We start from the raw sequence: 72,089 nt of genomic DNA, 5'->3' as shown, positions 1-72,089 counted from the left end.
AATTCTGCCTCTTCAGGTCTTCGTTCCGTCTTGTTCCCCGGCGGAATGTGATTAGCTCGATAATAGGATACAAGTGATTAGTTTGATGATAGGATACCAGTGAACCTTGTTAGTCCTCAGTGATCCAATTAGTCCCAGTCAGGACACGAGACGAACTTTGTTCCAGCCATGCGTAAGCGTGGCATGTCTCACTGTGCAGTGATTCAATTAGTCCCAGTCAGCGAATTCGTTGTTTGTGTCTTTTCCAGCAAAATCTTGTCCAGCAATCTTGTCCAGCAAAATTTTATTCTAACAATCCCTCCTCTTGGTCCTGGAGCACGATTCATTTGCTCCCAGATGACCATCCTCGGTCCCCCTTTCGTCGGTGCTTACAGCCACTGGCTTATGTCCGGGGGTTCGGTTGTTCCTTCGACAGTGTCGTATTGGTGTTCTTCATCCCTTGGTAGCAGGTTGGTGTGTTCCTCCTTGATAGAGGCGATCGGCATCACTGTTTTCATAGCAGTTTGGCAACACAACTTTATAAGGTTCAGCGCACAACACATCAACATACAAATTACAACTATTATTATTATCCCTTGCATCATCCACGCTCCCCACCCGGTTTTCCCTAGCAACCAATCAAGCCACCCTGTGCTTGTGGGTTGATGGAGCTTCTTTATTTCTTCTTGGATATGATTTGCTAGGCTCGTGATATTCTCGGAGCTATCTGGGACATATGTACAGCAGTCTGTCCCGATCAGGGCACAGGTGCCTCCTTGCGCCGCCAACAGATAATCTAGGGCTATCCTATTCTGTAAGGCGGTGGTCCGGATCGCCACCATTTCGGCACTCATTTCTCTCAGGGACTCAGACGTATCGTTGGCTATTTGTTTGAGCACTGCTGCCATGTTTATGGATTCCCTTGCTATTTTTCCTGTTCCGTACCAGGGGAATGCTATAGCCCAGAATCTTTCGGTTTCCGTAATAGCTCTCTTAACACGCTTGGCTGGTTGCCATAACGACTGGTACCCGTAGTGGTGGGTTAGGGAGGATAAATAATGGATGTATGGTACTACGTATCCTATATAGCATGACCCAGTCCAGGTTCGTGGAAGCCATGGATACGCCTTATATCCGCAAATGAAATAGGTATTATTATAGGCCTCAAATTTGTTCCAAAGTTGGTACATGATCCCAGGTATTCCCCTCCAGGGTAGATTGCTAGTCCGGTTTAGCACTTCGGATAAATTAAACGTTCCCACGTAAGGCCATTCTAGGGCACCTGGTGGTTTAGTACTGGTTTTGGTTAAAGTGTAATTATACTTGCACTTACTCCATCCAACCACTAACCCTGTCTCGTCATAGTTTACCAAGCAGACTTCCCCCTCTGCATTGTTTAGTTTTCCCCCTGTGCTGACTAATAGCTCTTCTGGATACCTTCGATTATCGTACTGGGGATGAAACCATCCTTTAAAGTTCGTGGGGTTATACCCTGCCTGTTTCCACTCATGTTCCAGCTGATCTGGATTCAAGCTATTTTGGGTTTGTATGGTATCCTCCTTATTCCAGGTGGTATTAGAGTATAATAACCACCCTACCATCTCCTCTACCTTAAAGGGGATAGGCCTTAATGGGATTCCTCCTCCCGTATGGGTGGGCACATGGGCGCACACCCAGCAGGAGCTTTGGCCCATTTTTTTCGCATAGACATATGACATATACAGAAAGGTATTTACATGCAATCCTCTCTCTTTACGTAAATGGGGTACCGCGCTTCCCGTGACAATATGAAACAACGCCATTACCCATAATACTCTAAACATGATTAATATATCACTACAGTCCAGTCTTTACAGGAATTTTATGACAAAGGGTATGCAGATCACCTGTAAAACAGATTCAGAAAATAGCCAGTCAGTTGTCTTTATATACTTTCAATTGTGTCCAATGCTTCCATACTCCTTTACCCCTTATGTCTAGACAGGCACAGGTATCCCCACTGATTATGATTTCATATGGCCCACTCCATTTTGGGGCGAACCCTGGTTTGCTGGGCAGAGTTTTCACCATGACTTTACTACCCGCTGAGGGAACATAAGCCGTCATTGTGAGCTCTTGTGCCCGATCCTTGTCCTCCTGATTATCACAGACATTCTTTCGCATCTCCTTTAATTGAGTGCTAAGTTCCAGAACGTATCGTTTTAGTCTATCTTTTAAAGGGCCTACATCGGCCCCACCTGTTACGATGCCTTCTGGCAATTGCATCACCCTTCCTGTCATCAATTCATAAGGGGTCAAGCCTGTCGTTCGGTTTTCAGTGGCTCGCAGCTTCATTAGGATAATGGGCAATACTTCAGTCCAGGTTTTCCCCGACGTCTGCATTGCCTTTGCCAATGCATTTTTAAGGGTTCGGTTCATTTGTTCCACCATGCCCGAACTTTGAGGGTGGTATGGGATGTGGAATTTTTGTTTAATTCCCATTAATTGGCATACCGTTTTTATGACACTCCCGGTAAAGTGGGTACCTTGATCAGAGTCCATTTGAATTGGTATTCCCCACCTGGGGATTACTTCTTCAGCTAAGACTCTGGCAACCATCAAAGCGGTGCAATTTCACGTGGGGAAAGCCTCTACCCAGCGGGTGAATTGGTCTATGACCACGAGGCAGTATGTTTTGCCGTGTGACGGTGGAAGGGGACCTGTGAAGTCTATTTGTATATGCTCCCAGGGCCCTCGTGGCCTTGGTTGATGTCCCATTTTGACCTTTATGGGTCGCCCGAGGTTATACTGCGCACAGGTGATACATCGATGGCAGTATCTCGCGATATCTCTTCCCATCCCTTTCCACCACCATTCTTTGCTGAGGCTTCCCATCATCGCTTCTCTCCCTGAGTGTACAAGCCCATGGTGGAGTTCTAATAGCGTATTTTGAATGCACTTGGGGGCCATTACCCTGTTATCCTTTCGCCAGACATTATCGCTTCCCCGCTTTGCGCCTTGTTCTTCCCACGTACCTTTTTCGACGTCGGGGGTGTCCTCATGGAGTTCGTCAATACTTATCTCGTCCTCGGAGCTGCTCACAGCGGCTATTGGTACTTCTTCGATCCTTTCTTGCTCTAGCGCCCTTTGTGCTGCTTGGTCCGCAGCCTGGTTCCCCTGGTGATTTAACCAGTCCGGGCTAGTCCGGTCCGGTTCCCTCTGATGTGCCTTAATCTTAATTACTGCTACCTGTTGGGGTTTGTCGCTAGCTTCTAGGAGGGCTTCTATCCTCAGCTGGTGTTTTATGGGATTGCCTCCCGTAGTAATGAATCTACCCTCCTACCCCATGCAGTCATATAATTGTGGACCACCCCAAAGGCATACCTACTATCTGTGTAAATGTTCACGATTTTATTCTCTGACAACTCTAGTGCCCTGGTGAGAGCCACTAGCTCTGCCACTTGGGCCGATAGGCCTCCATCAATCCGTCCTGACTCTACGGTTTTTAATTCGCCATTAACCACCGCCCACCCTGTTCGGGGCAGCCCATCTATATACTTGCGTGAACCATCTACGTACAACGTCTCTTCCTCTGTCGCTAAAGGGGTGTCTTTTATCCTATCTTCTTCCAGGTTCATATCTACGTCCCCACAGTTGTGGGGCTCCCCAGTTCCCAGTATTCCTTCTGCCGGGTTCTCCCCTGTGTCTCTAACAATGGTTACTGCTTTACTCGGAGGGAGGAGGACGGCCTCCCACTTGGCACGTCTCATGTTCGAGACGGATCTTAATTTCCCGGTATTCAGCATCTCTACCAGAGTGTGTTTAGTGTGCAATATAATGTTTCCTGTCATTACTATCGGCTCACTAACCTTTACTACCCAAGCCGCACAATCCAATGCAGCTATGCACCGGGAGAGCCCTGTGACTACCGGTCCCTCCGCTGTGGAATAGTAGGCGACGGGCCTTCTTTTATCCCCATGATCCTGTGTAACTACTGCTGTGTAAAACCCTTCTTCATTGTTGCAATGTATGTGGAAGTCCTTACTCATATCTGGCAGTCCTAGCCCTGGGGCTGATACTAGCTCAGACTTTAGTTGAGTATAAGCTTCCTCTTGTTCCGGTCTCCAATCTATCGGTTCCAATGCAGGTTTACCCCCTTTCACTAATCTTTGTATAGGTTCTGCTAATTTAGCGAACACCGGGATAAAATTTCGACTGTAATTAAAGAGCCCCAGTACCTTCCTGACTCCGCGTACTGTTACGGGTCTCGGCATGCCCTGGACAGCGTGTTTCCTGTCCTGTGGCATTTCTTTAAGTCCTTGGGAGATTAGATGTCCCAGGTATAGGACCTGAGTTTTTCCTATCTGTGCTTTTTTTAGGGCTTACCTTGAGGCCAGCCGTCTCTAGGGCCCTTAGTACTAAATATAGGGTTGCCAGATGGTCTGCCTTCGTTTCCGAGGCTATTAGGATGTCGTCGACGTACTGCAAAATAGTGCTTCCTTTAGGTACTTCTATCTGTTTTGGGATATCACTCATGACGCGGTGAAAAATAGCTGGGCTATTATGGAATCCCTGTGGCAATCGGGTCCACTTATATTGTTTATCCCCTACTGTGAATGCAAATTTCTCTTGTGATTCCGGATCTAATGGGAGTGCCCAGAATCCGTTAGCTATGTCTAAAACGGTGAATATCTTCTGTTCAGGGGATAGCCCATTCAAAATTGTTGAGGGGCTGGCAACGATGGGGTGTAATTTAGGAGTAACCCTGTTGAGGGCCGTATAGTCTATAGTCAACCTATAGCTCCCATCAGGTTTCTCTACTGGCCATGTGGGGGAATTAGTAGTGCTCGTGGTTTCCCTCAGGATACCCCTTTCTACTAGCCCCTTCACTATGTCCACGACTGCCTTCCTGGCCTCCGCCTTTATTGGGTACTGGCGGTGGGATTAGCCAATGTCCCGCCCCAACTCACAGGAGCCATCTCGACTATTTCAACGTCCCCCTCGCCTGCAGGGGCTGTTGGTTCTGCACTGTAATATGGGGGAAGGGAGGTGGTGTCTGGACAAGTCCCCATTCGCCCCCCCTCGTATACCTTACACTCTAATTCCTTTATAATCTTTGCTTGACATTTCGCCTTTGTCTCTAGTTCCGTAACCATCTGTACTTTGTCTTGTGCAACTTTCTTTATTACGTTTACTTGTTCAATGAGTCCTGCTAGTTGGTGTACTAATAACACTCCTGCCTTCTTGGTTTTATCCTTTGTCTGTTTAGTCAACCAGCTTCTCTGGAGTTCTAAAGTCTGTGACACATCCCAACCGTCTTTCTGCATCTTCTTAATTAACGACTGTCGGTTTGTCATATAAGAATATGTGAGGGAGCCCGAAGGTCCCCTCTTAACTTCCTCACCTGACATCGCCGCTGCTTCACCGATCGTTCCTTCGTGTCTGGAGATCTGTTCCTTAGAGAGCCCCCCTATTCTTTCCTTCCGAGAATACCCGAGCTTCTTGTTGCACTCTATGCCAGCGTTCTCAGATGTCCGGGTTTGTCTTTCTCTCAAAACTGCCCGATCGTGTAACGCTTGCTTGTTGGACGGGGTTTCTACCCCTCCCCGGTGTCTGTTTACCTGATCAGGGTCCTACAACACCGACACTAATAATCTCCTAGTTCACTTAGCAACATGATATAATGCAGAAAAATGTTAACCGTACTCGACTAGTATCACGACTTTAGAACACCTTGGAGTCTCGGCACCTACTTCATGGTCCTGGCCTTCGCGTGGGGCATTTGCCCTCTTAACAAACGGCCTGAGGCTAGGTGTCTGAGACAAGTGTCCTCCTGATCCGAGGTTTTTCTTAGTTACTTAGTTACTATTACACAAATACGAATACACACATACAAATCAAGTAGTGTCTCTTACCCACTCAGTCTGTTTCCCAGATTCGATTTGGTGCCGCTTCGCCGTTCAGTCGCCTTGTCGAGTGTCTCTGATTTATGGGCGGTCAAAAATCTGACTACTCACCCTGGTCACTGATTCGAACGACTGTTCAGCTCCGTGGCACCCTGCTCGCAGCGCCAATTTGTTGTAGGAAAAATGATTCCTCGGAAACTAGACTTTGAGTAAGAGAGACAACTTTATTAAATGACAGAGCTCTGGGAGAAGCGTCTGCAACCACGCGGTCTGCGAGAGCACCTTCTCCCCGATTGTAGTACGTGCCGAGCTTATATACAATTCCAAGAAGTTGGTTTTAGATCATTTACATTCATCCAATCAATTCGTTTATTAGCGCATATCGTTATTTTCCTCCAGTCAGGAGTTTACACACTTGTGTTGCCAATTCTGCCTCTTCAGGTCTTCGTTCCGTCTTGTTCCCCGGCGGAATGTGATTAGTTCGATAATAGGATACAAGTGATTAGTTCGATGATAGGATACCAGTGAACCTTGTTAGTCCTCAGTGATCCAATTAGTCCCAGTCAGGACACGAGACGAACTTTGTTCCAGCCATGCGTAAGCGTGGCATGTCTCACTGTGCAGTGATTCAATTAGTCCCAGTCAGCGAATTTGTTGTTTGTGTCTTTTCCAGCAAAATCTTGTCCAGCAATCTTGTCCAGCAAAATTTTATTCTAACAGCTGCGAACTGTCAAAAGTGACAGCCTGCAGCTTTCTGTGCAGGAGAGATTTCTAACTGAGTCTGTGGAGAAGGACTCAGGTTAGAAGAGTGTCAGTGTTTGACAGCTTCAAACAGCTGTGAAACGCTGATATTTCATCTGTCAAAATCTCTTGACAACTGAAACTTCAGTCTGTGACATCACCTGTTACCGGGTGGCCCTTAATTGGCCTGCTGAGCCTGCTGGGCGGGCTCAACAAGTTCAATCAAGTTAAAATCACGGGGATTGGCTGCATCTCGATGGAGGCGGGACTACAACCCCAAAAGTTGTAGTCCCGCCTCCCATCCGACTCCTGAATGAAAATCCTGCCCTTTATGTTTGAACCCATACCAGATGTCCGAAGCCATTAGGATAGTTTTAGGAAGTTGCTCTCTTGGATAGACTCTTAATGGACAGAAAGGTATGGGAGGTGCATGTTCGCCTTCCTGATACGCACTCGTGGTGGGCAAAGCTCTGCATCAGGATCATGAATTTGTGAAATCACCTCCATAATCCAAGCTGATATCCAGGGCAGCACCAGTTTTTTAATTCGTTCATGGGATGAGGGCGTCGCTGGCAAGGCCAGCATTTATTGCCCTTGAGAAGGTGGTGGTGAGCCGCCTTCTTGAACCGCTGCAGTCCGTGTGGTGAAGGTGCTCCCACAGTGTTGTTAGGGAGGGAGTTCCAGGATTTTGACCCAGCGACGATGAAGGAACGGCGATATACTGCCCACAGAGTGCGTGCTGCTTTGAATGGCAAGAGATGTTAACCTTAAGCCCTTAATTTGAGGCCCCATCTACCTGTTCCAGTGGTCCAATTGAACATTAAGAATCAAATGGCACTATGGGAAGAAAGCCAGGGCGTTCTCCATGAGATCTTGGCCAACATTCATCCCTGCAAATCAGAATACCTGCCCATCCATCACATTGCTGTTTGTGGGAACTTGCTGTGTAAACTCCCTTAGCAGCCATAACTGGATGGTACCTGACTGTCATCACATAACATGACATTATAAAGACCTGCTCTGGTTCATTATAGGCCATGTTCAAGATGCTGGATGTTCTCAGCTCACTATAGGACCCCAGGCTTACAAATCCATAAATTGATGACAACTGCCAAGATTCAGATGTAAGTTATATTAAAGCAAGATATGCTTGGTTTTGGAGAGGATGCAGAGGAGATTTACTAGAATGAGACTAGGGATGAGGGACTTCAGTTATGTGGAGAGACTAGAGAGACTGGAATTGTTCTCCTTAGAGCAGAGAAGGGTAGGGGAGATTTAATAGTGTTGTTCAAAATTATGAAGCGTTTTGATAGAGTAAATAAGGAGAAATTGTTTCCACTGGCAGGAGGGTTGGTAACCAGAGGACACAGATTTAAGATAATTGGTAAATAAACCAGAGGGGAGATGAGGAGAATTTTTCTTATGCAGCGAGTTGTTATGCTCTGGAATGCCCTGCCTGAAAGGGTGGTGGAAGCAAATTCAAGAGTAACTTTCAAAAGGGAATTGGAGATATATGTGAAAAGGAAAGATTTGCAGGGCTGTGGGCAAAGAGCCGGGGAGTGGGACTAATTGGACAGCTCTTTCAAAGAGGCACGATGGGCCGAAGGGCCTCCTTCTGTGCTGTATGATTAAATGTCAGCATTTTTGTTGTTGTAAGTCAATGATAAAATAAGAATGTTAGATGTAACTTCATCTTCAGGTAAATTGAGAATCACAAACTGGATTGTCAATACCAATGAAAAGTAGACTGCATGCTAGTTAGAGCAATTTCAGCTGCCATGAACGTGTCTGGTTCCAACAAAATTATAGAGGCATGGCAATAACAGCTACTGCGGGTCCAGCCTGTTAAATGTTATCTCAGCACATTCTTTCCACTTGACATTCTTTTTTTCGTCTGTGACTAGCTGGCTTTGTTGCTGTGCCGTTTGTGAGAGGGTGACTGAACTGGCAAATGGGCCATGCTTCATGCATAACAACAGCAAGTGCACTCAGCTCAAGAGCTCCTTGGGCCAGAAGCAACGTGCAGCTCCTGTTACACTGAAGCTAGGCACCTGAATCCACATTCTTGTTGTTTATTGCGCCACCTCATATAGAATGGAACAGAATGACCATGTGTTATCTATTCTTTTTCTTAGTGTTCGCGTTGCTTCTGAATCCGGACTCTCTTTTTCCCCTCAAATGGCTGTGGAGTTAAGGTACAGATCAGCCATGCTCTAATTGAATAGCGCAGCAAGCTGGAGGAGCTGAATGGCCTGCTCCTGTTCCGAAGCTTCTGCATCTATGGAAGTTGAGAGTCCCTTTTACACGCTTCTGGCAAATACACTCCCTAAGTATGGAACTCAGCCACGCAGATTAAGATGATCCAAGATTTGATCCATTGCTTGTGCTGAGTTAGCCTATAACATGGATAAATGCGAGGTTATCCACTTTGGTGTCAAAAACAGGAAGGCAGATTATTATCTAAATGGCAATAGATTGGGAGAAGGGGAAGTGCAACGAGACCTGGGTGTCCTTGTGCACCAGTCGCTGAAGGTAAGCATGCAGGTGCAGCTGGCGGTTAAGGCGGCAAATGGTATGTTGGCTTTCGTAGCGAGAGGGTTCGAGTACAGCAACAAGGATGTTTTGCTGCAGTTGTACAGGGCCTTGGTGAGACCACATCTTGAGTATTGTGTGCAGTTTTGTTCACCTTATCTGAGGAAGGATGTTCTTGCCATGGAGGGAGTGCAGCGAAGATTCACCAGACTGATAGCTGGGATGGCAGAAATGACATATGAGGAGAGATTGGGTCGATTGGGCTTATACTCGCTGGAGTTTAGAAGAATGAGAGGCGAGTGTGCTACCCAGTGAGCCACATTGAAACTTATAAAATTCTGACAGGACTGGACAGACTAGATGCAGGAAGGATGGTCCCGATGGTCGGGGAGTCCAGAACCAGGGGTCACAGTCTACGAATAAGGGGTAAGCCATTTTGGACAGAAATGAGGAGGAATTTCTTCACCCAGAGAGTGGTGAACCTGTGGAATCGCTACCACAGAAGGCAGTGGAGGCCAATTCATTAAATATATTCAAGAAGGAGTTGGATATATTTCTTAAGGCTAAAGGGATCAAGGGATATGGGGAGAAGGCAGGAACGGGGTACTGAATTTGGATGATCAGCCATGATTGCATTGAATGGCGGAGCAGGCTCGAGGGGCCGAATGGCCTACTCCTGCTCCTATCTTCTATGGGCCAGAAATTCCAGAACGGGGCTTGCAGCGCGTGCAAGCCCCGTATTTGCACTTACCCCGCGCTCCTGCCGATCAGCTCCAGGGACGCCTGCACTTGCAGAAACTGAAAGAAGAATCCCGGGCAGCGTATGACGTCACGCCGCCCAGGAGTGCAGCCAGCGCGGAGCCAGGAGCGTGCAGTGTAAGTGAGACATGCCACTTGAGGTCTCAGTTTCACTGGACACGCCCCCAATGTTTCTGTCAAGCTGCTTTGCTTTTTTACATGCAAAGCAGCAGTTTAAATAGGTTTTTGGAAGTTTTTTGAAGATTTTGGTAACTTTTATAAACTTTTTAAAATGTTTACATTATTTTGAGTAATCTGAAGTAGTTTTAAAGGGAATTAAAGCAATTTAAAGACTTTTAAAAGCCCTAAAAGAATTTTTTTAATTCCATTTATTTATTTAGCAATGTCGTCGTCATACGTGTCTTCACACTGTTCCCTTTGGGGAACTGTATGAAGTGGTGGAAGGATTTATGGCCGTGATTAACGCTCATTCCGTGACCGTAACCATCTTTGAACCAGCCATTAGGGCGGTTAGTCCTATGGCGGGAGGGTTTTACGGGCTCCCACAAGCTATACAAGGAGGGGGGGCCACCCACACCCACGGACGCAAATATCCCACTGGATGTCAACCCAGAATTTAGAGCCGGAGCTCCGACTCCACTTGCCGGGACTGTCTGGAGCGGGGTTCGAAACCCTACCCTGATCTGGCCCAGCGGCGGGGATCCTACCGCTATGACAAAGGCCCAATCCGATTAGCAACGTGAAATGGCAGCATAGGGCTCCAGTCACGGGGAGGGAAAAGGCGCAGGAAACGTATGGGTGTCACCTTTTGTGCGGAGTGGGCCTTTTGCGTAGCAGTAAGCATCCCCGCCGCTGGGCCAGAAGGAGTAGGGTTTTGAACCCCACTCCAGACAGTCCCGGCAAGTGGAGTCGGAGCTCCAACTTTAAATTCTGGGTGGACATCCAGCGGGACACTTGCGTCCGTGGGTGTTGGTGGCCCCCCCCCCCTCAGATGGGTTGTGGGAGCCCGTAAAACCCTCCCGCCATAGCACTAACCACCCTAATGGCTGGTTCAAAGATGGTTACGGTCACGGAATGAGCGTTAATCACGGCCATAAATCCTTCCACCACTTCATACAGTTCCCCAAAGGGAACAGTGTGAGGATACGTCCGATGATGACCTCTTGCGCAATGCACCTCCTTGGACCCTCAGTCGCAGATGCGAGGGGGCAAGTCGTGCAATTGTTAAATTTTTTATTTTATTGACATGTAAAATGTTGGCCCAATAATTCCCTTCCAAATGCGCTAGTACGGTCGGGGTACTTACGCATCTGGCCGGATGAAATGCCGGTTTTCAGCATGCACAGTGCGTGTGGGGAAAACCGGCATTTCCTGTCCTCTGAACGAAGGGGTTCAGAGGCAGAACGCGTGCGACTGCACAGGCAGCGCGTGCGCAGTATAATTCGCCGCTTTCATTAATGCTTTCAGTGAGGTCCAGTCATTACAACTTACACATGAAAAAAGCATGGGTACAGTTGCTACAGAGGCTGCGGAGGAAGATATTTCTTATCGTGGAGCTTCTGAAAGTATGTATGTCTGTATATATTCCTTTGCGTGTTATGTATATATTCCTTTACTTATGTGTATGAATGTATTATTTAATTATGACTTTCAGAGAAAGTAACTTATTGGAAAATCATAATTAAAAACATACATTCATACACATTAGTAAAGGAATATAAAACATACATACATATACGTAAAGGAATATATGTGGACATACATACATAACTCATTCTCACATTCCATTCACACAGCCACAATTGCTCCTTCTACCTACCGTTCCGAAAACCCTTTTAAAAAAAAAATTTAAACTTTTAAACTTACTTAAAATTTCTTAAAATAACTTCCCTCCCTTTCCCAAACAAAAATATTGCATTTCAAAAGCTCCACGATAAAATATATCTTCCTCCGCAGCCAATGAACAACTTTACACTTGCTTTTTTCAAGTGTAACTTCTAAGGACTTAACCTCACGGATTTCATGAATGAAATCCACGAAGTTCACTGCGCAAGCGCTGCCTGTGCAGTCGCACGCGCTCGAGGTCTGGAAATGCCGGCGTTCCCCACATGCGCTGTTCATGCTGAACGCCGGCATTTCCAACGGCCAGAAGCGTGAGTAAGCCGACCGTACTCACGCTTCTGGCCTGGAATTTCTGGCCCAATGTTTCTATGTTTCAGCACCCCGCCAATAGGGAGGGCAAAATCGTTCGCTAGTGAATCTTGCTGGAAGAGTGTGTGCGTGTGTACGGCACATGAGGGTAGGATCACGTTCAACTGGATCTGCCTCAAACAAATGATAAGCCTGCGATGTGCACTATCCAGGGTAAAACACAACAAACAAACATACGTACGAACATAAGAATTAGGAGCAGGAGTAGGCCACTCGGCCCCTCAAGCCTGCTCCATCATTCAATAAGATCATGGCTGATCCGATTACTCCACATTCCCGCCTACCCCCGATTGAAAGAATGGCAGTTTGGATGAAAGAAAGAACTAACTTGCATTTATATAGCACCTTTCACGACCTCAGAATGCCCCAAACCGCTTTACAGCCAACAATGTACTTTTGAAGTGTCGTCACTGTTGTAATGTGGGAAACGCAGCAGCCAATTTGCGCACAGCAAGATCCCACAAATAGCAATGAGATAATGACAAGATAATCTGTTTTTAGTGATGTTGGTTGAAGGGTAAATATTGGCCAGGACACCGGGGGGGGAACTCCCCTGCTCTTCTTCGAAATAGTGTCGCCTAAGAGAGCAGGCAGGGCCTCAGTTTAATGTTTCATCTGAAAGAACATAAGAACAGCTCCACCATTCAATAAGGCCATGGCTGATCATCGTCCTCAACTCCACTTTCCCGCCCGGTCTCCATATCCCTTGATTCCAAAAATCTATCTAACTCAGCCTTTGAATATACTCAAGGACTCAGCATCCACAGCCCTCTGGGGCAGAGAATTCCAAAGATTCACAACCCTCTGAGTGAAGAAGTTCCTCTTCATCTCGGTCTTAAATGGCCAACCCCTTATCCTGAGACTATGCCCCCTAGTTCTAGACACTCCAGCCAGGGGAAACAACCTCTCAGCATCAACCCTGTCAATCTCCTTCAGAATCTTGTATGTTTCAATGAGATCACCTCTCATTCTTCTAAACCCCAGAGAGTATAGGCCCATTCTACACAATCTCTCATCATAGGACAGACCTCTCATCCCAGGAATCAATCTAGTAAACCTTTGTTGCACTGCCTCCAAGGCAAGTATATCCTTCCTTATATAAGGAGACCAGAACTGTGCACAGTACTCCAGATGTGGTCTCACCAAGGCCCTGTACAATTGTAGCAAGTCTTCCTTACTTAGAAAGACAGCACCATTGACATTACAGCACTCCCTCAGTACCACATTGGAATATCAGCCTAGATTTTGTGCTCAAATTTCTGGAGTGGGGATATGAACCCACAACCTTCTGCTTTAGAGGCAAGAGTGCTACCCACTAAGCCACAACTGAGACCTATGAGATTGAGTAAAGTCATAGGGAGAGAAATTCAGTTGGCTGCGCCACCCGTTAGCGCCTTAAGAGGGCGCTAAGTCGGTCGCAAGCCACTGCCCACGCCTCCCGCTAAATTCCGCGGGACGTTAGTGGTGGCGCTAGCTGTTAGTGCTGCGCCGCTACCGATGATGTCATCGGTGTGCGCAGCGCCCCGCTGACGTCCCGGCCGTGATATTTGGAAGCGCCCCCTGATTTACCGCCGGACGCTATGTGCAACCTGTTCAGGGGGGCCTACCTGCGGCAGGGGAGGCGTAAATTAAAGGAGAGGTGCGGGGCGGCCATTTTTGTTGTTGGCCGCCTGCCAGCACCTCTCTGCGTCCCGTCCCTGGCCTCCTGAACCCCCCCACCACTCCCCCCCGCGGAGTGCCGGCTGCGTTCCAAGAGCCCGGCACTTCTCCTCGGTGCCGGGCTCTTTTGCCGGCACTCGCGATCCTCAGGGGCCCAGCTGGGCCCCAGATCGCGTTGCACAAGGCCCCTCCCCTTTAAGAAGGGGAGGAAGGCCTGCAATACCATAGCGCGACGTGCCGCAGCGTGTGGCGCTGCGGCACGTTGCGCAACAATATTCAATCGCAGCGCCCCAAGAGGGATGCGGGGCGCCTCCAGTAGCGCCGCGCTTCCCTTTGGGGCGCTACCACTGAATTTCCGGCGGGCGGCCGCGAATGCTTCTGGGGTGCTACTTTTAGCGCCCTGGCGAGGCTGGCACCCCAACCGGGGCTATACTCAATTTCTCCCCCATAGAGTCATAACGGCACAGAAGGAGGCCATTCGACCCATCGAGTCTGCACCGGCTCTCTGTAGAGCAATCCGGTCAGTCCCATTCCCCCGCTCTATCCCCGTAGCCCTGCAAGTTTATTTCCCTCAAGTGCCTATCCAGTCTCCCCTTGAAAACATTGAGTGTCTCCGCTTCCACCACTTCCGTCAGCAGCGAGTTCCAGGTCCTTACCATTTGCTGTGTAAAAAAGTTTTTCCTCACGTCCCCCTTGTATCTCTTGCCCAAAACCTTAAATCTGTGTCCCCTAGTGTCTGGTTTCTGTGGAATTATACCACAGGATGAATCAGCAAGCTGAGGAGGGGAATAAACTGGGGGGGAAAATGTAAAAGTATAGTAAGCATTATGCTTACATTCCAGAATTTCCTTCCAAATTCAAGTTGTTTTTACTACATGTAAATATTCCAGTCCTGGCACTGAGGTAGCAAGATTCGAGTGCAGCAACATTTCTTCTTCTTGTACAAATCGGGAACAGCCGACTCCAATGGCTGTAATTATTTGGTGATCTTGTGATTACATTATCGCCCTAGAATACAGACTGACACTCCAGCGCCGTACCCAGGGAGTGCTGTACTGTTGATGGCGCTGCTCTTTGTTTAATCAGTGAACGGTAAATATCCCAGCCCTGAATTTCCAATGTCCTGTCATTGCATCAGCGCAAGATTGGTGGAGTCTGGAAGATGCTGTATAAATTACCCTTTTTAAGCCACGTACATTATTTCTCCAATCCTTTGATGATGTTCTGGCAGGAAATCCGGATTACCCCCAAGGACGTTCTTGTCCCCCTTGACACTATTTGAAGGGCAGTGAGTTCTCCCAGCACCAGATAAACACAGTTTAATCGGTCATTCATCTCCCTGTGTTTGTGGAACATTGCTGTGCACAAAGTGTCTGTTGGAGCCATCTATATAGTACCAGCAACAGAACTCCATTGTATATGAAACTTTTCGACATGTTCTGAGAGGCATAATAGGATGGTGTAACCTCCTCCAGCCCTACAACCCTCTGCGATCTCTGCACTCCTCAGATTCTGGCCTCTTGCTCATCGCCAATTTTCATCACTCCACCATTGGCAACCGTGCCTTAAACTGCCTGGGCCCTGAGCTCTGTAATTCCCTCCATAAACCTCTCCGCTTCTCTACCTCTCTCTCTTCCTTTAAGACGCTCCTTAAAACCTACCTCTTTGACCAAACTTTTGGTCGCCTGTCCTAATATCACCTTATGTTGCTCGGTGTAAAATTTAGTTTGTTAACGCTCCTGTGAGGCGCCCTAGGAACGTTTTGCCGTGTTAAAGGCACTATATAAAGGCAAACTGTTGTTGTTGTTAAATCTATTTTCTCTCCCACATTGAAGAGCCATTGGACATGCTGAAACAATGGCGCTGGTTGGAACTGCAATGGGAGTGCCTTTCAATGTGCCCAGGATAAAGGATCAGCAACAAGCCATGGCACAGGGGGAAGGCGAATGATGAGGAGGAGCTAGTGGGACTGGCGCAGTCACTGCAGGAAGCAATGTTAGCTTGCCAGCCTCTGATTGAGGAGCTCTTTCCACGAGGCCCGTCTTTAAATTTCTTGGAACATTCTTTTTGTTTGTATTCTCTTTTTAACCAACATAGAAACATAGAAACATAGAAGATAGGAGCAGGAGTAGGCCATTCGGCCCTTCGAGCCTGCTCCGCCATTCAATGAGATCATGGCTGATCATCCAAATTCAGTGCCCTGTCCCTGCCTTCTCCCCATATCCCTTGATCCCTTTAGCCTTAAGAAATATATCCAACTCTTTTTTGAATATATTTAATGAACTGGCCTCCACCGCCCTCTGTGGCAGAGAATTCCACAGGTTCACCGCTCTCTGGGTGAAGAAATTCCTCCTCATCTCAGTTCTAAATGGCTTACCCCTTATCCTTAGACTATGACCCCTGGTTCTGGACTCCCCGGCCATCAGAAACATCCTTCCTGCATCTAGTCTGTCCAGGCCTGACAGAATTTTATAGGTTTCGATGAGATCCCCTCTCAATCTTCTAAACTCCAGTGAAACCCCAGATTTCAAGGAATTGGATGACCTGTCAAAATTAAGATTAGTCCTGGGAGAAGGAGACAGACCATACCTTGGTGCCAAATATGTAACAACATGTCACAACCTGAGGACTGTTTAAAATTAATACTGAATGTACCCACGGATGTACAAAGACTGTTTAAATTAATATTGTTTAAAGTAATATTGTATGTAACCAACGAAGGTCAGAATTGTTTGACACCTACAGAATGTTGGAAAACTGTACTTTTTGTTATGTAAGCTTTGGCAATATGGTTCCCTGTAAACTTTCATGCCAATAAAGCATTTGAATTGAATTGAATTGAATTGTATAAGCCCAATCGACACAATCGCTCCTCATACGTCATTCCTGCCATCCCAGGTATCAGCCTGGTGAATCTTCGCTGCACTCCTTCCATGGCAAGAACGTCCTTCCTCAGGTAAGGCGACCAAAACTGCACACAATACTCAAGGTGCGGTCTCACCAAGGCCCTGTACAACTGTAGCAAGACATCCTTGTTCCTGTACTCGAACCCTCTTGCTATGAAGGCCAACATACCATTTGCCTTCTTAACCGCCTTTCATTACTGCCGCCACTTGTGTGGAAATGAAAGATCTTGAAAGGAAGCCATCACCGCAGATCTAAGGGGAGTCTCATCTTTTAATGAAGGCAATTAAGAAAGGGTTACTGTGCGTGTTTAATGTATTGTGCTGTTTTATATCTGCTGTGGGTGCCGGCTTGCCTGAGGGGCTTCACCTGTCACTTGCCCAGAGGCGTGCAGGCAGTAGACTGCCAGTGCCTTGAAAGCAAATTAGGAACTTAGGAACAGGAATTAATCCATTCAGGCCCTCGAGCCTGTTCTGACATTCAATTAGATCAATGCTAGTCTGCACCTCAATTCCATTTACCCGCCTTTGCTCCATGTCCCTCGATACACTCGCCTAACAAAAATCTATCGATCTCAGTCTTGAAAGTTCCAGCTGTCCTCCAGCATGCACAGCCTTTTTGGGGGAGCGAGTTACGGATTTTGACTAGTCTTTGTGTGAAAGAAATGCTTCCTGATTTCACTTCTGAATGGCCTGGCTCTCATTTTAAGGTTACGTCCCTTTGTTCTTCATTTCCCTCACCAGGGCAATTATTTTCCCTGTATCTACCCTATCGAATCCTTGTAACATTTTAAACACCTTGGTCAAATCACCCCTCAATCTTGTATACTCAACATTGCCTGTCCTTGTATACTTGTCCGCATGGCCCAACTGGAGGCCGAATCCTAATGCCAGTCACTCATCTGCCCCACTGTGATGTCAGAACATAAAAATTAGGAGCAGGACTAGGCCATTCGGCCCCTCGAGCCTGCTCTGCCATTCAATAAGATCATGGCTGATCTTCTACCTCAATTCCACTTTCCCGCCCTATCCCCATATCCCTTGATTCCCTTAGCATCCAAAAATCTATCGATCTCAGTCTTGAATATACTCAACGACTGAGCCACAGCCCTCTGGGGTAGAAGAGTTTCAAAAATTCACAACCTGAATAAATTTCTCCTCATCTTGGTCTTAATTGGCCAACCCCTTATCCTGAGACTGTGACCGTTGGTTCTCAACCCTCCAGCCAGGGGAAAAAGCCTCTCAGCATCTAACATGTCAAGCCCTCTAAGAATTTCATATGTTTCAATGAGATCATCACAGTAGTCCAGGTGTGGTCTCACCAAAGGCCTATATAATTGCAGCAAGACCTCCTTACTTTTATACTACAACTGCCTTGTAATAATGGTTAACATAACATTTACCTTCCTAATTGCTTGCTGTACCTGCATGTTAACTTTCTGTGATTCATGCTCATGGACACCTATGTGCTGCCTGAATGCCTCGCTCGTGGTTTTCTGGCATCTCTCTCCAAGCACGTGGAAGCCGGATTTTGTAGCGCCTCGGAGTTGGGTACCTCCGCGCCTCGCTAACTACAGCGGGATGATCCACGAGAGATGGTGCAGCCATGTTCATCACCTGCATGCTGGTTGCTGCCTCGCTGCTAAACAGGGCCGGAATTGAGTTGCACGCCAACTGTTTTGCGCCGGGCTCTGCGACGAGGGAAGTGACTGGCGAAGGCTGCACGAGCCTGCTTTCCTACCCCATGCTAACGGCGCGCAGTGGCAGGCGTACCTGTGTAAGCTCATCAAACTTATTTTATGTTTGATCAACAAGATGCGTGGATCAGGGCTCAGCACTTACTTCAACAGAATGCGTTGGGAAGCTTTTGAAGTGATGTGTAAGCATAGGCCTGGGATGACCTGTGGGAATATGCATTACTCTGCTGAGGATCAATGTGCACGTTGCTTTTCTTGACAGATGCAAATGTTGCCCTTTGTGGTGCTTACAAGCTGTCAGGAGAATGGAGCAGCAACTCGAAACAGTGCTGATCGAGAAACATCCGGCGTACGTCTCCTAATGGGCCTGCTTTATCTCAATGGGGCAGCAACATCCTCCCTGATTAGCAAACATTGATTTCGAATGTACGCTTCCTCCTTTATTGATTATTAGGCAGAGCTTCCCTTTTTAACCAAGAGATGCACGATCCCCTTTCTGACTGGAATAGGAATGTGCCTCACCGGACTAATGCAGCAGTTCTGTAATTATGTAATCTGCTTTTCAGGATCACTGCATTAACCTCTGATGGACATTTTCTCTTCCCTTTAATGCTTTTTGTTACACACACTATTTCTGATCTCAATAGCAAGGGTCTTGGTTTAGCTGCTTGTATTTTAAATGTCAAGCAAAATTATGCCAGGAGCCAAAATTTTAGCTTGAAATCTCTGAAGAAAGGACAGAATGGGAGTATAAAGTAACGTGACATTTATATCTAGGTTTGAGCTTGCCTGTGTATCCATTTTGACACATGGGGATTGAAGGGAATCATTCAAAGTTTGGTGGAAAATGTAGAGTTGGAACCTGTAACCCTTCAAGTACTGAATTTTACATAAAAAGGTTTTGTTTAGCAAAAGAATCAACATATGACTCAAATATTATTCTGGTCCCGTTTACTATGTCAGCTGTGGCTCAGTTGGTAGCACCCTCGCCTCTGAGTCAGAAGGTTGTGGGTTCACAGTCCTACTCCAGGGACTTGTAGCACATAAAGCTGGGCTGACACTCCAGTGCAGTGCTGAGGGAGTGCTGCACTGTCGGAGGTGCTGTCTTTCAGATGAGATATTAAACCGAGGCCCCGTCTGCCCTCTGTAGGATTCGCAAAAATCCAGGAAAATACAGTCTACATTGTAAAACCCCTGAAATGGCCACATTTTATGAACACAAGATGGAGTTGGCAGATCACATGACTCATTTCAGAAGGACATACCACTGCAGTATCTTAAAGAAACCTGAGTCACCACCGATTAGAAGATTCCAGAACTGACTGCAATTGATATGGTAAAATGGTTACAGTAGTAACGAAGTCAAAACAAAAGTATTTACACCTCAAGGTGTGTTAATTGCTAGCAAACCGCAAACCCATCTCTGAAATCGCAGAGCACAGACAAAACCTATTATCTATACCAAACTCAGAGGGACACAGGACAGATCCCATTAGTTTCATTTCCAAGACATTAAAATAAAGTACCCGCTTTTGTCAAAGCAGCCTGCCCATTACTTTAACAAAAGAAAACCCCTGATTTGGCACCAAGATAAGGGCAAGAAAACAGTATAACTGTTGGGGGAAAAGAGACATAAAAAAAAAACACAGTTTCACACAGACACGAGGTCAAAGGCAGAGCGAGTGGAGAGGTTCGATTACGGTTCGAGGAGCATGGAGGGCCTACAAGTTCGAGCAGGAGAGCAGGTTCAGGAGCCGGTCCCATAAGGAAGATTGGAGATCCCGGACGATACAGGAGCACCAAGGTCAAGGACAGTTTTAAAACCCTGGTGAGCATAGAGGCCCAACTCCACCTAGCTGATCTAGTTGAGGTATACTGTAGAGACGGGAGGGTTTTTAATATTAAGGGCTTTGTAATTCGGGAGTGTTATTCATCCTTCGTTGTGCCATGCGCTTTCTCCACCCCCGTTTTATTATATCGCTGATCTAGAATTGATGTATTATGATAGTCAAAGTAACTCTTGTGTGTTAACTTTTAGTTCCCATTGAGAGGCGTGTTCATGATTTTTGTCTGCATTGTTTCTTCATTCTCTATGTTTTATTCTTCTTAAAAATAAAGATACCTTTGATTTAAAACTTACCTTGTCTCACCTGATCCATTTGTCTTCCGAGTCACAAGTTGGGCCAACACATCAAGGTGGTCTGGCAATAAGCCCAGTGTCTAGAACCGGTGAGGGGGGAGCGCTTCGGAACCGCTCACGAGCAATGTGAAATCAAAAACCGATCTCGCACACCACAAGCTCATTAAAACGACCCCTTACACCTCTCAGGTGGATATAAAAGATCCCACGGCACTATTTCGAAGAAGAGCAGGGGAGTTATCCCCGGTATCCTGGCCAATATTTATCCCTCAACCAACATAACAGAAACAGATTATCTGGCCATTATCACATTGCTGTTTGCGGGAGCTTGCTGAGCACAAATTGGCTGCCGCGTTTCCCAGTTTCTGAGTTACAACAGTGACTACACTTCAAAAGTACTTCATTGGCTGTAAAACGCATTGGGACGTCCGGTGGCCGTGAAAGGCACTGTATAAATGCAAGTCTTCTTCTTATGATAGTAAATGTGCTAGCCTGACTTAGTAAGTGCCAGTTTTGAGTGTCATCTTAGCTCAATCGTTGCATTGAGTCAGAAGGTCGTGGGTTCCGAAGCCTCATTCTCGGATCTGAGCATGAAAGCGAGGCCGACCCTTCAGGGGAATGCTGAGGGGGTGCTGTATTGTCAGAGGTGCTGTCTTTCGGATGAGATTAAACCGAGGCCCCGTTTGTCTGCTCAGGTGGACATAAAAAATTCCCAAGGCGCTGTTTGAAGAAAAGCAGTGGCGTTCTCACACAGTGTCCCGGCCAACATTTATCTCTCAACAAAAACCACAAAAAAAAAACCAGACTGACTGGTCGTTATCTCATTTGGTGCTTGTATAAATGTAAATGCTTTCTAAGAGTGTAAGAAATCAAGGTACAAGGAAAGGTCAGTTGGCAATCAAGCCCTCTCCACCCACAGGCAGTGTACGATCTATCTGTCATGCAGTTAATCACTTGAGCGAGAGTTGTATGGATGTTCCAGATCCCTAAAGGTAATCTACAAAAAGCTCCAAAATATTTGACCTTCTCTTCTATAACTCCACTATTCATCTCTGGCCAGCTGCCCTCCGCAGAGGCCACTTGCAGCCCCAGCAGTACAGGAATCATTGGCCTAGATTTAACGACTGGTTTTCCTTCATCTCATTTATTTTAAACACGTTGATACTGTTGTTAAAATAATGCCAATCAGAAAATTTAGGCCATTGTGTCATCTCGGTCACTTTGTAGTCCTATAACATTCAGGGGACACACGTTAATGGACTGACAGCTCTTCCCATTTAGTATACCGCAGTGCTCACGAATGGCTGTAGGAACACAGTCAATGATGCTTTGTACCTTGGAAAAAGCCAGCAATTTAGAAAAGATTTTGCTGTCTCTGCTGCTGGCCGAGGCTGAAATGCAGATGTGTGCTTAGCAAAGGAAGCCATCGAGGGCCATCTTAACAGAATGGTGGATGGGAAAATGTCCAACTCATGCGATATACCCTGTGGATGCCTGGAAGATCTTGGTGGCATAAAAGCAGAGGGCGATGGTGACGTTTGCTGCCAGTGGTAATGGAGTGAAGATGATTTGACTGCCCCTCAGAATGTGGGCGACACTGGGAAAGCCACATTTATTGCCAGTCCCAAGTTGCCCTGAAAAGGTGGTGGTGGGCTTGCCACTAGCCATTGAGTGACTTGCTAGGCCACCTCAGAGCATTAAGAGTTAATCACATATGGGGACTGGAGCCATGTGTAAGGCAGACTAGAAAGGGCTGGCATGAGTGAACCAGTTAGGTTTTTATGACAATCCCACAAGCTCACACAGTCATTTTATTCCTGGTGTCAGCCTGCAAATTAGCAGTTTCAACACCTAACTTACTGGAATTTGAATTCATAAACATCTGAGTTACAAGTCCAACACCATAACCACTACACTAGCATTCTCAGACTAGATGGCACATATCAGTCACAGTCTCCCTGCTGAGCTTGAGCCTTCTCAGGCATAGCATTGGGTACTGTTCAGGTTTCCAACCATCCAGGACTGTCCTGACTTTATGGGAACAGCAGCATAGTCGTTATGTTACTAGACTAATAATCCATAGGCCTGGACGAAGTGATCCAGTAGTACATGCACTCAAATCTCCATCATGTCAGCTGTGAAATTTTAATACAGTTTAAATTTCAATTAAATAAATCTGTTATTTAAAAAAAAAAGTTAGCTTTAGTAATGATGCCCATGGATTGTTCCCTAATGTCCTTTAGGGAAGGAAATTTGACGCCCTTACCCGGTCTGGCCTATATGTGACTCCAGACCTACAGCAATGTGGTTGACTCTGAACTGCCCTCTGAAATCGCTTAACAAGCTACTCAGTTACATCAAACCGCAGGAAAACACCTCACGGACTGCAGGGGTTCAAGAAGGCGGCTCACCACCACCTTCTCAAGGGCAATTAAGGATGGGCAATAAATGGTGGCTTTGCCAGTGAAGCCCACATCCTGTGAATGAATGAAGAAAAAAAAAATACCCTGGAATTGCTGCCTGGTGTAGCTTGTTGGTATAATTATAGACCCAATTCCAATTCCAATTCCAATTCAAATGCTTTATTGGCATGAAAGTTTACAGAGAACCATATTGCCAAAGCTTACATAGCAAAAAGGTACAGTTTTCCAACATTCTGTAGGTGTCAATCGATTTGACATTTGTTGGGTACATACAATATTACTTTTAAACAATATTAATTTTAAACAGTCTTTGTACTTCATTTGGTACGTTCAATATTAATTTTAAACAGTCTTAATTTTAAACAGTCCTCAGGTTGTGACATGTTGTTACATATTTGGCCCCAAGGTATGGTCTGTCTCCTTCTCCCAGGACTAATCTTAATTTTGACAGGTCATCCAATTCCTTGAAATTTGGGGTTGTTTGGCTTAGCTTGTTGAATAATATGTTTCTTGATGTGTTGAATTTTTCGCATTTTAGGAGGAAATGCATCTCTGTTTCAACCTCGCCGGCCAGACATTGATCGCATATTCTATTCTCTCTAGGCTGCCAGGATTTCTTGTATCTGCCTTTTTCAATTTCCAGTTGGTGGTCGCTTAGTCTGTACCTGGTGAGGGTCTGTCTCTGTTTTGTGTCTCTGATGGTCGTGAGGTAGTCTGCCAGTTTATATTCTCTTTTTAGGGCCCGGTAACATTCTAATCTGCTTTGGCTTTCGGTTATTTTGTTCCAATGTTCCAGGTAGGTTTCTTTGCATTTTTTAATGATTTGGTTCACTCGGATTGGTGTTTGGACGGCTGTGTTGGTCTGGGGCTGGTCAGGGTCCGGCTGAGTACTTAGTTTCAGTAGCAGCTGACTCAGGGGACTCTTTTCTGGGTTTAGCTCTTGGGTCTGAAAGGCTTTGAAATGAAGGGTGTCTGGGGAGCTAGATTTGAGGTGATTTAGGAAGTTTAGTGCTCGTTTTTGGATGTTTATTATCAGTGGGTATCTGCCTAGTTCGGCTCTGCATGCATTTGTTGGCATTTTTCTTTGGGTGCGAAGGATGCTTCGGCAGAATTCTGCATGTAGGGCTTCTATTGTGTGTTTTTCCCATTTAGTGTAGCTTTGGTGATTTAGCGGGCCCCATACTTCACTACCGTACAGTGCAATGGGATGTCTTTGTAGAGGTTTTCAAAATGTGTTCTCCAGATGTCGCCATCTTGGATTGGTAATGCTTGCAATTGTGTTGTACTCAGGTTATTCCACATTTCCCAGAATTGTTTTGGATTGGTGGAGTTTTCAATTTCTTCGAGTATTTTGTGGGTATAGTTTTGTGTTTTGTTCCTAATGGTGTGTTTATATCTTTTGAGGGTTTCATTGTATCTAGTACGTAGGTCCGGATTGTTTGGTTGGCGATGCTTTTGGTTTGATATTTTTCTCAGGTCTTTTCTGGCATTTTTGCATTCGTGGTCAAACCATTTCTTATTTTTATTTTGTCTTTTGTGACGCTTCCTCTTCTGTTTCACAAGGTCGGCTTTTACAGCTGCCTCATGGAAGATCATATTTATATCCTCTATGGCCATGTTTACACCATCTCTGGTGATCTCGTATGGGTTTTCTTTAAATTTTGATATTTTACTTGTGAGATCAGGTGACTTTAGTGCTGTGATGAATTTTTCTCCACTGTCTGGGGCCCATCTGTATGTCTGGTTTATTTTATGGAGCTTACTGGGTTCTTTTTTTGTGTCTGTAGTTTGGGCAGAAAGTTTAAGGTACATATTTATTTGGTTATGGTCTGAGAGGGGGGATTGCTGCCTGACAGTGAATGAGTTGATATCGCAGGGGTCCAGGTCAGTGATTGTATAGTCCACCACACTAGACCCAAGAGTTGAGGAGTATGTGAGTCTCCCTAGGGAGTCCCCTCTGAACCTACCGTTAACTATGTACAGGCCTAAGGCTCGGCAGAGTTGCACTACCTCCCTACCGCTTTTATTTATTTCACGATCAAGGTTGTTCCGATTTGCGATGGCTGGTGTGACATCTAAAGGGGTCTGGCCAAACACATGGTTGTTTCCCTGTGGGTCTATGAAGTCAGGTTCACAACCGGTCCTTGCATTTAGGTCCCCACATATTATCACCTTTCCTTGGGCCTGGAAATGGCTGATTTCCATGTGGAGAGTATCAAATAACTCCTCTTCGGAATATGGCGATTCTATTGGAGGTATGTAGATCGCACATAAGTAAACATCTTTTTTTGCTATTCCTATAATTTTATCTAGTTTTAGCCATACGTGTGATTTTCCCTGTTTTACCGGTGAGATGTGTTTGTCCAGTTCTCCCTTATACCATACCAATATTCCCCCGGAGGTTCTGCCTTTGCACTCACTTGCCTCCCTCTCTTGCTTCACTATGATAAAACTGGCAGTGGCCACTGTGCTTCGAGTTGACAGCTTTGGTCGCATGTGTTCCCGGAGGTTTTATCACATCAGCTCCTGCCTTCAGCCCCCACGCTCCCGCCGTTGGTCACCCAACATATCCATCCTCACAACGCCCCGCCTATCCATGCCAATTGGAAAGCCGATTGGATGATTCTTGACTCAATAGAAACAAGCCTTTCCCATTTTCAATATTTTTATAACAAAAGTGTTCAAAGCAAATGAAAAAAGACACACAGGTTGTTTGAATGTCCCTATGATGTTTCTCCCTGGGTTTGGCTTGCAGTAGTGTCCAAGAGATGAATCTTCAATTCCTGGAGACTTCTGGACAGTCCTGGATAGTTGGAAACCTGAACAGTAACCAATGCTGTGCAGTAGTAAACTCCTCTCTATATGCCCTTCTATCAATGACATGCTGTAACAAGCGAACATCACTTCTAACTTAGGGCTAAAGACTCAGTGGGAGAAATTCGGTTGCTTTGTGCCTCCCGTTAGCGCCTCGAGTGAAATTCAGTGGGAGGTTAGCGGCGGCGGCAGCCAGTAGCGCCCCGCGGCGCTGCGCCTCCGGCGATGACGTCATTGCCGTGCGCAGCACCCCGCTCGCGGCCCCGGCCGCAAACTTCGCTCACGCCGCCGGACGCTGTGTCCGACAGAGTCAGGGTGCCATGTTTGCAGCCAGGGCGGCGCAAATTAAAGAGCAGGTGCCAGGCGGCCATTTTTTGGGGGGCAGCCTGCCAGCACCTGCCCCCTCCCGCCTCCTCCTGCGGGGTGCCCGCCGCGTTCGGTCAGTCCAGCGCTCCTCTTGAGTGCCGGGCTCTTCTGCCAGCACCCTGCTCCCCGGTGGTCCAGCGGGGCCCCAGTGCGCGCTACGCTAGGCCCCTACCCTTTAATCAGGGGAGGCCTGCAGTGCCGTGGAGCTACCTGCCAGTGCGCGTGGCGCTGCTGCACGTAGCGCCGCGATATTCAATGGGAGTGCCCCAAGAGGGAGGCGGAGTGCTTCTAGTAGCGCCCCACCTCCTGCTTGGGGCACTATCAATTTCGGGCGCGAGGGCGCAACCCAATTTTTCCCTCTCACTTTTCAAAGAATGTTCAGATCGATGTAGTAGTGTACGAGTCTCCCAGTGACTGCCCTTTAACAAGCACAAAGTAATTTTTTATTACGTTTTTCATTCCGGTTTACTAGTCCATTTGAGGAAGCGTAGACATCCTAAAGAAGAATACTAAACATGGAAAAGAAAAAGCCCATTATTCTATTCTCCACAAATTCCACCACTGATAATTCAGGGTCACTTTTGGTAAACTGACCTTTCTTCCCCACTGCAATTCATCTATAAATTTTCAAACAAAAGAAAAAAAAGTGCAGCAACATTTAAATAGAGGTCGTTGGAGTTGCAGTACCAAAATAAGGTCAGAAGTGGGGAGGTTCGCTGATGATTGTTCAGTTCCATCCGTAACTCCTCAGATAATGAAGCAGTCCATGCCTGCAGGCAGCAAGATCTGGAGAATATTCAGGCTTGGGCTGATAACTGGCAAGTAACATTCGCGCCACACAAGTGCCAGGCAATGATTATCTTCAACAAGAGAAAGTTTAACCACTGCCCCTCGACATTCAATGGCATTACCATTGTTGAATCCCCCACCATCAACAGTCTGGGGCGACACCATCGACCAGAAACATAACTGGACCAACCACATAAATACTGTGGCAACAAGAGCAGGTCAGAGGCTGGATATTCTGCGGCGACTGACTCAGCTCCTGACTCCCCAAAGCTTTTCCACCATCTACAAGGCACAAGTCAGGAGTGTGATGGAATACTTAAACATTCACTCCCTCCACCACCGGTGTACCGTGGCTGCAGTGTGCACCATCTACAAGATGCACTGCAGCAACTCGCCAAGACTTCTTTGGCAGCACCTCTAAAACCCACAACCTCTTCCACCTAGAAGGACAAGGACAGCAGGTGTATGGGAACACCACCACCTCCAAGTTCCCCTCCAAGACACACACCATATTGAATTGGAAATATATCGCCGTTCCTTCATCGTCGCTGGGTCGAAATCCTGGAACTCCCTCCCTAACAGCACTGTGGGAGTACCTTCAGCACACGGACTGCAGCAGTTCAAGAAGGTGGCTCACCACCACCTTCTCACGGGCAATTAGGGATGGGCAATAAATGCTGGCCTTGCGCCTTGCCAGCGACGCCCACATCCCGTCAATAAAAAAAAGTCATTTATTTCAACAAAATGATTCATTTCATCAATGTTTTACTATATTATTTTGTATAATGTGACAGTTGAAAGGGTTGGGTTAAATTTTTAACATGGTCCTTTTGTATTTCATTTAACATTTTCTATTTGAACAGTGAACACTGACGACATTAATAGAAAAAAGTGGTTGCGCGGAGTTACTAAGCCCAATAGTGTGACAGAACTGAATTAACGCATACAATGCAAGTGACAAACTAGCTGAAGTACCATGCGCCGTTAATTATCTCTACTAATGTTAATTGCCCCCTTGTACTCTTGGGCTTGGTAAGAACTTCAGTAAATCCACTGCTGGTGCTGCCACATCCAACTCTATGTGTCAACTGCTGTCTCCCTGCTCCTCTGCTTTCTGCTCCAATTGGTTCTTTGCCTAAGGAATCTCTGATAATTTGTGAATCCTCCTATCCCTCCACCGCAATCTTCCGTTCCAGTGGTATTTCTTTTATATTCGCTCAGACAATGTGGGCACTGAGAAGGCGGTGGTGAGCCGCCTCCTTGAACCGCTGCAGTCTGTGATTGATTTTTTGTAGAGGTTTGTTACAACTGTGTAGCTTTTGCTCGGCCATTTCAGAGGGCAGTTAAGAGTCAACTGCATTGCTGTGGGTTTGGAGTCAAGTATAGGCCGGACCGGATAAGAACGGCAGATTTCCTTCCCTGAAGGTCATTAGTGAACCAGATGGGTTTTTACCACAATCTGGTAGTTTTCATGGTCACCATTACTGATACTCGCTTTTTATTCCAGATTTATTTAATTAACTGAATCTAAATTACACAGCTGCCGTGGTGGGATTTGAACTCGTGTCTCCTGATCATTCGACCAGGCCTCTGGATTACTATTCCAGTAACAATAAGCACTCTGCTACTGTTCCCGTTAAGTTCCAGTTAATTACTGGCTCTCCAGTAACCTTAAAATGAAACCTCATCTTTTTCCTCCAACCCTAATGTCAGTGATCTTCCAATTTTGGCCTCTTGTGCATCCCTGACGTCCTTTGCCCCAGCATTGGTGATCATGCCTTCAGTTGTCTAGGCCCTAAGCTCTATATTTTCCTCCCTAAACCTTTAAGACACTCATTAAAACTTACCTCATTGACCAAACATTTGGTCACCTGTCCTAATGCCTTCTTCTATGACTCAGTGTCAAATTTTTTGTCTGATTAAGCTCCTGTGAAGCACGTTGGGACATTTTACTATGTTAAAAGTGTTGTATAAATGCACCTTGTTGTTCTTGGTGTTGTTGATAAACACCCTCCAATTATTGCACCATTCTGTTCAACCATTATAGAATGATTGAATCTTACGGCACAGAAGGAGGCCTTTTGGCTCATCGTGCTTGTGCCGGCTCTTTGAAAGAGCTGTTCAATTTAGTCCCACATGTCACCTTTTTCCTCACAACCCAGCAAATTAGTCCTCTTTAAGTATATGTCTAATTGCCTTTTGAAAGTTCCTGTAGGACCTGATTCCACCACATTTTCAAGTAGTCTGTTCCAGATACTCCTCATTTCCACTCTAGTTCTTTTGCCAATTCTTTTAAATCTGTGATCTCTGGTTACTGACCCATTATGACCAACATCAAGTTTTATCCCCACCAGATCTGTTGGATCTTCTGTTCTTAGACTCTAAGGGGGAGAATTTTGGTATCGCCCCGTTTGGGGCGCAATTATCGTCCGTGCGCAAAGTTTAGCGCCTGGTGCTAATTATCACCTTCGACTGCAAACTTGGCTTCTATTGCCCCTGAAGGTGATTGGAGCGCTAAATCAGGCGCTACACACTTCTCTTAAGGCACTAACGCTGAGGGGCGAGGCGTTACCTCAGAGCGCTGGCGAAGCTCATGTGATGTCAGTCAGCAATGGAACACAGACACACTGGCCCCAGCCAGTTCTTGAAGGGGAGGGTCGATCTTGCTCTCCATCCACAGCCTGCTCATTGCAGCCTTGAATCTTGGTCTGGAGAGACCTGTACATCAAATCTGCTGGAAAGAACAATGGAGAGGCCCAGGGAAAGAGCTCAGCGTGCAACCCCCATAGTCTCTTCTAAATCGATGCAAGGAAGGTCAAATCAAAATGAACCTGCAAAGTGCTGCTCAGTACCCAAAACTCCTTCACACAGCGTTGAATCTCTCCAGAAATCTCTCTCTCTCTCTCTCTCAGAATGCGTGGTGGAAAAATGTCACCGACAAAAAAAGGCAGGAAGCTGTCGTCTTTAAATAGCGCTCCCCTAGTCCCTTCCCGACTGCAAAACGCTCCCCTCAACCTGTCATTGCTAGCGGCAGGCGGTAAGGCAGGGGGTGATACTTAACATCTGGTCTGGGGCGCTACCGGGGTGTTGCACACTCGACTGACGTCACAATCTGCCGGCGCAGGAGATCATGGTGGTAGTGTTTAGCGCTGCCGCAAAATGTCTGGTCAATTTTGCGAGCGGCGCAAACATCGCTGCGCCCGGGCGCTAGTTACTTTGCGCCCCATTAGCGCCTTCTTATGGCGCTAACGGGAGGTGCAAAGCAACCAAATTTTTACCCCTAGGCCTTTAGCTCTGATGGTATTCCTCCCATCATCCTCCAAATGTGTGCTTCCAAATTTATCCCTGCCCTGTCCTATCTCTTCGATCTCTCCAACCACTTTTGCTTCTCCTTAGTAATTTGTTTGTGTCTACCTATCCCTATGATAAGTTATCCCTCTCAACCTTCAAACTACTAAACTACTGCTCTCTTGGTACTTTTTAAAGTTATGGCAACTGCTGCTAACTCCCCCATTATCTGTCAGCGTGAAAGTTTGGCCTAATACTTTATTTTTTGACATGGCTGATCCACTGACGATATCGGCGGCCAATTTTCACCCCTCCATTGAGCAGGAACAGGTTGGTAGCACTTACTGCCTCAGTCCCACTGAGATATGGGTCTCTGCCATTTAGTTTGGGACCTTGCAATGGGCGACCCAGGTGCCCACTGGAAACAGGCGGAAGCCTTATTAGACCTTGCAAATCGGGCTTCTGTGGCGTCAATGGGACCCTGATGCAATTCTGAAGTAGCAAAACGATCACACGGAGGTCAACCCAATTGGTACTTGGCATTGAGTGGCCTAACCAGCAGTCCTTAAAAGCAGATGGTGAGCTCGCTCCACCCGCCTTCTTAAAGGGACCACCGCAGGTTGTTCAGAATAAGGGGGGAAAAGGTTTGTAAATTATTTTTATGGAGTCAGAAGGATTTTTGTGGCCATCCCCTGGAGTCCTCTCTCTCTTTAACACACCTGAACTGGAGCTGGTACATTTCTGACCCCCCCCTGATTGGTGAACTGCTCCAAATATACAAGCAGCTCATCAACAGAATGAGAATGAGGCAGGTCCATGAAAATTGGTTGGGCTTCATAGTGCTTCCATCGGCAGTTGGTGAACTTGCTCTGCCCACCTCCTGCCCAATGGAAGTGATCACACGAGGATCTATCCTTTATCTGTGGTATACACCTCTGGTGAGCTTGCTCTACCCACCTCCTGCTCAATGGAAGTGATCACACGAGGATCTATCCTTTATCTGTGGTATACGCCTCTGGTGAGCTTGCTCTACCCACCTCCTGCCCAATGGAAGTGATCACATGAGGATCTATCCTTTTATCTATGGTGTACACCTCTGGTGAGCTTGCTCTACCCACCTCCTGCCCAATGGAAGTGATCACACAAGGATCTATCCTTTTATCTATGGTATACACCTCTGGTGAGCTTGCTCTACCCACCTCCTGCCCAATGGAAGTGATCACACGAGGATCTATCCTTTATCTGTGGTATACACCTCTGGAAAATTGCTCTTGATCACTCTAGTGAAATAGCTGTCAGCACCTTGGACATCTGCAAATCTTTTCATGACTTTGGCATCATGCCCTTCTAATTAAATTACCAACTTACCACCTTTTAACTGTTACCGCTGAGTTGGAGCCTGAACGGACCAAGTGATATACAAGGTCGACGTATACCCAACCTCAGCTTGATAGAGTAATAAGACTCAGACGACTGTGGTATAATTGAAATGTGAGAATACACTTTATTTGCAGAGCGCTCTGGGAGAAGTGCTATGCACCCCTGTGCAACCGCCAAGCTTCTCGTTTAACACTCTAAATGCGTTTACCTTTATACACAAATGAAAGGTTAAGCGGATTAATCACAGAAATGCCTCATGACATTGTAGCAGTAACATATTGTAAACAATGTTCAGCAGAACTAGGACATCTTCGGATTTTTCACCGTGAGATATGATAAGCAGAAATAAAACAATAGCAGACTGTCTGTCCTTGCAAGATAACCGAAGTACAAAACAGGATGCAGCTGGCACTACTCATCCCAGGGTAGCTCAAGGTCCAGTTTTAGCCTGTAACGAATGTCAAGTATCCCGACGAGCTTTGCAAAGTCCTTTAGTACCGAAATTTCCTCCAACAAACCCTCCTTTTGGTCCTGGAGCACGATCCTCTTGCTCCAGGCGACCACCAATCTTCTTTCTTCACAGTGTCGATCTTACAACCACTGACATAAGGGGGAGTCGGCCGGATTAGCTTTGTCCTCCGTTTGCTGTTCTTCAGGCAATAGCTCGTCTATCATACTGATTGGCATTAACGGTGTCATTGCCATTTTGCAACAAGTTTTTAAGATGGTTAACAGACAGCATATTGCAACACATATCGCGACAATAATGACCAGCGCATGCATTATCCAGGGGCCCCATCCCGTTAGTCCTAGCCAGTTCAACCATCCCTGCCCGGGATTGGTATGGAGTTTCTTCACTTCATCCCTCATGTGGGTTACTAGGTTTGTGATATTCTCGGAGCTATCTGGGATATATGTACAACATTCCTGCCCTATCAAGGCACACGTACCCCCCCGCTCCGCTAACAGGTAGTCTAATGCCATCCGGTTCTGTAAGGCAACCGTCCGTATCGCTGTCATCTCATCACTTATTTCTGCCAGTGCCTCCTCGGTGTCATTAGCTACCTTTTCTAACAATGACGCGACAAGCTGGATTTCTTTTATGGCTCTGCCTGTCCCATAAGGAGGGAATAAAATGGCGAAATACCGTTCGGTTTCTGTAATGTCGCATTTGGCTCGATAGTGACGGTGGTCAGTTAGGGAGGACAGATGGTAAACACATGGTAGCACATATCCCAAATAACAAGATCCAGTCCAAGACCGGGGGAGCCACGGGTAGGCTCTGTGACCACATATAAAATAGGTCCTATTATAGGCGGTTAGATTGTCACCCAGTGACTTACGAATCCTCCACCTCCATCTGATTTCCTCCCCTTCCCATGGTCCCCCAGTTGTCTTATTGGGGGTTCCGATATGATTTAATTGGAAGAAACCTTGGCCGCAGCCTTCAGTGAGGTTGCATTTTGTTATATTAACATCTTGGAAACAATTACTGCGTCCTACTTCTGTGCCTCCGGATACATTCTTCGTTAAACATATTGGCCCCTCCGGCCCACCAACCCTTAAAGTATTAGTAATGATTAAGAATGGAGGCTGCCTATTCCGATTATAATTAGGCTGGTACCACCCCTGGAAAGTGGTTAGGTCATAACCTGCCAACTTCCATTTGTCTCTGTCACCCTCCTGGTTGTATGAATCTTTATAATCGCCGCTGATGTTCTGGCGCATGACCCATTCCGCCATCTCTGAGGCATTGAACGGGATGGCTCTCAACGGAATTCCTCCTTTACTATGTGACTACAGACCCAACAGCTGGACTGTCCCTTTTCCTTAGCATACTCATATGACATATATATATAAGTATTTACATGTAATTCCTGCTTACATAGCGGTCTTCCCCCGGTTACCATAACAATGCATATTATCGCAACTAAACATATTACGGTCTCCCTCCTCATCTTTTATTAAATACTGTTGTTCTGGTGTTATTTTAATCTTTCTTTGGCCCTCCCGATAACACTCTTGTATTAACACGTTTAAGTAAAAGCACATAAGCACAAATGATGCAATAAGCCACAAAACAAACGCCCACACAGGCACGCAGATCAAAGAATCATACATTAATCAGCCGTTATTGATCTGTAAGACAAGTACAAAGGATGTGTCATTAGTAATTTGCCACATACACACCCTCCTTTTGTTCATTGTACTCCACTAAACTCATCTTCCCTTTGCTGAGGTTCTCTACTGGTATTACCATCCCCGGGATTTTCTTCCTGTATTGATGGTTTGGGCTTGACTGAACCCACCCTTTTCTCGTAAGCCTTCAGTTGAGTCCAATGTTTCCAAACCCCCTTCCCTCTTATGTCCTGACAGGCACAGGTGTCTCCACTAATTATAACTTCATACGGCCCGCTCCATTTTGGAGCGAAACCTGGTTTTGCAGGCAACATCTTTACCATGACCTTTGTTCCCGCTGGGGGTACCTCGGGGAGCGTATTGAGCCGTAGCTCGTCATCTCGCTCTCTTTGGTGGTCTCGGACTTCTTTGCGCATCTCTTTTAACTGAGTGCCTAATTCCAAAACGTATCGTCTTAATTTATCTTTTAATGGGCCTACGTCGGCCCCACCTGTTATGATGCCTTCGGGTAATTGCATCGCTCGTCCTGTCATTAGTTCATAAGGGGTCAAACCGGTTGTCCGGTTTCTGGTGGCTCGGAGTTTAGTGATTTCTGGTATCCATCTGTCCTGCAAAAATTTATTAATCCTAAAAATGCTTGTATTCCTCTTTTAGTGGTAGGTTCCGGATGTTGGGATATTGTTTGGATCCTTTCTGAGAGCAGGACTTTTTCATCTGGTGTCAGAATGTGCCCTTAATACGTGACACACTTTTTGCAAAATTGAATCTTTGCTTTTGATACGACATACCCTTCCCTTGACAAATGGTTCAAAATGAATTTTTGTATCTATTTAACAATCCATCGCTGTTGCCGAGACTGAGCTGAAACCAATAATTCCCCCAATCTCACCAACGTTTGAGTGATAATTTCATCATCCTCTAATGCTTCATCGTATGGCAATTGTTCAAAAGCTTGTTTCGTAATTAACATATCCTGCTCTACTTTATCCACAGCTACCTTCGCGTCTTTAGCCGATTTCTCAGCCATCGGGTACATTCTCATTTCGTAATTCATTGCACATTAGTTGACACACACACGAACCATGCAACTTCAATCACAACTTCTAGCTGCAGTTATGATCGCGAGAGAGAGAGAGAGAGAGAAAGCGCGCAGCCTGTGACCTCGAAGAGGGAAGCACAGGCTTTTAAAGGGACAGTACACTGAAGATGAATGAGCACACACTCGGCAGGTTTTTTTATTATTCTTAACTACATCTTACACTCTCAATCACTTTCCTTTAATTATCATTCATATCTCATTCATGAGTCCTGGAGAAACTTTACTGTCCAGTACAATATTTAAGATAGAAAACATAGATCAAACGTTCTCACTTGATCCAAGTTATTAACACTTTTTAATTATCATTATTTTAGAGGATATTTTATTTTCCCAAAAGTAACCCAATATATATATTGCCTGAGTCCATTTCGTCATTTCAAAATTATCCCAAAATCCAAACAGCAGTATTATTGTACCAGCAGGTTTTATCAATGTTCAATTTCATTTCTATCAATTTATCCTCCATTTCCAATTTCAGAAACAAGTAATTCTCAGGCTAGGTAGCTTACACTGGCCTAGAAATTCAGTTAAGGCCCGCCAGCAGGCTAACGCCCAAAAGCTAGCGCTGCGCGCGGAGCCACTTGCGCCCGCCGGAAATTCAGTTTCAGCGCCCCAACTCGAAGGCGGCCACTATTCAAGGGTTTCGGCGCCCCCGCTTGGGGCGCTGAAACTGAATATCGGCGCGCTAGGTGCCGCAGCGCCACCCGCTGCGGAGCGGCAGGCTGCGGCACTGCAGGCCTCCTCCTTCTCTTAAGGGGGAGGTGCCTGCAACAGCGAGATTGCCGCTGGATTGTGCCGACAAATGAGCCTGGCACCACGGAGAAGTGCCGGGCTCGCGGAAAGCAGCCGGCAATGCCGCGGGGGGGGGGGTGGAGGAGGCCGGGGAAGGAGGTGCGGGCAGGCGGCCGCCGAAAAAGCGGCCGGCCGCACCTCCACCTTAAAGTGCCCCAGTAGCGCAGCAGTACGGCCCCATTTTTCCAGCGCTGTTTGCGGCCGCTGCAGAAGAGGCGGCCGCAACTAAATATGGGGTTTGGGCCAGAAGCGGGGCGGAACCGGGGCACTGCGCACACCGATGACGTCATCGGTGTCGGCGCAGCGCTACCGGCTACCGCCGCCATTACCGCAGCGCTGAATATCAGCGCACCCTCTTACACTGGCGCAGAAACCCTATTTGGGCGGTAACTGGGCGCAAAGCCCACTGAATTTCTAGGCCACAGTGTTTTAACATTAGTGACAGAAGAGCTGCAATTAGTTTACAAGGTAACTTCCATATAACAAAAGAAAGAAGAGACTCCATTGTGACTCTGCTTAGAGCCCAAGGTTAAGTTATCAAATCATAAATTCCTTCTGTCATTGGGGAAATATTAACTTAAAATTAAGAAACTTAAATTATTTAACGTCCAATATCTTTAAACTTCATACTAAAGTTGGGTTAACTCCTTTGCAGGATTCTAAGAAGGTGGAGCAACACATTATCAAATGCACGCAACTGCGTCAATTCACGTAAATCAAAAAGAACTTTCCCTATCGAAAGACAGCTGTGTTTTCACACTTTAACTAAACACGAACACGGAGGTAATATGGACAAAGACGGGATTTGAGCAAAATTCACAAGCTAAGTATTATTCAATTCGGTCTACACAAATTCACACCAACCAGAATTTCACCGTGGCCACAATGAAAGTCTGGTCTTAATAGGTTAATTAACCTCAAACTCCAATTTATTCCAGATCTTGTAAATATTCAAATTAATTTTCTTCCAAGCACTCGGAGCAGCGGGAGCAGAGGAGGAGCAGCCCGGTATAAAAACCGGCGACCAGCGAGGCGAGACCAACTCAGCAGCGAGGAGAGAGGTAAAAAGAAATCAGTGTGTGACGTCATCAGGGAGCAGGTAAGTGATTGGTTGGTGAGTATTTCTCTTTTTTAAACTTAAACTCTGTAGTTTATAGTTACTAGGGTCTTTTCTGGTGTAGCAGGGACTGTTGGTAGACTATACAAGCGCCTTAGAGATATCTTTAATTGGTGATAGTAAATTAGTTTAAATTAATTAAAGGGTAAGTCATGCCAGGAGAACCCAGCCCCGTGATGTGCTCCTCCTGCTCCATGTGGGAATTCAGGGACACTGCCCCTGGTGACTACGTGTGCAGGAAATGCATCCATCTGTAGCTACTAGCAGACCGCATTGAGGAGCTGGAGCTGCGGGTGGATGGGTTGTGGAGCATTCACGATGCTGAGAGGGTCGTGGATAGCACGTTTAGTGAGTTGGTCACACCGCAGGGAAGAGCTGAACAGGAAGACAGGAAATGGGTGACCACCAGGCGGAGCAATAGAAGCAGGCAGGTAGTGCAGGAGACCCTTGTGACCATTCCCCTCTCAAACAAGTATACCGCTTTGGATACTGTTGGGGGGGATGACTCACCAGGGGAAGGCAGCAGCAGCCAACTTCCTGGCACTGGGGGTGCTCCTGCTGCCCAGGAAGGGGGGAAAAAGAGTGGGAGAGCAATAGTGGTAGGGGATTCTATAGTAAGGGGAACAGATAGGCGTTTCTGTGGCCGTAGACGTGAATCCAGGATGGTTTGTTGCCTCCCTGGTGCCAGGGTCAAGGATATCACTGAGCGGCTGCAGGGCATTCTGGAGGGGGAGGGTGAACAGCCAGAGGTCGTGGTCCACATTGGTACCAACGACATAGGTAAAAAGAGGGATGAGGTCCTGCAGCAAGAATTTAGGGAGCTAGGTGAAGGATTAAAGAGCAGGACCTCAAAGGTTGTAATCTCTGGATTACTCCCGGTGCCACGTGCTAGTGAGTATAGAAATAGGAAGATAGAATAGATGAATGCGTGGCTAAAGGGATGGTGCAGGAGGGAGGGCTTTAGTTTCCTGGATCACTGGGTCTGCTTCTGGGAAAGGTGGGACTTGTACAAGTCGGACAGTTTACACCTGAACCAGAGGGGAACCAATATCCTTGCGGGGAGGTTTGCTAGCACTGCTGGGGGGGGTTTAAACTAACTTGGCAGGGGGATGGGGTACAGAGTGGAGCTATAGTAGGGGGTGATTTACAGCCAAATACGGAGGAAAAAACAAGTCAGCTGGGAAGGCAGAGCAAATATGTGAAGGCAAAAGGGAATATGGCAGGGCTGGAAGGCATTTATTTTAATGCAAGGAGTCTTGCAAATAAGGTGGATGAACTGAAGTTGTTGTTGAACACATGGGAGTACGATATTGTTGCCATCACGGAGACATGGTTGAGGGAGGGTCCAGGACTGGCAGCTCAATATTCCGGGGTATAGAATCTTCAAGCGAGACAGAGGGGGGTGTAAAAGGGGAGGGGGTGTTGCAAATATTAATTAAGGAGTCAATTACTGCTGTAAGGAGGGATGATATATTAGCGGGTTCCTCAAATGAGGCCATATGGGTAGAACTTAAAAAGAAAAAAGGGGCAAGCACTTTGTTGGGAGTGTACTATAGGCCCCCAAACAGTCAGGGGAGATAGAGGAACAGATATGTAGGCAAATCTCAGAGAAGTGTGAAAATAATAGGGTAATAATAGTGGGGGATTTCAACTTCCCCAATATAAATTGGGATAGTCAGAGTGTGAAAGGCTTAGAGGGTGCAGAATTCTTAAAGTGCATCCAGGAGAGCTTTTTGAGCCAACATGTAGAAAGTCCTACAAGAGAGGGGGCGGTACTGGACCTAATTCTGGGGAATGTAGCCGGGCAAGTGGTGGAAGTATCAGTAGGAGAGCATTTTGGCGACAGTGACCATAATTCGGTGAAATTTAAGGTGGTCATGGAAAAAGACAAAGACGGCCCGGAAATAAGGGTTCTAAATTGGGGGAAGGCCGATTTTAATATGATAAGGCTGGATCTGGCCAAAGTGGACTGGGAGCAGCTACTTATAGGAAAATCCACATCAAAACAGTGGGAGACTTTCAGAAGGGAAATAGAGAGAGTACAGCGCCAACATGTTCCTGTAAAGGTCAAGGGTGGGACCAACAAGCAAAGGGAACCTTGGATGACAAGGGAGATACAAAAATGCATTAGAAATAAAAGGGGGCCTTTTGGCAGTTACAAAAGACTAAAGACGGAAGAAGCCCTAGAGGAGTATAAAAAGTGCAGGGGCATACTTAAAAAAGAAATTAGGAGGCGAGGAGGGGCCATGAAATAACACTGGCGAGCAAAATAAAGGAAAAATCCTAAGATGTTTTATAAGTATATTAAGGGCAAGAGGATAACCAGGGACAAGGGTAGGGCCCATTAGGGACCAAAGTGGCAATCTGTGTGTAGAGCCAGATGATGTAGGTGGGGTTTTAAATGAATTTTTTGCATCTGTGTTCACTATGGAGAAAGACGATGCAGACATAGAAATCGGGCAAGGGGACTGTGACATACTTGAACATATTAGCATCGAGAGGGAGGAGGTGCTAGCAGTTTTAGCAGGCCAAAAAGTGGATAAATCCCCAGGCCCGGACGAGATGCATCCCAGGCTGCTGTGGGAGGCAAAGGAGGAGATTGCAGGGGCTCTGACACAAATTTTCAGAACCTCTCTGGCCACAGGGGATGTACCAGAGGACTGGAGAACAGCTAATGTAGTACCATTATACAAGAAGGGTAGCAGGGATAAACCAGGGAATTACAGGCCAGTGAGCCTAACATCTGTGGTAGGGAAATTATTGGAAACAATTCTGAGGGACAAAATTAGTCTCCACTTGGAGAGGCAAGGATTAATCGGGGATAGTCAGCATGGCTTTGTCAAGGGTAAATCATGTCTGACAAATCTGATTGAATTTTTCGAGGGGGTGACTAGGGAGGTGGATGAGGGAAATGCTGTAGATATGGTTTACATGGACTTCAGTAAAGCTTTTGACAAAGTCCCGCATAGGAGACTGGTCAAGAAGGTAAGAGCCCATGGGATCCAGGGTGCCTTGGCGCGTTGGATCCTAAACTGGCTGAGTGGCAGGAGGCAGAGGGTGATGGTCGAAGGTTGCTTTTGTGACTGGAAGCCTGTGTCCAGTGGGGTACCTCAGGGATCGGTGCTGGGTCCCTTGTTGTTTGTGATCTACATAAATGATTTGGATGAGAATGTAAAAGGGATGATCAGTAAGTTTGCAGATGACACGAAAATTGGTGGGGTGGTAAATTGCAAGGAGGCAAGCCTCAGGCTACAGGACGATATAGACGGGTTGGTCAGTTGGGCGCAAAAGTGGCAAATGGAATTTAACCCTGAAAAGTGCGAGGTGATGCATTTTGGACGGACAAATAAGGCAAGGGAATACACAATGAGTGGTAGGACCCTAGGAAGTACAAAGGGTCAGAGGGACCTTGGTGTACATGTACATAGATCTCTGAAGGCAGCGGAACAGGTAGATAAGGTGGTTAAAAAGGCATATGGGATACTTGCCTTCATTAGCCGAGGCATAGAATATAAGAGCAGGGAGGTTATGATGGAGCTGTACAAAACGCTGGTGAGGCCACAGCTGGAGTACTGTGTGCAGTTCTGGTCGCCTCACTATAGGAAGGACGTGATTGCTTTGGAGAGGGTGCAGAGAAGATTCACCAGGATGTTACCTGGGATGGAGCGCCTCAGCTATGAAGAAAGACTAAACAGGCTGGGGTTGTTTTCCTTGGAGCAAAGAAGGCTGAGGGGGGACCTGATTGAGGTGTACAAAATGATGAGGGGCATAGATAGGGTAGACAAAGAGGAACTTTTCCCCTTAGTAGGGGGGTCAATAACAAGGGGGCATAGATTCAGGGTAAGGGGCAGGAGATTTAGAGGGGATTTGAGGAGGAACTTTTTCACCCAGAGGGTGGTTGGAATGTGGAACTCAATGCCTAAAAGGGTGGTAGAGGCAGGAACCCTCACAACATTCAAGAAGCATTTGGATGAGCACTTGAAATGCCATTGCATACAGGGCTATGGACCAAATGCTGGAAAATGGGATTAGACTGGACAGGGATGGATGGGCGGCGCAGACACGATGGGCCGAAGGGCCTCTTTCTGTGCTGTAAAACTCTATGGGCTAGATTTTCAGTTGCTTGCGCCAGCAGTTAGCGCCTTAAGAGAAGTGATTTTCGGGCGCTATGCGTGTAGCGCCCGGGCGCAGCGCAGTTTGCGGCCCGCCCCAAATTAAGTTGCCCGTTAGCGCCGGCGCAAAGTTTAGCGGCCGCCCGGATGCGCGCGCAGAACATGACGTCACATCCTCGTGCAACGCCCTTTGGCCGCCCCGAATACAAACTTCAGTCGGACCGCCCGATTGTGCGGCTGGCGTCCAGTGCGTTTGTAAAATGGAACGCAACACACCCTGGGGAGCGCAAATTAAAGTGCCCTCCTCCTGCACTATAATGGAAGGAAGCAGTGTGTTGTGAATGGTGTATTTATGTTTCCGGCCACCACCACCACCTCCTCCTCCTCCTCCTCCTCCTCCTCCTCCTCCTCCTCCTCCTCCTCCTCCTCCTCCCCAGACTTTGCATTTGAAAAAAAATACATGCACCCTTCCCCTTTAAGAGCTCACTGGCACCAGAGTGTCTGCCGTGCGCTGCGCCCGAGCTCGGGTGTTGCGCTCTCCACCGCCGGCTTAGCGCCTAAAGATACTAGTGGAACGCCTCTTTTAGCGCTCCACCAACCTCTTAGGGCGAAGCCACTGAATTTCCGGCAACGGGGCGCTACTTTGGGGCGGGCGATAACTTCGGGCGGGCGCTAAGCTTAGCGCCCCAAAACTGTCTATACTGAAAATCTAGCCCTATGACTCTATGACACATTGGCAACTGTAACTTTAAGGCAGAAGCCCATCTTTTGTAAAATTATGAACAGACAAATAAAACAAAATAGCACACTCTTGCAGAAAACAGTAAATTACATCATATTAATTTTCTTATTGTCCTTTCTTCAGATGTCTTTCCAAAATACTGTAAAAACATTGAATATAACTGGAAAAAAATTAGTTTTTCACATTTAAACAAATCAAACTGCTTTGGAGGATTTCACCATAGCAACCACGACTCCAAGGTTAAATCTTAGGCTGAAACTTAGGGCTAGATTTTCAGTTTAGGCAGTTTTGGGGCGCTAGCTTTAGCGCCCGCCCGAAGTTAGCGCCCGCCCCAAAGTAGCGCCCCGTTGCCGGGAATTCAGTGGCTTCGCCCTAAGAGGTTGGTGGAGCGCTAAAAGAGGCGTTCCACTACTCTCTTTAGGCGCTAAGCCGGCGGTCCAGAGGGATAGCGCCCAGGCGGGGCGCAGCACGGGTGCGGTCATTTTTGCACTGACAGCAGACCCCGTGGTGCCGACCAGCTCTTAAAGGGGGAAGGGACGAATTGGTCTGCTGCCACGCCCTGCACACTGCAGCCTTGCAAAGAGGCCTCAACACTACTGCTCAGCCCCAGGGAGTCATGGCAACGCCAGAGAAGGCCCGTCAGCGTGCCCTGCGCTTCTCAGAGGGTGATCTGGACATCATGCTCACAGCTCTGGAGGTGAGGCGCAAGATCTTGTTTCCAGACAGTGGGAGGAATCCAACCCACCACGACTACACCAAAGCCTGGAAGCAGATCGCCCAGAGGGTGACGTTCACCGGCGAGGCCCCCAGGACCCACACACAATGCCGGAAGAAGTACAACGATCTGACCAGGATTGTGAGGGTGAGTAGCCTTTCCAGTCTCCTCCTCATTCTTGCATGTACACCTGACATGATGGGCAAAGGGACCTGAAAGTCCTTTTGGCCAGCCCTCAGCCAGCAGCATTGGGACAGTCATGAGCATCAAATGGCCATTCGGCACTCTACACTTTGGCCAAGCTATTCCACCATGGGAGGCAGTGCACACTACATCAGGGCTTCACTCTGTCCAAGCTATTCACCATGGGAGGCAGTGCACACTACATCAGGGCTTCACTCTGTCCAAGCTATTCACCATGGGAGGCAGTGCACACTACATCAGGGCTTCACTCTGTTCAAGCTATTCCACCATGGGAGGCAGTGCACACTACATCAGGGCTTCACTCTGTCCAAGCTATTCCACCATGGAGGCAGTGCACACTACATCAGGGCTTCACTGCGCACTTACAGCCCGTCCTTTCTCTTGCAGGCTAAAGTAGCGTTTAATCGCCAGGCCCGTGCCAGGGGTGGCCGCGCCAAGCTGCAGAAGCCACTCGGCTGGAGGAGCGCGTGTGTGTGCTCATGGGAGCACGTGTGATTGTCCCCACAGCGTGCGGTGTATCCGACCCTCCACTGCCCGGCAATGGTAAGGACCTCGCCTTTTGGCCCTCTCGCGTCGCACTGGCCCATCCGAGCTACCTCCTTTGCCACTGTCCCACCAATGCGCTGAATCCCACCAGTCCTAACTCCCTCGCTGACGCCGTCTCCTCACTTCTGAGCTACTCTTGTGCATTCCTGCTTTCAGCTGGTGACGACCAGGACCCTGAGGCTGCCAGTGACAGCACCTCCAACCAAGGAGAGGAGGAGGAGCAAGCCGGACCTTCGGGGGAAACAGTCACGTCCCGCAGGAGAGGAGGAAATGCTCGACACCTCCTCACTGGACGAGGCCTGGAGGAACTGTCGCAGGGCAATGCAGCTTCTGGGACCAGTGGCGTCCAGCCACCCAGCAGCCGTGCGCGTGGCCCCGCGGCCTTCCCCCCAAAGGGGGGAAGGATCAGAGGGGAGTGCTGCTGCTCGGCACACTCGCCGTCACCAACGCGGCAAGGGTCCCCTAGTTCGGCCCCCTCCTCCCCAGCGGGAGAGTCGCGACTCCAGTCCGGACACCTTCACTTCGGAGGAGGTGCGGAGCTCGATCAGATGGCCGACGACTCGGACCGGCGCCTCACGGAGCTCATGAGCGTGGTGGGGCGCATGCCTGAGGCCATCGAGGTCGCTGGCGACCAGTGTGCGCGAGTTCGGGCAGCAACTGCCGCGACTGGCCGCATGCTAACTGATGCCGTCAAGACCCTGGCGGATGTGATGCGCGCGCACACCAGGACCACAGGGCCACTCACTGCTGCCACACGCGCTGTCTCAGGCAGGCATCGCCAGGCAGGCGCCGCGCTGGACCATCCCAGCAAGCCGGCCGTCGGCTGATTGCTGCGGATCCTGCAGTGCGGGCCCGGCCGAGTGCCACCGCGCCACAGCACCAGCCAGCGCATCCCAGACGCCAGCTGGCCCACATTGCACCATCCGTCGCCGCCATTCCCCCTCTGGGGCCGTCAAGGGCAAGCGGCTGCAGCTGATGGTGGCCAGGCTCAGGCGCGCCACTCAGGAGACGGGCCCCTCGAGGCCCAAACGCCGTGTAGGCCGCCCCCCAGCGGCATCTGGCGGAAGGGCATCTGAGCCTCAGGCGCCTTCCCCCAGCCTCGCAGCAGCCACTGGGCAGAGCTTGCGAAGGAGCAGCAGGCAGGGCAGGGAGGCAAAATGCTGGCCAAGGTCTCGCCCTCGCGGGCCCACTCAGTAGAGGGTGTGGCCAGCTTTTCCTTTAATATGGCGGTGGCCATCTTTATTTGCCCATGGTTGTGCTTTTGGAGGGCTTTTTTTTTGCGTTAGGCCGACGTTGAGGCCCGGTTTCAATAAAGGTGGAGTGGCTCCTCCCCAGTTTGTGGAGTGAGTCGTTTGTTGGGCTTTTTGTGGGGCCCGTTTATTGTTTTTGGGGATTCATGTGGGAAGGGCTTTCCATTTTTGTTTAATAAAAAATTATCTTTATTCATGCAGTCTCCATGGTTGTTCTTCTTAGTGTTTGTTGGCTTCGCCGGCTGAGGGCTTGCGGAGCGGGCTGCATTCATCTTCCCTCATGGCCCTGGCCATTCCCTGACAGGGGGCTTAGAAGTACCGTGTAATAAGGTGGCGTCGTGCGGCCCTTGGCCCTGGTCGCTCCCTCCTGGGAACGTACTCCTGCTCCTCCTCCTCCTCCTCCTCCTCCTCCCTCATGCTCCTCCTGCTCCTCCTCCTGAGGTGCTGGTCCAACGTCAGGTGGCAGTGCCTGAGTCCTGCGGATAGCCAGGTTGTGTAGCATGCAGCAAACCACCACAAATTGGGAGACCCGGTCCGGCGAATACTGGAGAGCTCCTCCGGAGCGATCAAGAGCAAGCGGAACCGCTGCTTGAGGACCCCAATAGTTAGCTCGATGATGTTGCGGGTGGTTTGATGGCTCTCGTTGTAGGCCTCTTCAGCAGCGGTCCTGGGCGCGCGGAGCGGGGTCATGAGCCAGGTGCACAAAGGATAGCCTTTGTCCCCGAGTAGCCATCCTCTTGGGGGAGGCTGTGCCTGGAACATGTCATGCACAGTACTCTGCCGCAGGATAAAGGCATCGTGGCTGCTGCCTGGGAAGCTGGCATTGACTGCCATGATGCGCTGCTTGTGGTCACAGACCAGCTGCACATTCAGAGAATGGTAGCCCTTCCTGTTGCGATATACTGCTCGCCATGCTCCAGAGGGGCCCGCAAAGCCACATGCGTACAGTCAATGGCGCCCTGCACCAAGGGGAATTCCCCGAGTCTGGAAAATCCCAATGCGCGCTGATGCTGGCTCTCCAGGGCCATGGGGAAGGAGATGAATTGGCTTCTCCTTCTGAACAGTGCTTCTGTCACCTGGCGGATGCAGCGATGCGCGCCGTACTGGGAGATGTTTGCTATGTCCCCAGCAGCGTATTGGAAGGAGCCGGTGGCATAGAAGTTCAATGCCACTGTCACCTTCACTTCCACCGACAGAGACGTCCTGCACCTGAGCTTTGGCCGCAGATCTCGGCGAAGCAGGTGGCAGACCTCTGCAATCACCTCCTTTCGGAATCGGAGCCTTTTAACACATCGCGCGGCACTCATGTTTAGGTAGGAGCGCTGCTGGCGGTATAGCCTGACTGGGTAAGGCCTACGTGGCCGACGCCTGTAGCCCCCTCTGCCTCTAGCCAGGGCTGCCCCTCTCACAATGCGTCTGCGAGCCCTACGGACATGGAGCTGCAGCTCCGCGTTGGCACCCCATGCAACCCCCATCAAATCCTGGCAAACACTCTAATTTCCAAATGGCCACTTGCAGCGCTGTTGCCTGAGTCCAAAAATACCTGGCTCTTGCTGCTTGAAACCAGTTAGCTATCCTCCTTGTTGTGTCTCCAGAAATGCGTTGCACAAGACTGTTTTCTGAAATAATGGATGGCCTTTATACTGGAGAGGACGTTCCCTTTAATTAGCGCCCCCCGGGGCCCGCGCTGGTTGTGTTGCGTTCCTTTTTCCAAACGCTCCGGCCGCCCGCCGCACAATGGGGCGGTCCGACTGAAGTTTGCAATCGGGGCGGCCAAAGGGCGTTGCACGAGGATGTGACGTCATTTTCTGCGCGCGCAGCCGGGCGGGCGCTAAACTTTGCGCCGGCGCTAACGGGCAACTTAATTTGGGGCGGGGCGCAAACTGCGCTGCGCCCGGGCGCTACACGCATAGCGCCCGGAAATCACTTCTCTTAAGGCGCTAACTGCTGGCGCAAGCAACTGAAAATCTAGCCCTTAATCTTTTGTTAAACAAACTTTTTGTTGTTCTTCTCAGTTTTTGCACACCAGCTTAATTTAAATTGTAGTTCAAAGATTTTTTCTCTTGGGGCACAATCTTATTCGCACATTCTTAAAACTTCCAAAAATCCAAGACAAGACAAACATTTTTAAATGCTTTTAACACAGAGAAGTGGGTGGAGCTAAAACATACATAACAGAATCTTTCTTTTAAAGACAGACTTTTCAGACAAAAATACTATAACTTCTTAAACATTCATAGTCAGAAAAACAGTCACACTTTAACACACTTTCACACAAACTGAAATTCCAGCATTTTCTTAAGGTTCCTTTCCTCTATCCCAGGGGCACTTGGTCCTAGGGGGGCGTACGGGGGAAGAGGTTCATTATTCCATTGTCTGGACCATCCCCCTTGGTACACTAATGTCCTTCCTTGTTCTTTATTAATGCTTTCCAAACTTTCTACCTTCTTTCTTAGTTCTGCATTTTCCTGATTTTTAACTTTGATTAATTCTTGCACTTTCTCAACCTGTTCTATTAATCCAGTCAGTTGATGGACCAAGAGTACCCCTACCTTCTTGGTCCTTTCTTTCTTTTGCTTATCTAGCCACTTTCTTAGTTCTGCATTTTCTCAATTAACGAACATCTATCTGTCATGTAACTGTAAATGAGGGAGCCCGGAGGCCCCCTCTTAAGGTCCTTACCCGACATCAGTTGCTCATCCCGAATCACGGTCTCCGAAACCCCCGTTTTACCTTCAGCGGCGGGTGTCGTCACGTGCTAGTGGCAAAGTCTGTCCGGACTCCTTTGCCGAAATTCCCAAGCTCAACCTAAGCCTTCACCTAAGTATTCCTGAGACAAAAACTTAATAAATGCAGATGTTCAAATGCCTAGAACCACATAGTGTTTTCTCACATTCCGATGGCCCACTTACTTTGTTCTTTGGATCACTCGAGCACGTTAGCACTTGATCAGGGTGTTTGAGCACTCGGTGACCCTGCTCGCAGCGCCAATTTGTTACCACTGAGTTGGAGCCTGAACGGACCAAGTGATATACAAGGTCGACGTATACCCAACCTCAGCTTGATAGATTAATAAGACTCAGACGACTGTGGTATAATTGAAATGTGAGAATACACTTTATTTGCAGAGTGCTCTGGGAGAAGTGCTATGCACCCCTGTGCAACCGCCAAGCTTCTCGTTTAACACTCTAAATGCGTTTACCTTTATACACAAATGAAAGGTTAAGCGGATTAATCACAGAAATGCCTCATGACATTGTAGCAGTAAGATATTGTAAACAATGTTCAGCAGAACTAGGACATCTTCGGATTTTTCACCGTGAGATATGATAAGCAGAAATAAAACAATAGCAGACTGTCTGTCCTTGCAAGATAACCGAAGTACAAAACAGGATGCAGCTGGCACTACTCATCCCAGGGTAGCTCAAGGTCCAGTTTTAGCCTGTAACGAATGTCAAGTATCCCGACGAGCTTTGCAAAGTCCTTTAGTACCGAAATTTCCTCCAACATAACAAAGCTATTTTCATGGCTATCCAGTTGCCTCCTGTAGAATTTGCAAAATTGAACATTGTCCTATAAGGGTCTATTGGCAGAAAAGGCCTTAATTTTTAAAGACTGTTTTAAAAGAAGCCCAGGAAAAGGGGCACACAAAATGGCCACCAGACCCCGTGACCAGCTTTTTGGGACATTTTAAAATGGTTCCTGCAGTCCACAGACAGCTTTTGTGGATTCAGCCCACAGTAAGTTCTGGAACACAATTTCGGAGAAAACGAAACCAGACAGAACCCCATACATATGGATTGGATGCAGATCCAATCAGATCGGCCTGTCGATAAAGGCCATCAAAATGTTTACCCAGACAAAGGGAAACAGCTTCAAATTCAAAGGGGAAACATCAAGACCCATTAAAAACAATACAAGGTCATTCCAGACCAGAGATGGCAGTTACCGGCCATCCTGAAAGTACTTTAAACAATGACTTCTGTGCCACAAGCCCGCCAAAAGTTAAACAAAGACTAACCTTGATATGGTGGGAGATAAGGGCCTCCATGAAAAGTATAACTGGAGTCCTGGGGTAGCGTTGAGGGAATTGGGATCGGAGACCATCGGGTTTCAGTAGCCATTGAGGAGCATCAGCATCGGGAGAGACCAGTGCAGATCATTTTCAAGAGATTGCTCGGGGGTCCGAAGAAGGCCTTTTCGGACTCGGAAGAAGAAGACGAGAGCCGGGGTAGTTATCGGGAGATCGTCGACAAAAACCCCGGGCCGTTGACGAGACGAGAAGACAGTTGGCGAAGAGGAAGAAAACGAAACACCTTACAGAACGGGTAGCCACCAGCGTCGTGTGCAGGAGCACAGAGAAATCGAGACTGTGACCACCATCGTTGTATGCAGGAGCACCGAGAAGACAGCCGGTGAGCAAAACGATGGATGCCGAGTCCTGCTGAATTAAGGTGGCCGAGACGCCATTAGCCTGGGCAGCCCACTGCGCCTACAGCCCAACGACCACGTGACGACAGCAGGCCCGAGAGAGAGCACCAAGTAAAGAACCCCAACCCAACCGCAGTTTTGGATTGGTGAGCATGTTTCTGGCCCCTCATAACCTAATCTAGCTAGGCTTAGGGGGTGGGCATTTTAGGGGATAATCAACAATGAGTTGTTGTCCCTCGATGTTCCGTGTGTTTCCCTATTTCATGGTGACCATTGTAAAGTATGTTATGCCTGTATATATATTGGTTAGTACTGTATTGTGAATTGTTTTTCCTCCCATGTACCTTATTGGCTTACTTTCAATTTTTCCTTTATGCAATAAAATTTAATTTTGTTTCATTAAACTTGGTCTACAGAGTATTCTCTGCATTGTAGTTCCTGCCTCAAAGTCCAGTGTATAGAACCTAAGGGGCGAGTGGGTCGAATCACTCGGTGAATTACTGTGCAAGAGAGAGAGGTCTCTAGAGCGAGAGAGAGACCTCGACGATCGAAAACCCCTTACACTCCCAATCCCTGTATCACTGTTAATGGCTGATCCTCAAACACTTTTTCCATTAACTCACAGGTTCCCCAGTCCTCTCATACTGCAAGGACTGAATCACTACATTATTATCTCCTCTATGTCCTTCAATAGGGTAATGAAAATCGTGTTTCTTTTGATTTTTCAAAGACATAAGAACATAAAAATTAGGAGCAGGTGGAGGCCATAGGGCCCCTCGAGCCTGCTCCGCCATCCAATAGATCATGGCTGACCTTCGACCTCAACTCCACTTTCCTGCCCTATCCCCATATCCCTTGATTCCCCTAAAGTCCAAAGTACACACAGGCACATTTCCCTTTGCTTTTTAATGTGAATGAAAATGTCGGTGTGAGCGTAAAACCGATTTTATATTCACACCAGTATTTTTGCCCAAATTAGCAACCAGAGGCAAACCAGTTCCTTCATAGCAAAAGATCTCCTATACGACTAACCAACAGCAACTGCCTCTTAACTTTGATAGATCAAGGCTTAGACTATCCTCATTGTTGGCGCCATAATCTCCTCTGACCTCCAGCGGAGCACCCGCATCTCCTCCTTTGCTAATGCAGCCTTCTGGTTTGCTCAGTTATGTCAAACACTTCTTTTTCCCTCAATAACTTTGAATGAACTGTAACGCCCAAGACTTGAGTGCTGCTTCCATAACTCAGAGAGGTTCTTCTCACACAGGAAACATTGTGTTGTCTGAAAAGTGATTCCTCTCTCACCGCTAGCTTCTCTTCGTTGCACCCTTTCTGATCCCTTTCAATTTTATTAATACCCCGCTGGTCATTGCTTATCTGAACTTTCCTTTCTTGCTGTTTCTCGCTCTGGATACATCATTCCACAGGCTGTTCTCTCTCCCTGCAACCCCTCGGTGTTGAGATCAAAATGCACTGGCTCTCTTTGACTGCTCTGAACAGAGTGGGCAGATTGCCCACATTTTAATGATGTGGTCTGCAGCCAGCATCCCAAATGGAAGGGCAAAAGATCAAAGTTATTAAACAAAAATAATCATAAAGTGACTAATCATTTATAGTGGTATTGGATGTGACTGGATTAGAAAGTGGTGAATCCATTTTCCATATGCATTAAAAGTGAACTAAGCCTTAATTAATGAACAAATTGAGCATGGACTTGCAGTGATGCTGAAAAAGAAACTAAATTGGTGAAATTGTTTTCCTGTATTAACATTGAGTGGGCTTACATAGTCCAGTGGCTTTGTGCTGATATTTTTTTAAACATAATTTCTTGGTTTGAAACCCTCACTGACAAACGTTCCTGTACGAGGAATCCCTTTGAACAATAGGAGCAGAAATTGTCTTCAAAATATATCCTCTACCAGCATTGCCTGGAGGTCAGCAGGAATGTAAATTTTTTTTTTATTATTCGTTTATGGGATGTGGGCGTCGCTGGCAAAGCCAGCATTTATTGCCCATCCCTAGTTGCCCTTGAGAAGGTGAGCCGCCTTCTTGAACCGCTTGAGTCCATGTGGTGAAGGTGCTCCCACAGTGCTGTTAGGGAGGGAGTTCCAGGATTTTGACCCAGCGACGATGAAGGAACGGCGATATACTTCTAAGTCAGGATGGTGTGTGACTTGGAGGGGAACTTGGAGGTGGTGGTGTTCCCATGTGCCTGCTGCCCTTGTCCTTCTAGGTGGTAGAGGTCGCGGGTTTGGGAGCTGCTGCTGAAGATGCCTTGGCGAGTTGCTGCAGTGCATCTTGCAGATGGTACACACTGCAGCCACGGTGCGCCGGTGGTGGAGGGAGTGAATGTTTAAGGTGGTGGATGGGGTGCCAATCAAGCGGGTTGCTTTGTCCTGGATGGTGTGAAGCTTCTTGAGTGTTGTTGGAGCTGCATTCATCCAGGCAAGTGGAGAGTATTCCATCACGCTCCTTACTTGTGCCTTGTAGATGGTGGAAAGGTTTTGAGGAGTCAGGAGGTGAGACACTCGCCACAGAATACCTAGCCTCTGACCTGCTCTTTTTGCCACAGTATTTATGTGGCTGGTCCAGTTAAGTTTCTGGTCAATCGTGACCCCTAGGATGTTGATGGTGGGGGATTCGGTGATGATAATACCGTTGAATGTCAAGGGGAGGTGGTTAGACTCTCGCTTGTTGGAGATAGTCATTGCCTAGCACTTCTGTGGCGTGAATGTTACTTGCCACATATCAGCCGAAGCCTGAATGTCGTCCAGGTCTTGTTGCATGTGGGCATGGACTGCTTCATTATCTGAGGAGTTGTGAATGGCGCTGAACACTGTGCAGTCATTAACGAACTTCCCCACTTCTGACCTTATGTTGGAGGGAAGATCATTGATGAAGCAGCTGAAGATGGTTGGGCCTAGGACACTGCCCTGAGGAACTCCTGCAATGATGTCCTGGTGCTGTGATGATTGACCTTCAACCACCACAACCATCTTCCTTCGTGCTAGGTATGACTCCAGCCAGTGATGCATTTTCCCCCTGATTCCCATTGACTTCAGTTTTACCAGGGCTCCTTGATGCCAGATTCAGTCAAATGCTTCCTTGATGTCTAGGGCAGTCACTCTTACCTCACCTCTGGAATTCAGCTCCTTTGTCCATGTTTGGACCAAGGCTGTAATGAGGTCGGGAGCTGAGTCATCTTGGCAGAACCCAAACTGGGCATCAGTGAGCAGGTTATTGGTGAGTAAGTGCCGCTTGATAGCACTGTTGATGACACCTTCCATCATTTTGCTGATGATTGAGAGTAGACTGATGGAGCGGTAATTGGCCGGGTTGGATTTGTCCTGCTTCTGGTGGACAGGACATACCTGGGCAGTTTTCCACATTGTCGGATAGATGCCAGTGTTGTAGCTGTACTGGAACAGCTTGGCTAGAGGCGCGGCTAGTTCTAGAGCACAAGTCTTCAACACGATAGCCGGGATGTTGTCGGGGCCCATAGCCTTTTCTGTATCCAATGCGCTCAGCCATTTCTTGATATCACATGGAGTGAATTGAATTGGCTGAAGACTGGCTTCTGTGATGGTGGGGATCTCAGGAGTTGGCCGATATGTATCATCCATTTGGCACTTCTGGCTGAAGATGGTTCCAAATGCTTTAGCCTTGTCTTTGGCACTCATGTGCTGGGCTCCACCATAATTGAGGATGGGGATATTCATGGAGCCTCCTCCTCCCGTTAGTTGTTTAATGGTCCACCACTATTCACTGCTGGATGTGGCAGGACTACAGAGCTTTGATCTGATCCGTTGATTGTGGGATCGCTTAGCCCTGTCTATAGCATGCTGCTTCTGCTTTTTAGCATGCATGTAGTCCTATGTTGCAGATTCCCCAGGTTGGCACCTCATTTTTAGGTACGCCTGGTGCTGCTCCTGGCATGTTCTTCTGCACACCTGGTCCCCTGGCTTGATGGTAATGGTAGAGTGAGGGATATGCCAGGTCAATCATCACAGCCCCAGGACATCGATGCAGGAGTTCCTCAGGGTCCACCCATCTTCAGCTGCTTCACCAATGACCTTCTCTCCAACATTAGGTCAGAAATGGGGATGTTCGCTGATGGCTGCACAGTGTTCAGCACCATTCACAATTCCACAGATAATGAAGCAGTCCATACCCACATGCAACAAGACCTGGACAACGTTTAGGCTTGGGCTGATAAGTGGCAGGTAACATTCACGCCACAGAAGTGCCAGGCAATGACTATCTCCAACAAGCGAGAGTCTAACCACCACCCCTTGACATTCAAGGGCATTGCCATCGCCGAATCCCCCACTATTAACATCCTGGGGGTCACCATTAACCAGAAACTTAACTGGACCAGCCACATAAATACTGTGGCAACAAGAGCAGGTCAGAGGCTAGGTGTTCTGCGGAGAGTGTCTCGCCTCCTGACTCGCCAAAGCCTTTCCACCATCTACAAGGCACAAGTAAGGAGTGTGATGGAATACTCTCCACTTGCCTGGATGAGTGCAGCTCCAACAACACTCAAGAAGTTTGACACCTTCCAGGACAAAGCAACCCACTTGATTGGCACCCCATCCACCGCCTTAAGCATTCACTCAGTCCACCAATGGCGTACCATGGCTGCAGTGTGTACCATCTACAAGATGCACTGCAGCAACTCGCCAAGGCTTCTTTGGCAGCACCTTCCAAACCAGCGACCTCTTCCACCTAGAAGGACAAGGGCAGCAGGCGCATGGGAACACCACCACCTCCAAGTTCCCCTGCAAGTCACACACCTTCCTGACTTGGAAATATATCGCCGATCCTTCATCGTCGCTGGGTCAAAATCCTGGAACTCCCTCCCTAACAGCACTGTGGGAGTACCATCACCACACGTACTGCAGCGTTTCAAGAAGGCAGCTCACCACCACCTTCTCAAAGGCAACTAGGGATGGGCAATAAATGCTGGCATTGCCAGCAACGCCCCGATCCCATAAAACGAATAAAATTTTTAAAAATGAGGTTACAGATTGTGGAGGAACAAATGACTGGCCCCTGTGTGCAGGGATTGCCCATGGCTCACTGACCTTCATTGCCTCCCACTTAAGCAACGCCGTATAAGAACAAAATAATTAGCAGCAGGAGTCGGCCATGCGGCCCCTCGAGCCTGCTCCGCCATTCAATAAGATCATGGCTGATCTTCGACCTCAACTCCACTTTCCCGTCTGATCCCCATATCCCTTGATTCCCCTCAATTTTAAAATTCTCATCCTTATTTTCAAATCCCTCCATGGCCTCGCCCTTCCCTATTTCTGTAACCTCCTCCAGCCCCACAACCCTCTGAGATATCTGTGCTCCTCCAATTGAGGCCTCTTGCACATCCCCGATTTTAATCGCTCCACCATTGGTGGCTGTGCCTTCAGCTGCCAAGGCCCTAAACTCTGGAAATCCCTCCTTAAACCTGGCCGCTTCTCTTTCCTCCATTAAGTCGCTCCTTGAAACCTACCTCTTTGACCAAGCATTTGGTGATCTGCCCTAATATTTCCTTATGTGGCTCGGTGTCAAATATTGTTTGAAAACGCTCCTGTGAAGCGCCTTGGGATGTTTTACTACGTTAAAGGCGCTATATAAATGCATGTTGTTATTGTTGTTGCTATCTCCGCTTTGATTACATTTTTACTTGCCAAAAACCGTTACTTGAATTCTAGCCAACGAGATTTAAATTAAAAAAGAAATCAAATGTCACACTGGGGCAAACTTGAGGACAGTGACCAGGGGGAAAAAAACAAAACATGCTTATCTTGATCTTTGGAATATTTCATTGGCAGGAAAACCCTTTACGGTTGTGGCCCTCTTTGTTTGACTGCTTTGGTAGGAGGTGGCTTAAGGGAGGGGCTGAGCAGTGAGAGATAGCCGTGGTTTACACTGTTGTGTGCATCAAAGCTATATAGTTTTGAGCGGGTCTGTGTAGGGGGTCAGGTGTGCGCGAGGTGTGCGTGTGTGCCTGATCTGATAAGCCCTAGTGGCTAGGTCTGGATTGCTGGGATTCCGTCAATTCTGGCAAATGGCCAGTCCAAAAATCCTGGCAGGTAAAGAGGCTCACTCTCTGGCTCACAAGGTTTTTATAGAGTTTTTTGTTCCTGTCAGGAGCCACTGCTGATCAGCATGGAGGGCCTATTTCAAAGGATGTTGGGGGAAGGTCGGAAGGTCAAGTATGTGACCACCTGCCTCCTTTTAAGGTCACTTAAGCAAACTGACAGGGAGCTGTCCAGTTACTACTTCCAGGGCTTTAATTCCAAACTTTTTTTTTTGTTTGGTGGCTTTCTCCAGAATCTCCCAGGAGTTCTGCCCACGTCTCCAGGTTAAATAAAAATAATGAGCAGTCGCTCAGAAGACAATGAACAACCCCCTTGGGCGGGGGGGGGGGGGGGTCACAGCAAGGAGGTTAGTTGTATCTCAAGCTCTGACAACCACCACTGTCCAGTGTTGAGATTGTCACAGGTGCAGTCGCTGACCTGATCATGGACAGACTATATCAGCGATTTTGGGCTAGAAATTCATTATAGCCCAGGAATGGGCGGTATCTTTAGGAAAGTTTGAGAATTAGCGCCAGGCGCTAATGCTTTAGGCTGCACGCAAAATTCATTCTCACTGCTCAAAGAAATGATTGGGGTGCTAAATCAAGTCTTAAAGGCCTAGCTCAGTGGCGTTACACTCAAAGGGTGGACCAATATCGGGTGCAGTCTAATCTCAACTCATCATTGCCACAGGCTTTTCCCAGTACTTAAAAGGGAGGTTCATTGATGCTGCAGCACCTCATTCTCAGCATTACTGGCTGTGCAGCTGCCTCAGCAAGGAGAAGCACAAGGAGAAGGAGCCGGAGGACTGAAGCAGGTGTGCTCATGGCAGATCCACCTCAGTCGTGTGGTCAAGGTGATTTAATGCTTCATCAAATGCTGCATACCACCATCTGTACTACAAGCTTCACACACTGCCCAAAGCACCAGACCCCCAGCGCTCACCCACCAACAATCTCTACCGACCAACACTCACACCCACATCTCACGCCTTGCACACAATGACAGCTATTCAACTATGGCAGGCACAGGGTCATTAGTTATCAGAATGAATGTGATATGTTTATGCATAAATTTATTAATCGAGTTTGCAATATTTTGTGGTCTCTCTCATTTCACCCAGGAGGACGCTGTGATATGGCATGACACAGGGATGGTATGATGGGCATGTGGTGAGCAAAAGGGATCTGGGGCTAGATTTTCAGTATAGGCAGTTTTGGGGCGCTAGCTTTAGCGCCCGCCCGAAGTTAGCGCCCGCCCCAAAGTAGCGCCCCGTTGCCGGGAATTCAGTGGCTTCGCCCTAAGAGGTTGGTGGAGCGCTAAAAGAGGCGTTCCACTACTCTCTTTAGGCGCTAAGCCGGCGGTCCAGAGGGATAGCGCCCAGGCGGGGCGCAGCACGGGTGCGGTCATTTTTGCACTGACAGCAGACCCCGTGGTGCCGACCAGCTCTTAAAGGGGGAAGGGACGAATTGGTCTGCTGCCACGCCCTGCACACTGCAGCCTTGCAAAGAGGCCTCAACACTACTGCTCAGCCCCAGGGAGTCATGGCAACGCCAGAGAAGGCCCGTCAGCGTGCCCTGCGCTTCTCAGAGGGTGATCTGGACATAATGGTCACAGCTCTGGAGGTGAGGCGCAAGATCTTGTTTCCAGAGAGTGGGAGGAATCCAACCCACCACGACTACACCAAAGCCTGGAAGCAGATCGCCCAGAGGGTGACGTTCACCGGCGAGGCCCCCAGGACCCACAAACAATGCCGTAAGAAATACAACGATCTGACCAGGATTGTGAGGGTGAGTAGCCTTTCCAGTCTCCTCCTCATTCTTGCATGTACACCTGACATGATGGGCAAAGGGACCTGAAAGTCCTTTTGGCCAGCCCTCAGCCAGCAGCATTGGGACAGTCATGAGCATCAAATGGCCATTCGGCACTCTGCACTTTGGCCAAGCTATTCCACCATGGGAGGCAGTGGACAGTACATCAGGGCTTCACTCTGTCCAAGCTATTCCACCATGGGAGGCAGTGCACACTACATCAGGGCTTCACTCTGTCCAAGCTATTCCACCATGGGAGGCAGTGCACACTACATCAGGGCTTCACTCTGTCCAAGCTATTCCACCATGGGAGGCAGTGCACACTACATCAGGGCTTCACTCTGTCCAAGCTATTCCACCATGGGAGGCAGTGCACACTACATCAGGGCTTCACTCTGTCCAAGCTATTCCACCATGGGAGGCAGTGCACACTACATCAGGGCTTCACTCTGTCCAAGCTATTCCACCATGGGAGGCAGTGCACACTACATCAGGGCTTCACTGCGCACTTACAGCCCGTCCTTTCTCTTGCAGGCTAAAGTAGCGTTTAATCGCCAGGCCCGTGCCAGGGGTGGCCGCGCCAAGCTGCAGAAGCTCACTCGGCTGGAGGAGCGCGTGTGTGTGCTCATGGGAGCCCGTGTGATTGTCCCCACAGCGTGCGGTGTATCCGACCCTCCACTGCCCGGCAATGGTAAGGACCTCGCCTTTTGGCCCTCTCGCGTCGCACTGGCCCATCCGAGCTACCTCCTTTGCCACTGTCCCACCAATGCGCTGAATCCCACCAGTCCTAACTCCCTCGCTGACGCCATCTCCTCACTCTGAAGCTACTCTTGTGCATTCCTGCTTTCAGCTGGTGACGACCAGGACCCTGAGGCTGCCAGTGACAGCACCTCCAACCAGGAGGAGGAGGAGGAGCAAGCCGGACCTTCGGGGGAACAGTCACGTCCCGCAGGAGAGGAGGAAATGCTTGACACCTCCTCACTGGACGAGTGCCTGGAGGAACTGTCGCAGGGCAATGCAGCTTCTGGGACCAGTGGCGTCCAGCCACCCAGCAGCCGTGCGCGTGGCCCGCGGCCTTCCCCCCAAAGGGGGGAAGGATCAGAGGGGAGTGCTGCTGCTCGGCACACTCGCCGTCACCAACGCGGCAAGGGTCCCCTAGTTCGGCCCCCTCCTCCCCAGCGGGAGAGTCGCGACTCCAGTCCGGACACCTTCACTTCGGAGGAGGTGCGGAAGCTCGATCAGATGGCCGACGACTCGGACCGGCGCCACACGGAGCTCATGAGCGTGGTGGGGCGCATGCCTGAGGCCATCGAGTCGCTGGCGACCAGTGTGCGCGAGTTCGGGGCAGCAACTGCCGCGACTGGCCGCATGCTAACTGATGCCGTCAAGACCCTGGCGGATGTGATGCGCGCGCACACCAGGACCACAGGGCCACTCACTGCTGCCACACGCGCTGTCTCAGGCAGGCATCGCCAGGGCAGGCGCCGCGCTGGACCATCCCAGCAAGCCGGCCGTCGGCTGATTGCTGCGGATCCTGCAGTGCGGGCCCGGCCGAGTGCCACCGCGCCACAGCACCAGCCAGCGCATCCCAGACGCCAGCTGGCCCACATTGCGCCATCCGTCGCCGCCATTCCCCCTCTGGGGCGTCAAGGGCAAGCGGCTGCAGCTGATGGTGGCCAGGCTCAGGTGCGCCACTCAGGAGACGGCCCCTCGAGGCCCAAACGCCGTGTAGGCCGCCCCCCAGCGGCATCTGGTGGAAGGGCATCTGAGCCTCAGGCGCCTTCCCCCAGCCTCGCAGCAGCCACTGGGCAGAGCTTGCGAAGGAGCAGCAGGCAGGGCAGGGGAGGCAAAATGCTGGCCAAGGTCTCGCCCTCGCGGGCCACTCAGTAGAGGGTGTGGCCAGCTTTCCTTTAATATGGCGGTGGCCATCTTTATTTTGCCCATGGTTGTGCTTTTGGAGGGCTTTTTTTTTGCGTTAGGCCGACGTTGAGGCCCGGTTTCAATAAAGGTGGAGTGGCTCCTCCCCAGTTTGTGGGAGTGAGTCGTTTGTTGGGCTTTTTGTGGGGCCCGTTTATTGTTTTTGGGGATTCATGTGGGAAGGGCTTTTCATTTTTGTTTAATAAAAAATTATCTTTATTCATGCAGTCTCCATGGTTGTTCTTCTTAGTGTTTGTTGGCTTCGCCGGCTGAGGGCTTGCGGAGCGGCTGCATTCATCTTCCCTCATGGCCCCTGGCCATTCCCTGACAGGGGGCTTAGAAGTACCGTGTAATAAGGTGGCGTCGTGCGGCCCTTGGCCCTGGTCGCTCCCTCCTGGGAACGTACTCCTGCTCCTCCTCCTCCTCCTCCTCCTCCTCCTCATGCTCCTCCTGCTCCTCCTCCTGAGGTGCTGGTCCAACGTCAGGTGGCAGTGCCTGAGTCCTGCGGATAGCCAGGTTGTGTAGCATGCAGCAAACCACCACAAATTGGGAGACCCGGTCCGGCGAATACTGGAGAGCTCCTCCGGAGCGATCAAGGCAGCGGAACCGCTGCTTGAGGACCCCAATAGTTAGCTCGATGATGTTGCGGGTGGTTTGATGGCTCTCGTTGTAGGCCTCTTCAGCAGCGGTCCTGGGCGCGCGGAGCGGGGTCATGAGCCAGGTGCACAAAGGATAGCCTTTGTCCCCGAGTAGCCATCCTCTTGGGGGAGGCTGTGCCTGGAACATGTCATGCACAGTACTCTGCCGCAGGATAAAGGCATCGTGGCTGCTGCCTGGGAAGCTGGCATTGACTGCCATGATGCGCTGCTTGTGGTCACAGACCAGCTGCACATTCAGAGAATGGTAGCCCTTCCTGTTGCGATACTGCTCGCCATGCTCCAGAGGGGCCCGCAAAGCCACATGCGTACAGTCAATGGCGCCCTGCACCAAGGGGAATTCCCCGAGTCTGGAAAATCCCAATGCGCGCTGATGCTGGCTCTCCAGGGCCATGGGGAAGGAGATGAATTGGCTTCTCCTTCTGAACAGTGCTTCGGTCACCTGGCGGATGCAGCGATGCGCGCCGTACTGGGAGATGTTTGCTATGTCCCCAGCAGCGTATTGGAAGGAGCCGGTGGCATAGAAGTTCAATGCCACTGTCACCTTCACTTCCACCGACAGAGACGTCCTGCACCTGAGCTTTGGCCGCAGATCTCGGCGAAGCAGGTGGCAGATCTCTGCAATCACCCCCTTTCGGAATCGGAGCCTTTTAACACATCGCGCGGCACTCATGTTTAGGTAGGAGCGCTGCTGGCGGTATAGCCTGACTGGGTAAGGCCTACGTGGCCGACGCCTGTAGCCCCCTCTGCCTCTAGCCAGGGCTGCCCCTCTCACAATGCGTCTGCGAGCCCGACGGACATGGAGCTGCAGCTCCGCGTTGGCACCCCATGCAACCCCCATCAAATCCTGGCAAACACTCTAATTTCCAAATGGCCACTTGCAGCGCTGTTGCCTGAGTCCAAAAATACCTGGCTCTTGCTGCTTGAAACCAGTTAGCTATCCTCCTTGTTGTGTCTCCAGAAATGCGTTGCACAAGACTGTTTTCTGAAAAAAGGATGGCCTTTATACTGGAGAGGACGTTCCCTTTAATTAGCGCCCCCCGGGGCCCGCGCTGGTTGTGTTGCGTTCCTTTTTCCAAACGCTCCGGCCGCCCGCCGCACAATGGGGCGGTCCGACTGAAGTTTGCAATCGGGGCGGCCAAAGGGCGTTGCACGAGGATGTGACGTCATTTTCTGCGCGCGCATCCGGGCGGGCGCTAAACTTTGCGCCGGCGCTAACGGGCAACTTAATTTGGGGCGGGGCGCAAACTGCGCTGCGCCCGGGCGCTACACGCATAGCGCCCGGAAATCACTTCTCTTAAGGCGCTAACTGCTGGCGCAAGCAACTGAAAATCTAGCCCCTGGGGTTTAAGTCATCCTGCTGTGAGGCTGGAGGTCTGTTTGGAGGAGGTGGCTGAGTTCTGTGACCATCATCTTGGTGATGCAGAGCCATCTAATACACTGCTCGGAAGTGCTGTCGGAATACCTTTGGAGGGTAAGGCCTCCCGGTGAGATCCCTGATGTCCCTCCTCATCCCTCTGTGCACATGTTCCCGTATTTCTTGCTGCCTATGCTCCCTCCACCGTAGATCCTGGAGGGAGAGGTGGTGCCAGTACAGACCACATTAATGTTGCCATTGTAGCAGTTTGAATCTTTGAACAATAAATGTAGCCACTTTGCACTTGCCAGAAGACTGCTGATAAAAAAGAAGCTTGAAATTACTCATACAAACTGCTCCACTGGGTGAAACTGACAAGAAACCATTGAAATTAATCTGCCCTGACAGCTGCGAGTGATTAATGCTGATGCCTTTAAATAATGTCGCTGGAGCCAGCTTCTGTCAGCTGTGCGCCTGCTCTCCATGTCGCTGTCTGGTCAAGGCGCAAAGGAGAGTGGCGACAATGAATTTTCCAGATCGGGCGCCCAGTGAGTGTTGCATGCTCACTGATGTCATGATCTGCCTAGTGTTGATGTCCCAGGCAGTATATTGTATCAGCGGCACAACGACAGGGGCGGGGGCCGGATTTGCCGTGCGGCGCAGGAATCGCCTCGCCCCAGCGCTACTGCATTAGTGCCTCATTACCGCCCTCTGCAGGTGCTAATGGAAGGTGCTAACCTATCGAATTTTTCCCCCAACGGAATATTTTTGTTTAGAAAAGGAGTGAGATATCGAATTGATATAAAGGGGAGGTAGATGATGGGGCAAAGAAGGACTGCAGCAGATCACGAAAAGAGAATCAGCTGATATATTTTCCCACTGCCACTGGTCCCATATGATGCACTCCCACGAAATCTCTCTGTGCAGTTATTCTAATGCAGGCTCTAGCTTGTTTCAAATAATTTTCTGCATATAGGGATTTAGCTAAGCGAACAAGGCAGTCATAAAACATAAACCCAGATTGAACAGGAAAGCAGGGAATGAAACTATGGGGGAATTTCTCAAGGGCAATTAGGGATGGCCAATAAATGCTGGCCTTGCCAGCGATGCCCACACCCCAAGGACGAATAAAAAAAAAATTTGAAAGAATGATGGGGGCTTGAGTGACTTTGTGTCTCCAATCACCAAAGTTCGAAAGAAACTGGACCCTTGTTAGTTGGTGAGGTTTCCACTTGTAGGGGGAGAGCAAAACTAGAGGCCATAACTGTAAGATAGTCACTAATAAATCCAATCGGGAATTCAGGAGAAACCTGATCACCCAGAGAGTGGTGAGAATGTGGAACTCGCTACCACAGGGAGTAGTTCAGGCAAATAACATAGATGCATTTAAAGGGAAGCGCGTGAGGGAAAAAGGAATAGAAGGTTATGCTGATAGAGTTGGATGAAGAGGGATGGGAGGAGACTCACGTGGAGCATAAACATCGGCATGGACCAGATGGGCTAACTGCCCTGTTTCTGTGCTGTAAAATTCTATGTAATTCTTTGTAATTTTATGTAGCTAAGCTTTCTGATCCATCTTAAAGTTAATTCAGGGCCTGTTTTTGTTTTTAGTTACAGGAAACTCTTGTTTTAACGGCACCTAAATATCCGGAATTCTCCATTAACCGGCAAAATTCATACTCCGAAAACAACACCTCAATAACTGGCATTGTTGCCGAGTCCGAGTCTCCCGTGGTGGCCGAGTTAGTCAGTGGGGGTAGTTCTCCAAACTGCCACTACTCGGCTTCTTGGTGCTGTCGGAAGTCGGAACACCTCAATACCCCTGTAGCAGGAGTCTGACTCTCCCGCGCTGCCGGTAGTCTCTTCTGATCCGCCATTTTACAGGGGTACTGTGGGCTAGATTTTCAGTTGCTTGCGCCAGCAGTTAGCGCCTTAAGAGAAGTGATTTTCGGGCGCTATTCGTGTAGCGCCCAGGTGCAGCGCAGTTTGCGCCCCGCCCCAAATTAAGTTGCCCGTTAGCGCCGGCGCAAAGTTTAGCGGCCGCCCGGATGCGCGCGCAGAAAATGACGTCACATCCTCGTGCAACGCCCTTTGGCCGCCCCGAATCCAAACTTCAGTCGGACCGCCCCATTGTGCGGCTGGCGTCCAGAGCGTTTGTAAAATGGAACGCAACACACCCTGGGGAGCGCAAATTAAAGGGCACTCCTCCTGCACTATAAACGGCAGTCTGCATGTGTTGTGTGGAAGGATCCAGTGTATTGTTGTGAACGGTGTATTTATGTTTCCGGCCACCACCACCACCACCACCACCACCACCACCACCACCACCACCACCACCACCACCACCTCCTCCTCCTCCTAAAAAAACACATGCACCCTTCCCCTTTAAGAGCTCACTGGCACCAGAGTGTCTGCCGTGCGCTGCGCCCGAGCTCGGGCGCTGCGCTCTGCACCGCCGGCTTAGTGCCTAAAGATAGTAGTGGAACGCCTCTTTTAGCGCTCCACCAACCTCTTAGGGCGAAGCCACTGAATTTCCGGCAACGGGGCGCTACTTTGGGGCGGGCGCTAACTTCGGGCGGGCCCTAAGGTTAGCGCCCCAAAACTGTCTATACTGAAAATCTAGCCCTGTGTGTCTCCCACGCTGCTGGTAGTCATTGCATTGCATTACCCTCAACTGGCAGTACTGTACTTAATCAAGCATCTTCCACCATCCATTTAACACAACATTCTGTAGGTGAGTACCCAATTACTGTATACCGCACATTTCTTGATTTTTTAATTTTTCTTTGTTAAAAATAGCCTCGGTAGATAACCCTCTCTGTCATCCGGAATTTTTGATCAACCGGCACCATCCCGGTCCTGTCGGTGCCGGATACCGAAGAGTTTCCTGTATGTCTGTGCATCTAATTGGTTCATATCAGAAACAATACTTGCATCCTCTCCTTGCTTTTGAAGAATGCATTAACTTTATCGTTATAGTAACAATGCTCCTCGGGAACATGGTTAAGCAGGAAGAGTACTCCGAGGGGAGGTATTTTAGTCTAAGATACCTTTCCCATAAACACTGTTAAAAAGAAACGTTTTTAATTCCATCTGCCTGAAATGAGGAATCCCACCTTCTCGCAGTCACAGAGGACTCCTTAGGTACCTGTTATGCCGAGCCTCATCATCAGAAAGTTCTAGTTAGAAAGCCCTGCTTGAGTGATCTTTGCCACAAATATGTTTTCACCTGGTTTTCATTGTATTAAATTGGATTGAGATGCTTCCTGTCCGGCACATGGATCTCAGCATCCCAATGCATTAAAAATGACAGCACTAGTCAGGATGCGCCGCCTTGGCTTTCTAATCACACTACGGTGCCAGGTTTGACACGCAGGACCAGGAAGGATGCCAATCTCAAATCGACATTAGGATAGCCATCTGGAAACAGCTCCACCACGGGCCCAGTAAAAGGCAAACCCTACCACATATCCAGCCAAAGAGAGCCTCGCCACACATCCACCTAAACGCAGTCCATCACGTATCTAGCCAAAGCCAGCCAACCACATACCTAGTTGATGCAGTCCAACCATATACCCAGCCGTATAATCTCATCAAGGCACCTCGTGTCACCTTGGTTCAGTGGTAGCACTCTCGCCTCTGAGTCAAACCACTCCAGAGATTTGAGCACATAATCTATGCTGACACTTCAGCGCAGTACTGTGGGAGTGCTGAACTTCAGAGGTGTTACCTTTAGATGAAACGTTAACCCAAAACCCCGTCTGTCTGTTCAGGTGGATGCAAAAGACCCAGGCCTAGAAATTCATTGACGCCACTTTTGGGGCACTAAAGTGGGGCGTCCGCTAAAGTTTGCGGCCGCCGCCAAATCTAGGCCACTTCTCCGATATTCATTAGCTTCGCCCTACTAGTTCGGGCGAGCGCTAAAACTGCTGCTGGACGCCTCTCTTTGGGCGCTAAGCCGGAGGTGGTGATCGATAGCGCCGAGGCCGGGCGCAGCGCAGGCGCGGCCATCTCGTGACTGACAGCAGACACCCTGGCGCCGGCCAGCTCTTAAGGGGGAAGGGTCGACTGTGTCTGCTGCCACGCCCTGGATAGTGGAGCCCTCCAGCTAGGCCTGAACACTGCTGCTGGACCCAAATAGCGCCTGAAGACATGGAGAAGGCCCGTGAACGTGCGCAGCGCTTCTCAGAGCGTGATCTGAGTGTGCTGCTTGCTGCTGTGGAGAAGAGGCGCCATGTTTTGTACCCGGACAATGGCAAGAAGGCGACGGTCCGCGTCTACAGGAGAGCCTGGAGGCATGTCGCCAGCAAGCTGTCAGCCAACAGCGACGTCCCCAGGACCGGTGCCCAATGCCGCAAAAAGTTAAATGACCTCACACGCATTGTCAGGGTGAGTACCCTTTCCAATGACCTCTTCATCCTTGCATGTGCACCTCACATTATGGGCAAAGGGACCTGAAAGCTCTAATGGCCAGCCTTCATCCAGCAGCTATGGCACAGGCATGAGCATCAATTGCACATTCTGCACTGAACACACTGGCCAAGCTATTCCACCATGGGAGGCAGTGCACACCAGATCATGGCGACACACTGGCCAGGCTATTCCACCATGGGAGGCAGTGCACACAAGATCACGGCGACACACTGTACTTAGAGGCCGTCCTTTCTCTTGCAGGCCAAGCTGGCGAATAATCGCAGGAGCCGGACTGTGACCGGGGGAGGACGACCCCATATCCAGCCACTCACCGACCTGCAACATCGCGTGGAGCGCCTCATGGGTCGCCGGGTGATTGGGCCCGTGGCATGTGGAGATGCCGACCCTGTTCTGGGAAGCAATGGTAAGGACATTACCTTTTGCACCTCTCTCGTCCCACTTGCGCATCAGATCTACATCCTTTGCCACTGTCCGACCAATGCACTGAATGCCACCACTCATGCATCCCGCACTGACGCCCTCTCCTCACTCTAAAGCTACTCTTGTGCCTTCCTGCTTTCAGATGGTCAAGAGGAGGTCCCTCAACTTGCCAGTGACAGACCGTCCGAGGAGGAGCAGGAGGAGGAGCAAGAGGAAGGCGGCCCATCAGGGGAACCCTCAGCCGCGGCCACCCAGGCCAATGTAGGGGACACGTCTTCCCTGGAGGGCAGCGTGGCGGAAGTGTCGAAGGGGAGGGGAGCTCCTGGGACCTGCGTGCTGCAGAAAGGCGGGAGGGGGGTGGAAGCTCGGCGGCCTTCTCCCCAGAGGGGGGATGCGTCGGAGGGGAGTCCAATTGCTGGGCCCAGCGGCCTCCAGCAACGCAGGAAGGGTCGGCCAGCTCGGCGGCCTTCTCCCCAGAGGGAGAGACCGGCCTCCAGTCAGGAGATGCTCTTCGCCGAGGAGATGGAACGCCTCGAAGACTTGTCCGCGGACTCGGAGCGCCGGCACACGGAGCTCATGGCGGCAGTGGCATGGTTGCCTGAGTCCATCGAGTCCCTCTCTCGGAGTGTGGCCGAGTTCGGGCCCTTAGAGGCCACCAGTCGGGCGGAATACCGGGCAGATCTGTCAGCGACTGGCCAGGTGATTAGTGGTGCCGTCCAGTCACTGGCTGCTCTGCTGCGGGCAGTGAACAGGTCAACACGGGCACTCACTGCTGCCACACTCGCTGTGTCAGCCAGGCATCGCCAGGGCACCCGGCGCGCTGCAGCAGCACATCGGTCTGTCCCTCGGCAGATTGGTGCGCATGCTGCAGTGCTGGCCCGGGCGAGTGCCAGTGTCTCAGGCGACCAGCGAGCGCCTGCCATCCGCCAGCTTGCCGCCATTCCTCCAGCCGCCACTGCCAGTCCCCCAGTGGAGCTGCCAGGAGCAGCTGCAGTGACTGATGCTGGCCAGCCACAGCTGCAGCAATCAACAGCCGCCCGCTCGACGGCCAGACCTCGACTAGGCCGACCCCCAAGGGCATCTGCCATCACGACATGTGCCCCTCAGGAGCCTGCCCCCAGCCTTGCAGCAGCCAATGGCCTTACTTTGAGGCGGAGCAGCAGGGCGGGCAGGGGCCACCCAAAGATGGCCAAGGCATCGCCCTAGCGGGCCAAATAGTTGAATGTGTGGCCATTTGTGTTTGTTTCTTGAGGCCGAGAATTGGATGTTTGTTTTTGACGTAGGCCGCGAATGACGGCCATTTTAGTTGCCCTCTTTTGTTAATCCTCTCCAGGTTGTGGGAGCGAGTAATGTGTTTGAGTGTTTTTTGGGGGTTTCGTCTGTTTTTGGTTTTCATGTGGGAAGGGCCCAGAGTTTGTACAATAAAGCATTTTATTTATTCACATTGTCCATGGTTGATCTTTGAAGTGTTTGTTGCCTTAACCGGCTGAGGGCTTGCGGAGCGGCTGCAATCATGTTCTATCATTGGCACAAGCCATTCCCTGACAGGGGGCCTAGAAGTGACGTTCAATAAGCCGCCGACGGGCGGCCCTTGGACCTTGTGCGTCCCTCCTGGGCTGGTACTCCTCGTCCTCGTCGTCCTCATGCTCCTCCTGCTCCTCCTCCTGAGGTGGTGGTCCAACGTGAGGTGGCAGTGCCTGAGTCCTGCGGATAGCCAGGTTGTGCAGCATGCAGCAAACGACGACGAATTGGGAGACTCGATCCTGCGAATACTGGAGGGCTCCCCCGGAGCGATCGAGACAGCGGAACCGTTGCTTGAGCACGCCGATTGTTTGTTCTATGAGGTTCCTCGTCGCTTGATGGCTCTCGTTGTATGCCTCTTCAGCAGGGGTCGTGGGCGCGCGGAGCGGGGTCATGAGCCAGGTACACAAAGGATAGCCTTTGTCCCCGATAAGCCATCCTCTTGGGGGAGGCTGTGCCTGGAACATGTCAGCCACAGTTGTCTGTCGCAGGATAAAGGCATCGTGGCTGCTGCCTGGAAAGCGGGCATTGACAGCTAGGAAGCGCTGCCTGTGGTCACACACCAGCTGTACATTGAGGGAATGGTAGCCCTTCCGGTTGCGGTACTCCTCGGCATGCTCAAGAGGTGCACGCAAAGCCACATGCGTGCAGTCAATGGCGCCCTGCACCATGGGGAAGCCCGCTATTCTTGCAAACCCCACTGCACGCTGCTGCTGCTTGTCCAGGGTCATGGGGAAGGAGATGAATTGATGTCTCCTTCTGAAAAGGGCTTCGGTCACCTGGCGGATGCAGCAATGCACGGCGAACTGGGATATGTTAGCGATGTCCCCAGTAGCGGATTGGAAGGAGCCGGAGGCATAGAAGTTGAGAGCCACCGTCACCTTCACTGCCACCGACAGAGACGTCCTGCGCATCAGCTGTGGCTGCAGATCTCTCTGAAGCAGCCGGCAGATGTCTGCAACCACCTCCCTTCGGAATCGCAGCCTCCTAACACACATCGCGGCAGACATGGTGATACGCTTATCAATTACTTCATAAAAGGTGATGAGTCGAAGAAGAGATGATGAGTCGAAAGAAGAGATGCATAAGGCTTTTATTAGCTAAGAAGAGACCATGCTTCTTCGTGAGTGACTGAACAAGTCTGAACGAAACCCACACAGTGGTGGGTGGAGTCAGCTGAGGCATGCCTCCATACACAGCGCCACCCAGAGGTGGCAATATACAATACAGTGGTTTACCACATTCACCCCTTGTTTAATGTGAAGTCCGGCGGGGTGAAGGGTACTACAAGTTAAGTCTATCAGGAGGCCTTGTCTGACGTCCTGATCGTCGTGGTGGCGGCGGTGGTGTTGCAGCATCCGACGTCGGGTCTGGTGTCTGGGTGGTTGGCGAAGATTCCTGGGGCTTTGGCATGCCGTCTGCAGGGGTTGGGTTGGGAGGGGTGGTGGGGGATAACAGTGGTAAGGGGGATAACGGTGGTAAGGGGGATAACGGTGGTAATTCAGGGGTACCCGAGGGTGCGAGATCTCGTATGGAGACCGTGTCCTCCCGCCCGTCTGGGTATGTCACCCAGGCATACTGGGGGTTGGCGTGTAGGAGGTGCACCCGCTCGACCAGGGGGTCCGTTTTATGCGTCCTCACGTGCCTCCGCAGTAGGACGGGCCCAGGAGAAGTCAACCATGCCGGTAGCGAGGTTCCCGATGTAGACTTCCGGGGGAAAACGAACATTTTCTCATGAGGGGTCGCATTAGTGGCAGTACAAAGCAGTGACCGAATGGAGTGAAGCGCTGCAGGGAGGACCTCCTGCCAGCGGGAGGTCGGAAGGCCCTTAGATTTTAGTGCTAAGAGGACTGCCTTCCAAACCGTCGCGTTCTCCCTTTCCACCTGGCCGTTCCCCCGGGGGTTGTAACTGGTGGTCCTGCTCGTGGCGATACCTCTTGTTAGCAGGTACTGCCGAAGTTCGTCGCTCATGAACGATGAGCCCCTGTCGCTATGTATATAGCTGGGGAACCCGAACAGAGCGAAGATGTCATTCAGACACTTGATGACCGTGGTACTGGTCATGTCTGGGCAAGGGATGGCAAAGGGGAAACGGGAGTACTCATCAACTATGTTGAGGAAGTACACATTGCGGTCAGCGGAGGGGAGGGGCCCTTTAAAATCGACGCTCAGGCGTTCGAAGGGGCGGGTGGCCTTGATCAGGCTTGCTCTGTCCGGCCTATAGAAGTGCGGTTTGCACTCGGCGCAGATTTGGCAGCTCTTGGTCATGGTCCTGACCTCCTCGATGGAGTAGGGCAGGTTACGGGATTTGATAAAAATGGAAAAACCTGGTGACCCCCGGGTGGCAGAGGTCATTGTGGAGGGACTGCAGCCTATCACTCTGCGCGTTGGCGCATGTACCACGTGATAGGGCATCTGGGGGCTCATTGAGTTTCCCTGGCCGATACAAGATATCATAATTGTAGGTGGAGAGTTCGATTCTCCACCTCAAGATCTTGTCGTTCTTGATTTTACCCCTCTGCTTATTATTAAACATAAAAGCTACTGAACGCTGGTCAGTGAGCAGGGTAAATCGTTTCCCGGCCAGGTAATGCCTCCAGTGACGCACCGCTTCTACAATAGCCTGGGCCTCCTTTTCGACGGAGGAGTGTCTCGTCTCGGGGCCCTGGAGGGTCCTTGAGAAAAAGGCCACGGGTCTGCCCGCCTGGTTAAGGGTCGCGGCTAGGGCGAAGTCGGAGGCATCGCTCTCCACTTGGAAGGGGATGGACTCATCCACCGCGTGCATTGCGGCCTTCGCGATATCGTTCTTGATAAGAGTGAAGGCTGCACACGCCTCTGGTGTCAGGGGGAAGGAGGTGGCTTTGATGAGGGGCCTGGCTTTGTCTGCATAGAGGGGCACCCACTGGGCGTAGTAGGAGAAAAACCCCAGGCATCTCTTCAGTGCTTTTTGGCAGTGGGGAAGGGGTAGCTCCATTAGGGGGCGCATTCTGTCGGGGTCGGGCCCGATGACTCCGTTCTCCACCACGCAGCCGAGGATGGCCAGGCGCTTGGTGTGAAACATACATTTTTCCTTATTGTACGTTAGGTTCAGCCGTTGGGCCGTACGGAGGAAATTTGCTAGATTAACGTCGTGGTCCTGCTGGTCGTGGCCGCAGATGGTGACGTTATCCAAATAGGGGAAGGTTGCCCGCAGCGCGTTCTGGTCAACCATTCGGTCCATCTCCCTTTGGAAGACCGAAACCCCGTTGGTGACGCCGAAGGGGACCCTAAGGAAGTGGTAGAGGCGGCCGTTTGCCTCGAAGGCAGTATACTGGCGGTCCTCATGGCGGATGGGCAGCTGGTGGTACGCTGACTTAAGGTCGATGGTGGAGAATACTTTGTATTGCGCAATCTGATTGACCATATCAGATATGCGAGGGAGGGGGTACGCGTCCAGCTGGGTGTACCGGTTTATGGTTTGGCTGTAGTCGATTACCATGCGGCGTTTTGCAGTGGTTTTAACGACTACAACCTGGGCTCGCCAGGGGCTAGTGCTACCTTCGATAATGCCCTCCTTCAAGAGCCGCTCCACCTCAGAGCTGATAAAAGCTCTGTCCCCGGCACTGTACCGCCTGCTTTTGGTAGCGATGGGTTTACAGTCGCGGGTGAGGTTAGCGAACAGGGGAGGGGGGGGGACTTTTAATGTGGAAAGGCTGCAGGTGGTTTGCAGCGGGCGATTTAAAAGTTGTTGGTTGCAGACTGTGAGTGGGGGGAGGGGTCCACCGTATGCTAGTGTGACACTCTTAAGGTGGCACTGAAAATCCAACCCTAGCAGGACGGCAGCGCAAAGACGGGGCAGGACTAGCAGTTTAAATTTTTTATATTCAGTGCCCCCTACTGACAGGGTCACCACACAGTAGCCGCTGATGTCCATTGACTGGGACTTGGACGCCATAGAAATGCGATGGTGCGTTGGCAGAATCGTGAGGGAGTGGCTACGTACCGTGTCGGGGTGGACGAAACTCTCTGTGCTCCCGCTGTCGATCAGGCAACTGGTGGCGCGGCCGTTTACCGCGATATCCATCATGGAGCTGGATAGATGGTGAGGGTGGCCTTGATCCAGCGTCACGGAGGCCAGTATGTGGCTTAGTGAGTCACTATAGTCATCCGCCGAGACGGTGGTCGGTTCCGGTGACGAAATGGCGGTTGAGTGCGTTGGATACGATGGCGGCGGATGCCATGCGGCCGGGGGTACACAAAATGGCGGATAAGATGGCTGCTCCCACGGCCCGCACGCTGCGCTGCTGGCTGGCTTCCCCTTGCAGGCGTTAGCGTAATGGCCTTTCTTCCCGCAGCCCGAGCAGGTAGCTGTCTTAGCTGGGCAGTGCGCTCTGGGATGTTTTAACTGGCCACAGAAATAGCATTTTTGGGCCTGGTTACTGGGCATCGAAGCAGTTCTTACCGGAGGCTGCTGTCTCGGTTGGGTCGCTGCAGCGGTTGGTGCCGGGGGCGGCGGTCCCGTGTCCCACGGTTTCGATTGCCATGTCTCGGCGCCGTTACGGGGGTATGCCTCGAGGTTTCGGTGGGCCTCCTCTAACGAGAGCGCAAGGGCAATGGCCGTCTTCAGGTCGGGTTCCTTGCTTTCTAGCAGTCTCTGCCGGGTGTGGTCTGACTGGAGGCCCCTGACGAAGGCATCACAGGCGAGTCCCTGCGCGTGCTCCACAGCCGTTACCGCTTTACAATCGCAGTCTCTGCAGAGTGCCAGTAGCGCCCGTGCAAATGCCCCTACCGATTCTCCCGGTTGCTGCCTGCGGGATCCCAAGAGGTGTCGGGCGTAAATTGTGTTCACTGGGCGCGTATATTGCCCTTTTAGTAGCTCGAGGGCCGCCACGTACGTATTAGAGTCCCGGATTAGCATATATACTTGATGGCTCACCTGGGCGATCAAAATTTTCAGTTTGTGATCCTCCTCTGTAACCTGTGAGATTGCGAGGAAGGATTCAAAGCAGCTCAGCCAGTGTTCAAACTTGGCTGATGCACCCACATCTTGAGGGTCGAGGTCCAGGCGTGGTGGTCTGAGGGCTCTCAGCAATGTCTGCTGTATCCGTTGCTGTTGTTGCTCCTCAGGTGTCGCCATTTAACTTTTAGCTAATAAAATTGATACGCTTATCAATTACTTCATAAAAGGTGATGAGTCGAAGAAG

The 72,089-nt window shown here is 49.5% G+C and overlaps 1 long non-coding RNA gene across 1 annotated transcript; it reads right to left on the bottom strand.

The window, feature by feature from the left end:
• Positions 1-31,665: 31,665 nt before the first annotated feature.
• On the bottom strand, positions 31,666-47,784 carry LOC147123699 (uncharacterized). Its single transcript, XR_015074990.1, has 2 exons — positions 46,965-47,784; positions 31,666-33,705 (listed from the first exon to the last, which is right to left on the bottom strand). It is a non-coding gene; the product is annotated as an uncharacterized LOC147123699 (long non-coding RNA).
• Positions 47,785-72,089: the final 24,305 nt, after the last annotated feature.

This window comes from Somniosus microcephalus, chromosome 2 (assembly GCF_052327205.1).
Source record: "Somniosus microcephalus isolate GS21.2 chromosome 2, FLI_Smic_1.0, whole genome shotgun sequence".
In the NCBI taxonomy this organism is placed as follows: domain Eukaryota; kingdom Metazoa; phylum Chordata; class Chondrichthyes; order Squaliformes; family Somniosidae; genus Somniosus; species Somniosus microcephalus.
Note: the sequence above shows the minus strand (reverse complement) of the source record. Positions and strands in the feature narration are given on the sequence as shown.